General features: G+C 46.2%; 1 protein-coding gene across 3 annotated transcripts; it reads left to right on the forward strand.

Annotated features, from left to right (window-relative positions):
• Positions 1-10,748: 10,748 nt before the first annotated feature.
• RPS6KA1 (ribosomal protein S6 kinase A1) lies at positions 10,749-49,055 on the forward strand. 3 transcript variants are annotated; one of them, XM_045858984.1, is made up of 22 exons: positions 10,749-11,013; positions 17,452-17,496; positions 25,642-25,758; positions 26,026-26,107; positions 28,113-28,193; positions 28,360-28,439; positions 29,757-29,863; positions 30,602-30,639; positions 30,988-31,130; positions 31,540-31,610; positions 31,905-31,993; positions 32,963-33,027; positions 33,270-33,372; positions 34,854-34,984; positions 36,343-36,468; positions 36,680-36,769; positions 37,124-37,282; positions 45,512-45,673; positions 45,860-45,936; positions 46,216-46,333; positions 47,224-47,361; positions 47,735-49,055. In XM_045858984.1, the coding sequence occupies exons 1-22, from the start codon at positions 10,750-10,752 to the stop codon at positions 47,855-47,857; spliced, it is 2,409 nt and encodes an 802-aa protein (XP_045714940.1). In that variant the 5' UTR covers position 10,749; the 3' UTR covers positions 47,858-49,055. The 3 variants fall into 3 exon arrangements, with proteins under 3 accessions (XP_045714940.1, XP_045714942.1, XP_045714941.1); XM_045858986.1 differs by lacking the exons at positions 10,749-11,013; positions 17,452-17,496 and adding an exon at positions 22,817-22,942; XM_045858985.1 differs by lacking the exons at positions 10,749-11,013; positions 17,452-17,496 and adding an exon at positions 24,599-24,809.
• The last annotated feature ends 22,151 nt before the right edge of the window (positions 49,056-71,206 follow it).

The raw sequence follows: 71,206 nt of genomic DNA on the forward strand, positions 1-71,206 counted from the left end.
TAAAAGATATCAAAGCATTTGTCCTATAAAGGTTCCCACATACCAGAAGATTTGGCTGATTGCTTCCTGATGGTGTTTAACTTGTTTTTCTGTTTCTTGTATTTCCAATAAACTGAAAGTTGGATCTGAGGCTTGATTAGACTCAGGTTTAATGTTTTTGGCAAGAATACCTTATGGGAGGTCGTGCTGTATGCTTATTATTGTGCTATATTTGGAGGCACATAATATTTAATTCAAACGTTTTTACTGGTTGGCCCATGAATTCAGAACTCTCGGCCACTCTCTTCATTGTAAGACTTGCCATCAGCTTTTTATGTATTGGTCTTTGGCATCCACTAATGATCCATTATTTCATTAGGTGTTACAAAATGGTAATTTTCTAATTCCAGCACATTCTTTTTGCATTCATTAGTTGGAATTCTATAAAAAATTTTACTTCATTAATTATTTGATTTTTCTGAAATACAGGAAAGACAGAATAAATACTTGATTCCTTTTGCTTTTGTTTTAATTAAAAAATAATGTTTATTGATTTTAGAGAGAACGGAAGGGGTAGAGAGAGAGAGAAACATCAATGTGAAAGAGAAACATCGATTGGTTGCATCCCATATGTGCCTGGACTGGGGAATTAAACCTGTAACCTAAGCATGTGCCCTGGCTGGGAATTAAAACCCCAATCTTGTGTACAGAATGTACAGAATGGTATACATTCTTGGTGTACAGAATGATGCTCCAACCAACAGAGCCACACAAGCCAGCGCTCTTTCATGGTTTTTTTTTTAATAATTTGTCTGAATTCCTTTCTGAAACAAGGTGGGGGTGGGGGAAAGGCAGGCAGAGGAGTAGGGTGGAAAGACCACAGGCCTTGGACTCAGACAGAATCCTGACCATCACTTGTTACCTGTGTGACCCCAGGCAATCGTTCTGAGTTTCAGTTTCCTTAACTGCAAATTGGGGATTTGCAAACTTTCCCAAATGTTGAGTAGAATCATTTCCAGGCCTAGATCAAGCAATTGATTTTATAGGAAGTATGTTCATTGTGGGAAATTTAGAGGATGCAAATAAAAACAAAAAATGGACTATAAGCCTTGTGAAAAGCATCTAGCACATGCCTGGCATATAGTAGGTGTTTTTGATAACTCCAGTTTGGCTCTCAGGCTGCCCTATGTCAGCATCCTCTTGGAAGAGTGCAAATGTAGCCAGGGATGACTCCAGCCTCAGTCCAAGACAGTTCTAGGAAGAATGAGAGAGGGAGTTGGAGGGAGGATGTAGATTCCTCTGATCTTATGTCAGGAGCTTGTGAACTGAAGTTAGACTGATCTGCCACAAACTTGCAGTGAGATCCTTAGAAAGTCACTTAACATCCCGAGCCACAGTTTCTTACCTGTAAGACAGAGGTTGTCAAGATTAACCTGCCAGAGTTGCCTCAAGGATCACATGAGATGTGGCCATAGAAATGCCCACCTTGGTGGCAGTCAGTGGAAGGTGCTTGGGAAATGGGAGTTAGCTTGATCTGAAGGAACTTAGTTACTGATAGCCCCCATCACATGTAAAGTCACTCACAGTTGTCTCCTGTCACTGAGGGGCTGTGTGAGGCCTGGCTTGAAGTCCAGCTTTGTCATAAAAATGCTACTTGAGCTGGGTAAACGTTTTCATCTCAGGCTTGAATTCCTCCATTTGTGAAATGGTCAGATTAGGGGTCCAAATCCAAATGCCCCCAGGAGCAGGCAGGTAACAAGTGAGTGAAATGGGTGAGGAGTTGAGACAATGGTGGATGGTGGTGGGGAGGGCAGTGATCTGATAATCTTGTGTGTCCAGGAATTGAACCAGCAAACTTTTGGTCCACAGGCCAGAGTGCAATCCACTGAGCCACACCAGCCAGGACACCTCACTGCTTTTCTTATCTGTAAAATGGGGATAGTTATTGTACCTACTTCACAGGATTGTTATGAGGATTAAATGAGCAAGGATGAACCTAGAGTGAGGTTTATGAAGGCATATCTTGGGTGCAAAATTTAAGAGGGCACCAAAAAAATCACAATGATCAAGATAACTAACACTTTAATGTAATATACTTTTTAAAAAGTCAAAAGTGCCCTGGCTGATGTGGCTTAGCGAGTTGAGCACTGGCCTGCAAACCTGAAGGTCCCCTGTTTCATTCCCAGTCAGGGCACATGCCTGGGGTGCAAGCCAGGTCCTGAGTTGGGGGTGTGCAAGAGGCAACCTATTGATGTTTCTCCTGCACATCATTGTTTCTCTCCCTCTCTCCCTCCCTTCCCCTCTCTCTACAAAATAAAAATAAATCTTTGTTTTTTTCCTAAAGAATTTATTTACTTACTTTTAGAGAAAGGGAAAGAGAAAGAGGAGACAATCAGCAATGTGCAAGAAATACATCAGGTCGGTTGCCTCCCTCACATGCCCCAACTGGGGACCTAGCCTGCAACCCAGGCATGTCCCCTGACCAGGAATTGAACCAGTGTCCTTTTGATTCATAGGCCAGCACTCAATCCACACTGGGCCACACCAGCCAGGGCTAAAAATAAAATCTTCTTTTAAAAAAGTCAAAAGTAGTGCAGAAAAAAATCCATGAGGAACAAAATATCAATGTTTTAAATAAAAACAGGATCTGACCTTGCACTGACATGGCCTCACAACCTCACCCTAATCCTGGCCCTGTGGATTCTGTCTAAATTTTAAAATGAAATAATACATAAGGAGAACCCCATCCTACCTGCAGGCCCTGTGGTTAAAGGGTGAGAGAGAAAGCATTTGACTTTGTTCACTGCCATATCTCCAGCACCTACAATGGTGCCTGACACATGGTGGGATCTTTTTTTAAAAGATTTTATTTATTTATTTTTAGAGAGAAGGGAAGAGAAGGAGAGAAGCATCGATGTGTGAGAGAAACATGCATGGGTTTCCTCCCACATGCCCCGTACTGGGGACCTGGCCCAGAACTCAGGCACATGCTCTGACTGGGAATTGAACCTGCAACCTTTACAGTTCTCAGGCCAGCACTCAGTCCACTGAGCCACAATAGTCAGGGCGGTGGGATCTTAATAAGTATTTATTGAATGAAAAAAAGAAAGAGATGATACATGTCAAACCTTAGAACAGTGCCTGACACCAAGTAGGCGCTCAATAAAATAACAATGATTATGATTGAGAAGATGATGTCATTGTCTGTGGGTCCTTTTCTGACACACAACATTTTTTTTAACCCTGACATAACAGAGTTATCTTCAATAATAATCATAAAATGAAACAAAATAAAATAATGTCAGAATAAACACATTAAAATTTTCTTTTATTGAATGTCATATATATACTTCATATATACACTTCTTTTTAAAAAATATTTTATTGTTGTTCAATTACAGTTGTCTGCATTTCCCCCCAACCACTCCCCCATCACCCCATATATACACTTCTTATATACATCTAGACCAATACAGTTTTTAAAAAGATTTTATTTATTTACTTTTAGAGAGAGGAAGGGAGGGAGAAAGATAGGGACAGGAACATCAATGTGTGAGAGATACATGGAATGGTCACCTCCCACAGACCACCAACTGGGGACATGACCCACAACCCAGGCATGCGTCCTGACCTGGAATTGAACTGGTGACCCTTTGGTTTGCAGGCTGGTGCTCAATCCACTGAGCCACACCAGCCAGGGCTCAATACAATTTTTTAAAGTACAGTAAAAATTACAGTACAAAGAGGGAAAATAATGGACTAATAGTTTTTATTACATATTTTATTTCTTTTACAAAAAGGAACACACACACACTGAGAAACATCTCCAAAAGAAACAACTTGACAGGGTCTAAAGAATGATTCACACAGAGATCAACAGAATTGCAGTAACTCAAATTTTGTTCCCCTTCGCTTTCATAGTTACTGTGCTATCATTGTTAATTTCAAGTCTACTGTGTAAATGCACGGATATGAGGACAAGGACACTCCTGAAGTGAACTCCAATGATTCTGACCTGCTGTGAACTCACCAACTGAAGGTATATATTGGGGGCCAGTTGTGTAATGGGAAGTTTTCCAAATTAGCTTCCATTTAGATATATTGTTTATTAAAAGTTAGGTGATAAAATGTCCTCATTTGAAGCTTACATATACATTATATTCTTAAAACTCACAATAATCCCAGCAATTATTTAGAACTCAGACCAACAGAAAGATCTCTTTAGGAGGATTTTATCACCCACATTGTTTAGAATTGTCAGGGCATGGTGATAATAAAAAGTAGACCTGCCCAGTTTCACTAATGTTTTTAAATTCTCTACAGACAATGGAAGCCTTATTTCTTGCACATGGAGGATACGCCATGCCACCACCCTTACCTGATTCACCTCTGCCTCAGGCCACCAGTTTTCTTCCATCTCTGGCTAAGAGTCCCAAAGGCCTCTTTCCAAAGCTGACATGCCATTACTTTCTAATTCTGGCTCTGCAAGTTCTTTCTTTCTTTCATTTTTTTTCTTTTTTTAAAATTATTTATTTATTTATTTTTAGAGAGGGAAAGGAGGGAGAAACAGAGAGAAACATCAATGTGTGGTTGCTGGGGGCTGTGGCCTGCAACCCAGCCATGTGCCCTGACTGGGAATCGAACTGCAATGCTTTGGTTTGCAGCCCGTGCTCAATCCACTGAGCTATGCCAGCCAGAGCCAATTTTTTAAAATTGATTTTTAGAGAGAGGAAAGGAGAGAGGGACAAAAACATCAATTTATTGTTCCACTTATTTATGCATTCATCGATGGATTCTTGTGTGTGCCCTGACCAGGGACCAAAACCTCAACCTTGGTATTATCAGGATGATGCTCTAACCAACTGAGCTACCCAGCCAGTGTTCTGCAAGCTATTTCAAGCTATGTGATTCTGGGTAAGTCAGGTCATTTCTCTAAGTCTGTTTCCTCATCTGCTAAATGGGAACAATAAACCCAACCCATCCATTCCCTAAGAGCTCCAAGAGGTAGCATGGAAGAAGACTTTTTGTAAAGAGTGAGATACACAGGTGGCAGGTAAACAGGCCTTGATGACAAAGGTGATAATGTTCCTCTGAAATCAAATAGAAGTCATTCCTGGATTAAGGATCTGGGAGAGGGGAAGGGGAATCCAGTGGGTGCTGGACTTTTCAAATCACTATGTGTGACTTTTCCCTTCTGGAAAAAGGCTAGATCTGTCCTCTTGGTTTGGGAGGCAGAGGCTGATCACAAGGACCCCAGCTCCTCTGCTGCTGTATTGTAGCCCACTTGGATGGAGGGCTTCCTTTCTGGGGAGAGGTGGTTCAGGCAGAAGCAGGATGTGAGAAAATGCTAATGCCACCTGGCTCTTGTCCTCCGAAGCACCCTAAAATTCACTTACCCATTTGTTTAACTGTCTCCCCCAAAAGATTCTAAGTTCCTAGAGTAGGGGTTGATAATTTTTTTCTAAAGAGCCAGCTAGTAAACATTTTAGGCTTTCCAAGCCATATGGTCTCTGTTGCAACTATTCAACTCTGCTGCTGTAGTGTGAAAGCAGCCCTAGACCATACGTAAACGGATCATGGCAGTGTTCCAATAAAACTTTATTTATGGATACTGAAATTTGAATTTCATATAATTTTCACATCATGAAATAGTCTTGATTTTTCTCAATCATTTAAAGATGTAAAAACCATTCTTAGCTCATAGGCGTACAAAATGAGTAGGTCAGATTTGGTCCACGGACTATAGTTCACCCACCTCTATCCTAAAGGACAGGAACTCTCTCTGTCTACTCCTCTGCTGTATCCCCACTACCCAGAACAGTGCCTGGCACACAGCCAGTGTCCAGTAAGTGTCTGTTGATGACCAACTGCTTCCTCTTCTGTCTCTCTACCTGCAACTCCATTCTGTTTTCTTGCTGTTACTGTGTCCACCTCTAGGGCCACCTCCCATCCTCTTTAACCAGTAGCAACAAGGTTCTGCCTCACCGCCAGGCTCCAGGTCAGTAGAAGAGGCCACTGGTCAGTTCCCTGGCAGCCCTGGGACTGTCACACCTGTGTGCTTCTGTTCCTCCTCGTTGCTCCATCTTTGGTCTCATTCTTACCAGCTTCGTGACCACAATCATGGGAGTTCCTTCAAACTGAAGCCTCTTCTCATATTGTCATCGCCTACCAATGAAGACCCCACCCAGTGAACTCTGCAAGCCCCAATTCCTAAACAATACAATATAACATGTACAGTGTATTAGGTATTATAAGTAATCTAGAGTTCTAAGCATGCAGGAGGATGCCAGTTACATGCAAATATTACCCTATTTTATATAAATGACTTGAGAAGCTATAGATTTTGGTTTCAGCGGGGGTCCTGGAACCAACCCTCTGCAGACACCAAGAAATGACTATACTCATATAACCATTCCTAGTTTACATATTCTCGGAAAGACTAACTAAAATGTTCAGAGTCACACAGCTAGGAATTGGCAGAGCTAGGATTAAAGCCCAGGTTGGTGTGGCTCCATTCACAGTTGTATACTGTGGGCTCGCAATATGTCAGATGTATCCAGGAATATAGCAGTAAACAAAATATATAAGTCCTGCTTCATGGAGCTTTGTTCTAGTAGGAGAAGCAAACAATAAATAGGTAGATATACAATATGATTGCTGGCAGAGAGGCATGCCATGAAAAGAAAATAAGTAATACCATTGATTGGGAGTTATTTTAGATAACATGCATCTTCTCTCAAGAGGTGACATTTGAGCAGAAGTGAGAGAGTGAGCTATCAGGAGAGTTGAAGAAAAGAATGTTCCAGGTGGAGGACACAGCAGGAGTAAAAGCCGGAGGTGAGAGTGGAGCTGACATGTCAGTGAGCAACCAGGGGCAGTGAGTGAGTGGTAGGAGAGGAGGTACAAGATGGGGCAGGGGACCAGGTCCTGTGGCTTTGCAGGCTGGCAGTCTTTGGGTTTTGTCTGACGTGTGATGGGGGAGCTATAGGAGGGTTTCAAGCAGAGGATAGCTGTCACCCCTCTCCCTCAGACCTGGATGAAGCAAACAAGAGACTCCATCCCCTCCCCTGTTCACCACTACCCACTGTCTGCACACTGGATGGCTCTGCACCCCCTTCTGGGCTTACAGTGTGGTGAAGTAATTGAGTCTGAGAGAACTGGGTTCCCAGTCCAGCTGCGATACTTTATAGCTGTCTGATCATAGGCAATCCTACCCATCTTGGAGCCTCAATTTTCTCATCCAGAAAATAGGGACAATAATTTCTGTCTCATCGTATTATTGGGATGATTTCATGAGTTCTTGCCTGTAAAACACTCAGCTCTAGGCAGGCCATATATTTCTCTTTCGATAAGCCCTCATAGTTGGTGATTATTTATTATTTAAATACTTAGCTAAGTTCTGGCACTTTGTGAAAGGTAGCTACTATTATGATTATTCCCCTCATCCTGTTCCATTTACTGCCAAGGAGACACATGTGCTAAGACCCTCCTCTACATGAAAGGTCAAGAAAGAATGATGGTAGACCCTCCCCTCTCTCCCTGGGGCAGGGCTCATCTAGAACCTGTGTTATTGAATATTATAGCAAGCGTATGCCCTGGCTCTTAGCCCCTGTCAGTACAGCACCCTGTTCCATGCCAGAATGATCTCTTCAACTGGGTACAGAATAATAAATAATCTCAGTTGGGTCCAGCAAAGCCCTTTCACATTCATGAGTCACACTTATTTAACACCTCAAGCGACCGCCCAGAACAGCCCGTTTTACTAACCCCATTATTATTAATAATAATAATAGCTAGCATTTATCCACTACTCAGAGTGTAGCATTTCAGAGCATGAGGTTAAAATGCCTGGGTCTAAGTCCTGAATGCACCATTTTGTAGTTAGGTGATGTTGGACATATGACTTAGCTTATTTAAGTACCTACTATGTGCCAGGCAGTGTGTCAGATGCCAGAAAGACAATGAAGAGTCAAGAAAACAAATGTGACTGCTGCCCTCTCGGAATTTACTATGTAATCGAAGAGGCAGATGTTAATCAAATCATGTAAACACTCATAAAGTTTTGAGGAGTGATGGGGGAACCATAGGAGGGTTTCAGATAGAGGAGTGCTGAAGTGCTAAGAAGTATCCATTGCTATGAGTGTGTACAACAGGGAGGTAAGGGAATGTGTCCTGGAGGAAGTGATTGTGAAGACAGGTTGGCCTGTGGAAGAGGGAAGATGGTTTTAAGTATAGGGAACAGCATGTGCAAAGGCCCTGTGGTTGAAGCATAGAGAAAAATAGAGGAAAAACTATGAGCTCAGGATGCAGGATCAGCACATTACAGACTGTGGTTTGGTCTCTATAGCTCTCTACTGAGTGACTGCTGTCCCTACAACACAGATGGGCAAGCTGACCTGCACAAGCTCCCCAGGCAGGGCTTGGGTGTGCTCTGGATCCCCTTTTTTCATCATGACCCACTGTCTTTCCAATACTCTTGGGTGAGGGGCCACAGGAAGTAAAAGTAATTCATAGGAAAACACAATCACTACTCAGTCCTTAAATTGAGATGAGATACTTGATAGAAAATCCTTTTCTGTAAGATGGAAAAGAGAGGACTAGAGGCCTCAGGATAGGGGTGGATGGAAGGTAAAAATCATTCTTGCTTTCCCCTCACTTTCTCCACTCTCATTCATCTCCCTAGCCAAGTCATTTGCCCTTATTCTCTGGGTTTCAGTGTCTCTTCCTAAATCTAATTTCAATCTGGCTTGCAGCCAGATACTTGGTACCTGTCTGCAATCTGTTCTGAGCCCTGATTAGGATTACTAGATTCAGTAAATCAAAATACAGAGTACACAGGTAATTTTGAATTTTAGATAAACAACAATTATGTCCAAATATTACAATGTTAGCCCTGAGCAGTGGCAGTTGGGGCATCACAAGGTGGTTTGGGGCAACTGAACTGGGTGATACCAACACTGATGTTAATAGCGGCTGCCAACTCTAGTCTAGGCCACCTTGGGTTTAGTCCTCACTTTTTCATCAGGAAGGTGGAGAGTGAGTGAACAAGAGAACAAAATCTGGGCCCACACTGCAGGGTTGTCTCTCAGCTCTGCCATTTTCCAGGTGTGTAACCTTGGAGGGCCCCAGAGAAAGAGACGATAGATTTCTCTACCTCAGTTTTTGTTGGCACATCAGCAATAATCACAGCGCCAACCTCATAGTGTTAGGAGGGTTAAATGAAGTTATACAGGTAAAATGCTTAGAACAGTGCCTAGTCCATAGTAAGTGCTATATTAGTGTTAGCTGTAATTATTTAATCACACCAGACTGAATGTGAACTCCATGAGAGCAGGGACCTTGTTTTGTTTATTCCTCAGCATCTACAAGTAGGCCTGGCTTATGATATACGCTCAGGAAGAGGGCCTGGCATGTAATATGTAGCCATTAATATTTATTGAATTAAAATGAATTTAGTCCTCAGCATATACCTGAAAGTTTGGGATTATAATTCCCCTTTTACAGATAAGGAACTGAGGTTTAGAGACATAAAATGAGTTTTCCAATGTGAAGGAGGTGACAGACCTGGGATTCAAGTCCAGATTTACTGGGTTCCAAAGGCTTTTCTGCTGAAAACTCAATTCACTTCAACAGCTGAGGTACTGCCCTGGGAACAAGGAATGAGGGGAACTCTGGATTTAGGAGAAATCCTCATCCACTTTAATTTTTTAAAGTCCTAATCTGTTCTTGACCTGCTCTGTGTGTGACCTTGGGTAGGTCATCTCATCTTTCTGAGGCCGTTTTATGATTTGTCAACTAAATGGTGGTGAGGATTCAAGGAAATTACACGTTGGTGGAGGCTGGTTCACAGAAGGCTTTTGATAAACAACCCTCTCCATCCCCCTGAACAGCTTTGTAAACATCCAGTCTTCCCCACCATGAACCTGCAAGCTCATCCCTCCATTCATCCATGTGTGAATAAATCTTATCACACCTGGACCCCTAACACCTCTTTAGGTGGAGGCTGAATCTATGCAGGGAGAATGGCTCTTTTACTCCAAGTGCAGCCCAAGTGTTGTCTATCCTGGGAGCCTAGTCCCTGCCCTGCTCAGAGGAGCTGTGAGTCCAAATCAGCCCAGATCTGTGCCTGCAGCTGAAAGATTCTGGAGAGACTTGGCTTGAAATGAGCTCCCCTCAAGCACAGGTTGCAAAAAAAATGCATATTAAGAAGTCACTTTGGGGAAACTGTGGGTTCTGATGGTGGTAACTGTGTTAGAACTTACCTGGGGATGGATCTATGAGATCCCCACGGGATCCCAGTGTTGACTTTCGTAGGGTGGATCCCTAAAGGCTCCTGAGGAAAGGCCTCAGGGGAGTAGGGCCCAGGCTCCTTTCAAGCCAGAATCAGGCCTGGGACTTTCGATGTGTCGGGGCGGGGGGGGCGCGGAGGGGGGGGGAAGCTGGGGGATTCCCTCCCCCTTTGGGGACAAGGCACACCTAGAAAGCGATTCCAAATGAGCTGAGTGGGGGAGAGAGCGGTGGACCTGGCGCGGCCGGGCCGGGGGTGGTGGTGAAGTGGGGTTGGGGGGGAACGAGGTTTGGGAGGGAGGAGTCAGGAGGACTTGCAGGCGGAGCAGAACGCAGGGCTAGGGGTTTGAGGTGAAGTAGCCGTCAGCGATCCCCTGCTACCCAGGCGGGGGTCCCACCGCGAATGTCCTGCCGCGAGGACTGGGGCGGGGTTTCTGCGGCCCCGCCCCTCACGCAGGTAGCCAATGGGCGCGGCGGCGCCGGATGACGGAGCCGAAGTGCGAGTGCCGCGGCGGCTGCGGCGGTGGCGGCTGTGTCGGTGCGGACGGCCCAGCCGGAGCGAGGGGGTCTCAGGGAGGGAAAGGCAGGGGCGCGGGGGCGCAGAACCGGGGACCCGGGATCCCCGGAGGCGGCGCGTCCCGGCCCCGCCCGCCGGAGGAGCGCGAGCGGCCCGGGGGCGGCGCGATGCCGCTCGCTCAGCTCAAGGAGCCCTGGCCGCTCATGGAGCTGGTGCCGCTGGACCCGGAGGTGAGCTAGCGGGGTGGGGGACCGGCGCCGGCTGCCGGCGATCCTGGATCCCCACTGGGGCGGGGCGGCTTGCGGCGCCACTCCTGTCTGCGAGGGCCCTCCGATCTCTTGCCCCTTCTTCAGCTCCACCCCCTTCTGCCCCGGGTTTGTCTGTGCGAGGGACAGTTCCGCCAAGCGCCGAGAACCCGCTTAGTCCGGAGAAGGGATCCGGTGGGGCGCTGAGCGCTGGCCTCCCTCATCCCGCACACCTAGACCCATGCCGGGAGCTGTCGGGGCTTCCTCTATTAGCTCAGACGGGCAGGGCTGGGGTGTCCGATGTCTGGAATTCTACGAGACAAGGGTCATGGACACCCACTTCTTGACGTCTCCTAGCGTACTGCTCCAAAAGCTCCCTGCTTCTCCGCCGCTGACCCTAGAAAGATTGTCCCCTTTTACCCTTGGCAGTTGTGGAATGTGGGGTGCTACTGCTGGTCTGGGACTGAAACTCTTGGTTTTCTTTACCCCGAGGCTAGGGCCAGAGGGCACCTGTGTTCTCTGTCCCAGACTATGGAGAAGAGAGTGGGAACAAGCCCTTCGACCTTGTGAAGATTATTCCTGGAGAGGTGCTGGACTTTGGTGCCTGCTACCTTCTGGTGCCCCCTCCCATAGAAGGGCTGGGACCCTGGGTAGTTTGGTTTCTGTCAGCCTAGCCTCTCCCAGAAGCCGCTCCTGCCTTCCTCAGAGAATTTTATGGTGCCAGGCCCTAAGCATGCAGAAGGCCAGTTCTTCCTGTACCCTTTGACCCCCAGGGTCAAGGTCAAGCCCCTGGAGCAGGTCAAAAAAATTTCCTCTCAGCCTCTTGCTGGGAAGAAGGCAGGTGATACTCCCTTTCCAAAGGGGATGTGGGGTTTATGCAGGGAGTGTGTGGAAACCTCAGTGAGCCTGGGAGCCAAGGTGATTTTCTCCTGGTTAGGGCCCTTAGCCTCTGCCTAGGTCTCCTCTTCTCAGGTCCCCTTTTCTGCCTTCTCTTACCTGGGGCAACCACCAAGGGCCCTGTCTCTTAGGGTCTCGGGTTGAGATCAGAGTGAGGACCCTTGGTCCCTAGCATCCAAGGTGTGCTGCCTCTTTAAAGGGATGGTCATGGCTGACACTGGCTATTGGAGGGTGGGCGAGGCAGGATTAGGTAACCAACCTGAAGGCGCAATTTGGAGTAAATTGCTCTGGGACTCCTGCCATGGGGTTTTTACAGGCCCTGCATGCTCTTAGAGGTTCTCTCTCGCTGACTCACCCTCTTCTGAGGTGAGAAACACTGCCCTCTGCAGCCCCTATCCCCACTTACCCTCTGCCCCCAGGACTAGGTTACTAGGGCCTGAAGGTGGGGGGAGCTCTGAGGTGGATTACTCTGCCCTGGCATGTCCCTGCAACATAGGCCTCTCTAGAGGTAGGTAGATTGGGAGAGGCCAGGGAGGAACTTCACCCAAGGACTTACCTTGGAGGTAGGGAGGGCAGACACCCCGGAGTTTGATTCCCAGTCCAAGGAACTACTTCCTGCTTCCCTTTAAGGAATCCTGGGGCAGGGCCCTGCTAGCTTAATCTGGAGGCCAGGTATAAATAGGAAACTCAACTCAGTCTTGAGTAGAACTGCACTTAAACTCTGTGAGAGGAAAAGACTTGCTTAATTCCTAGGATTGGGGAGGAGGCATGATTTCTTCAGAACTTCACCTTGGAACTGCTGTGTGACCCTTAGTCAGTCCTTAACCTCTCTGGGCCTCTGTTTCTTCAGTGGCCAGGGTTGACTTCTGGCCTCTGCTTCATGGATATGAGAGGGTACAGAGCCCTGGGTACTGCTGCCCATTCTCCCCTGCCCCCACTCCATGGAGGCGCCAGGCAACTGGGTGTTATTGTTTGGGTAACAGGAGCCATGGGGCAGCCAGGGCACAGGTTGGGCTGTTCTCACTGGAGAACAGGGCCTCGCTGTTCTTAGCCCAGGTGACATGTAAGTGATACAGCAGCCTGACCTGCAGGTATAGGCACTGCTGCTGGCTCCTGGCCGGGAAGGAGGCAGACAAGGGACTGGCGGGGGCATTTGGCAGAGGCCTGGGATCTGGACTCCCAATGACGCTGCTGAAAACTGGCTGCTGGGAGGCAGGGCCTGGCTCAGGGTGTGGTCCAGGTGGAGCAAACTCATTGGAAGTGTGGGTGAGGATTCTGCTTGGGCCTTCCCTGGCCTTGCTGAAATCTGTAACCTTGTCCCCAGGCGTGGCCCTACTTTGTACAGAGCTTTACTATGTGCTACCCACCCTGCTTCACCTGTGTCACCTTATTTAAATAAAATAATTCTCATAACTTCTCAAGGTAGGGATTGTTACCCCAATTTTATTACCCCCATTTTCATATGAGACAACTGAACTTGGAGAATAGGCCTGTGAGAAGTAATATCAGAGTCAGTATTGGAACCCAGGTCTCTCATGTTGGCGAAGGCTTAAGGATGGGGAAGGGTTGGGATCAAACTGACCTAGGTGGAAGGTACTCCAAGAGAGGCTCCGGATGTTGGCAGACTCCTCGTCCCAAAGGGCCCTTGTCCAGCCTTTGCTGAGGATGAGTGGTGCCAGCCAGCCGTGGCACCTGGCCCCCAGCCTTCAGCAGTGTGCAGGGCTGCCAATGCTGGGCTCTGAACCCAGCTCCTGGGGCCACTTCCTGCCTGCGGGGCATGTGCTGTCCTTGTCCATCTGCTGCCTGGCTTCTCTAGACAATGCCCTGGGCCTGCCTCTCTTCCCAAAACAGAGCTGCTTGGGTAGAAGGGAAGGATGCCTGTTGGAACTTACCTCTGACTTCTAGGGAAGGGGCACAGTGGTGTGGGGGCCCTGGGCTGCTGTCCCCATGAACAGGGCTCTTTGAAAAAGAATGAGGAGAGTGGGTCTCCACCTTCTAAGAAGCTGAAGGGCCCTTCCTGTACTAGACTCCAGATGAGGTCCATCATTCAGTATCCTGCAATGTCAGCATCATTGTCCCCTTCCATTCATTCATTCATTCATTCATCAAAAATTTATTGAGTACTTATCATGTGACAAGTGCTATTCCAAGTAGCAGGATGCAGCTGTGTACAAGACAGATGAAGAAACTGAGACTCAGAGACATGATGTGATAAACTCAAGGTCAAAGTGAGTGGTTGGCACAGCTAGTATTAGTGGCTGTGTCTTCATGGCTGCAGAGCCGTGTTCTTTCCTCCATCCAAGTAGCAGTCAGGTTAGAAGGACAAATGAACCCTATCTTCCCAGGACCCTGGCTCTGAGGAGCAAGCTCACCTGTGATCCTTTTTTGTACTCACGGTCTTTTTTCCAGGGTTGTCATTCGCTCCCACCTCCCACCCCCTGCTAGAGACTTTACGCATCAGCTCTTAACAGGTGTAGGGTTACATAAGGATGGCACCCAAGGCAGAGACCCTGGGATTGGAGGCAGCCACACAGGGCCTGTGGGGTCCCCTGAATTATCCAGGACACTTTTCAGTAAGCCCACACCTCTTGGTACACCCACTGCCTCCCCTCCCCCATCAGGGATTTAGGCTTACAACCGCAAGACTTTGTGTTATGGCCCTATGACTCTTCCCTGCTAGCTGAGGGACTTCAGGTAAATCCCTTTGCTCTCTGAGCCTTGTCTGAAAAATGGGAGTCATAGACCCTGCTCTGGCCTCCCTGCTCTCTTTGCTGGGTTGAGCTTGAGCTGGGTGCCAAGGACATGATGACAGACAAGCCCGGGCTCCTTCCTGAGTTAACCTGAGGGTTCCTCAGTGCTGTGGGGCCCAGAGGAAGGAGGGAGGGACTTGAGGCTGTGTGGACAGAAGAGATTATATTTGAAGAAGACCAGGAGTTTGCCAAGGTGACAAGGCAGGAAGGGTTTTCTTGGTAGAAGGAATGAGCCATCATGCAAATGTTTAAGGATATGAAATAAAGTGGTTGTTCAGGGTTTCAGGTTGTCCAGTTTAGCTTAAGAACAGGGCCCAATAATAATAATGTCTGTTGTATGTGGGCCTAGTACTTGCTAGGTGTGTATATTTATAGACTACTTTTTTGCTTATAGCCACCTGAAGAGGTACATTACTTTTATCCCCATTTCACAGATGAGGACTGAAGCCCTGTGAAATGAAGTAACCTCAGGATCATACAGGTGATAGAAGCTAGAATTTGAATCCACAAGGTTAGGTTCCATGACTCACATTCTTTTTTTTTAATCCTCACCTGAGGACATGCTTATTGATTTTAGAGAGAGGGGAAGGGAGGGAAGGAGAGAAATATCGATGTGAGAGAAAAACGTCGATTGGGTGCATCTTGTATATACCCAGACCAGAGACCAAACTCATGACCTTTCAGTACCTAGGATGACACTCCAACTAATCGAGCCACACTGACCAGGGCCAGAACCCACATTCTTCTTAATCACTTCTGTTGGGCAGTCAGAGACGATGGCTTTGAATGCCATGCCAAGGAGCTGGGACTGTATTCTGCAGGCAGTGGGAAGTCACGGAAGGTTTTAGGGCCTGATGCATACCAGGTTCTCAGTAAGTAGTGAGGGAGTGACTCAAGTGCAATGATCACAGTTGAGTTTTAGGAAGGATGAGAGTTTGGGATAGGGGAAGGCTGGAGTGTGGGGCTGGTGTGTAGGCTCTTGAGAGCATCTGTGGGAATTTTGTCAAGAGTTTAGAAAGTTGCCCTGGCTGGTGTGACTCAGTAGGTTGAGTACTGGCCTGTGAACAAAAGGGTCACCAGTTTGATTCCCAGTCAGGGAGCTTGCCTGGGTTGCCGGCCAGGTCACCATTAGGGGGCGCATGAGAGACAGCCACACATTGATGTTTCTCTCTCCCATCTCCTTTCTAAAAAACAAAAAAGAGTTTAGAATGTTGGGTGAAGTGAAGCTCAGACTACAAATGCACCCTTTCTTCCCCCAGGCTCTGATCAACCTGGCCTTTCTCCTTAGGCTGCTGAGAAGTGACAACATATATGTGTATGTGTGTATGGGGCGGGGGGCCTGCAGAACACTGACCCTGGGGAGGATTAGGGGCATTAAAGGGGCTCAGAGGGCAGGATGTCCTGGGAGCAGCAGGGGGGAGCTGTTCCAGGGGCAGAGAGATTACGTAATGGGCAGAACACAGCTGTGCCTGCTGCCGCCAAGCAAAGCCACAGCTGCCCTCTGGACCCAGCCTCTGGCTCCAAAGTCCTGACCTGCCCTAGGCTGTATCTTCCCAGCCTAGCTGTTAGGAGTCTCTGTTTGCCTTACCACACTCTTGTTGTGCCAGGACGGGTAGGGACACCTCCTTTCAGCTCCCCAAGGTCCAGATAAATTAAGTTAGTCACCTTGTATCACATGGGAAAGGGATGGACTGGGTTTGGGCTACCCCAGGATGAATAATGTCCACCTGAGTGTGAAGTCTGGGGACTGGAAAAAGCAGGACTTCCCAGAGATAGGGCCTAGTGCCCACTCCTCTGCAAGTTGTTCCCCTGACTGGGGTGTGGGTTGCTGTTTAGCAGAACTTTTTTGAGCACCTCCTGGGTGTTTTGAGCACCTCAGGAGCACCTCCTGAGACCAGAATTTGAATCCCCACTTATCAGTTGTGTGACCTTAGGTGTCATTACTAGGCCCCTCAGCCTCAGTTTCTCTCTCTGTCGTAAGGCTAGGTCCTTCCTCCCAGGTCATGAGGATTTAGTGATGCCACAGGTGTGAGGCACTGAGCCCAGTGCCTGGCGTATGACAGGGGCTCGGAAGAGAGCAGCTGTTAGCACGGAGCTGTAATCTCTACCCTTCCAGGGCTCCCTTTATTCGGAAGGGCAAGTGTGTGTGTAAATAGTTCCTGCAATGTGACTAGTGGTACAGTGCATAGTGGCCTGCAGGGCATAGTGGGCCAACAGCAATTCTGTCTGGCTGGGCAAGGGTCCCAGAGGAGGCAAGGCCAGGGTAGCCACCGTCTCTGGGCTGGACACTTACCCAGACTGTTTTTCCACACTTGCAGCATCTCTGGGAAGTGGCTGTAATTATCCCCATGTCACAGGTCATGAAACTGAGGCTACTTACAGTCTATTAGTTATCACAAAGTCACACAGTTTGTCTCTGGCAGAGCTGGGAGCCACACATATTCTTTCTTTATTGGGAGGAGGTGACATTTGAGCTCAGTCTTCAAAGATAGGTAGTCTTCAAAGATAGTCTTCTTTGCCCAGCAGAGAGCTGAGTGAGGGAGTATCGGGAAATGCACTGCCTGGGTGGTGAGAGGCTGTTGCAGGAGGGCTTGATACCTGCTCCCGCACTGTACAAGTGGAGGTGGCAGACCCACCTCAAACTCCTGTCCCACCTCCATGGCCTCCCTGGTTACTGGGAACAGCGGAAGATAGGGTGCCTCACAGGGTCTGTCTTTGCTCTGTCCCACGCTGGTAAACTCTGACAATGTTCCCTAATCTCTCTTCTCTTTTCTAGAATGGACAGGCCTCAGGGGAAGAAGCTGGACTTCAGCCATCCAAGGTGAGGACTAGGGCTAGAACCCTGGCCTAGGGATTGTGGGGGAGGGGGCACTGTTTACATGGCCATGGAGGCCTGCCCTCGACTCACCTGGGTGTGAGGGCCCTGGCCTCTTGCCCCTTTCCCAGCTCAGCCTTCCTTTTCTGGTTCTAGCTAACCCTCAAGGCAACCCTGTGCATGGAGATCACTTGCTCAACCCTTCCTGTTCTTAGGTGAGAGGACTGCAGTCCAGACTGCAGGGTCAGAAGCAGAATTCATGTTAGAAGTACAGTTACCTATCACCCAGGCTAAGACACTTCCTTAGTTTATTTACTGTTGGTGGCTTGGCTAGCTATAAGGAGAGGGCTGAAGGAGTGATGGGAGAGGCTCAGGTCATCTGGGCCTGACAAGGGCCTGAAATCATCCGGGCATGTGATGCTGGAGGGGACCTGATGGGCACACAGGCTATTTCCCAGGGCTCCCAGCTCCCAACATGAGGCTGGTCCCTCACCCCTGCTGTCTCTGCTTCCCCTGGGTTCCTCCCACACTCAATTGTGTGAGGTCACGGAGTTGCTGGCTGTGAAGAGGCTTTGGAAGCCACCTAGGCAGGCAGAGTGTGAATAAAGCAGACCTGGGTTCAAGTCCTGGCTCTACCCTCACCATTTTACCAGAAGCTCTTCTGCTTTCTGAGTCTCAGTTTCCTCATCTGTAAATTGGGGATAACAGTGCCTACTTCATAGAAGTGATGGGAAGGACATATGAAATAGTAACTGCCTGGCAAACAGTGACTTCAGCATCAGCAGCATGAATATCCCAGTGTCTGGTTCAACTCCACTTCCTACCAGTAGTCACACCTTCCAAGCATGGGCCTGCCTGGGCACTAGACCAGCCATAAGCTCAACCTTTGAGATAGACCCAGGGTTGGTCCCCATGTTTGTCTTGACTCAGCCTCCTAAGATAAGGTTGCTGAGCTGCCTGGGGTAGGGCTGGGTAAGAGAAGTAGGCTCCTACCTGCGCTTCTGTTGGTTACTATGGCAACCTTGGGCCACCAGAAGCCAGGCAAGTGGTGGGGATTGGGCCCCTTGGTTTGCTTGGCCCCATGTCTACAGAATCTCCTCCCACACAGTAGATGCCCCTAGTTGCCTGGTAACAAAAATGAAGGCGCTATAGGTCCCCAGTGAAGAACTAGTATGTACATATCTTCAGCTAAGGTTCTGGGGGTGGCAGCTTTGGGGGAAGCTGGTGGTAAGTACAGCTTCTTATCTAAAGCTAGAGGGGCTGGTTGAGAGAAGACAGGAGCTTACCCGGTCAGGTAACCTACATTTGATCCCCCAAGCCTGTGACTCCTGTTCTAAAGAAGAAAATTTTGGGGTAGGGGAGATGAGGCCAGGAATGAGTGGGATGGTGAGAGCCTCAACTGCCACATTAAAGAAGAAAAAGAGCTTAACACACACCTGGCACCACACCAGGAGCTTTCCCTTTAGTTCTCACAATACCCCTAGAGGTAGAAATTGTTATTATTCCCATTTTATAAGATGAGAAAATTGAGGTCCACAGTCACATAGCTGGTGGGCAGAGGAGTCAGGGCTTGTTTGACCACAGAGCCCATTCCTCCCAGCCCAGGGAACACTCAGTGCTGAAGAGGAGGAATATTGGGTTCCTGTGACCCCCAAGTTCCACCATTCCTAGGAATTTATTCATCTACCTTCTCCGTTTTCCCAGAACTGCACAGTATCCCCAATGCTCACTTCTGGGCCCAACACACTAGGGGGCGCTCAGCCTGTGGTCAGGACCTCATCACTTTGTATACTGGAATGAGCTGGCAAAGGGCTGGTTTATCTTTTGCTTCCTCAGACCTTCAGTGCACCCTGCTGTGGCACTAGGAACCACAAAATGAAAGCAATATCCCCACCCTCAGGGGGCTCCCAGGGGTGCAGGTGGAGACAGGAAAGCTATGTGGGGGGCACTGTGATGGGGGAGAAGATGACTATGGGCACATAGAACTTCCATTCTGTGCCAGGCCCCATATTGGTCACAGAAATACACCACCTTCCATGGCTACATTTCTCTCCGTGGCGTGATGATGTGAGCATGTCCTGGGGAACCCTGCTAGTGGCATCTGAGCGTGGACCAGATGGATGGTTACTGGCAGAGGAAGAAACACTGGGAAAGGCTGCAGGGCACCAGGCCATCTTCCCTATAGAGCTGGTATTTGGCAGGGCCTTGAAAGGCAGGATTTGGGCAGCTCGAGAGAAAAGTGCATATTCCACCTGGAGAAGAGGTGGGAGGGGGACTTGGGAGGCAGGTGTTCTGAGTTCAGAATCCTTCCCCTCTTTCCTGTTTGCCTCATAACCTTGGGTGAGTGGTTTGCTCCTCTGAAGCTCAGATGCTTTTTCTGTAGAACTGAGTCCATCCTTCAGGGCTACCCGGAGGGAAGCATGGAGGTGGGCATGGGATGCGTATAAATTAAAGAATCTGACCTGGCTGGCGTAGCTCAGTGGATTGAGCGCGGGCTGTGAACCAAAGCATCGCAGGTTCGATTCCCAGTCAGGGCACATGCCTGGGTTGCAGGCCACGGCCCCCAGCAACTGCACATTGAAGTTTCTCTCCCTCTCTCTCTTTCTCCCTCCCTTCCCTCTCTAAAAATAAATAAATAAAATCTTAAAAAAATATATAACAAGGTGTGAGGTACAGCGTTGGTGTTCAAAACTTGTTTATTTGTTTCAAGCAGAAAGGGGGATTTGGGGTTAGCAGCCGTAGTGCAGATAGCAGTCTAGGGTGAGAGCTCCCTGGATCTTTTCAGTACCTAGGGTGCACCTGGTATCCTCAGGCACAGTGGGGTTCCATTTACCCTCCCTTCCTTCCTGGGGGTAGACTGGGCACCCCAGGCCCCCTCCCCTGGCTATCTCCGGAGCTGGACCCTTTGAAGTGCCTGTAGGTCTATTTTGAGAGCTGAGCTTCTCCCCCCTCCCCTCCTCTCTTCCTGTTTATGAAACCCTGATCCCTCCCGGATCCCTCTTGCTCCCCTGGCTGGAGCTCAGGCAGGATGTGACTGTGGACTTCGGGTAGCCTCAGGTGTTGTAGGGAACTTCCCCTGGACTGGCTAGGGCAGGCTAGCCCACCCTCCCAGCACCTGGGACGCTGTGGCTGGGTTGTGTCCTTTCCATCTGCCCAGAGGAGACACTGCAGCAGTAAGACTGCCCACTAATCCAGATAGAAATTCTGTTTACTATGCCCCTTTGCCCCTGTAGCCCATTTTGCTTCTAGAAACAAGATCTCATTTTAACCTCTGTTTTACAGAGGAGGAAACTGAGGCTTAGGCAGGGAGAGAGTTTGCCTGGGAGCGCTCAGCTAGTGAATGGACAGTTCTTAACTTCCCAGCCTGGACTTGTAGCCTTAAACCTCTTGTTCACCCTGGTCTCTCTACATGAAGTGTCTTTTTTCTGCTTTCTGTTTGGCCAACACCTGTTCTTCCTCAGGGTCTAGCTAGACTGCCCCCTCTCTGGAAGGTACTTGGACCTCACCCTATGCAGATAGTTACAGCCTCTGGGTACCCACAGCCCCTGACTGTAGCTCTGTCTCTGCTCAATTGTGTTTTGTTATGTATTGATTTTTTGGAGCTACCTGAGGTCAAGGCTGGCATCTGCCTTAACGTGTGTGCTTCCTAGTGTCTGCTTCCTGGCCTGGAGGACAAAGCAGAGGGCCAGTAGCTGTGAGTGATGTCCAGCTGGGACACTGTCTGGCTGGCCTTGCAAGGAGGGCAATAATAAAATGCTTAGGAGTATCTGTAGGCTTTGGAAGCAAACAGACTTTGATTTTGCTCTTAGCCCTCCCACTTTCTAGCCATGCAGCCTTGGACAAGTCATTTTATCTCTGAGTCTAGTTTCCTTATCTCTGAAATGGGGCCAAGACATAGGGCCTGGCAGAATCCATACCATCAACAGTTGAAGGAAAGAATGGCCTCATGCAATGAATGGCTCAATAATAGGAGACGTTTCTCATTGTCACTCCATGCCAGTCCTGACCTAGTGCTTGAGGCCAGCTCCCCCATCAAGGATGCTTGGGAACTGTGGACCCCTCCTCACCTGCCCAGAGGCGTGCTGGGAGACATGTCTGTAGATATCTGTCCTATTAGAGGGACAGCACCTGGGAGAGCCCACAGGTGCTGCCAGCTGGGGAAGGGGCTATTGCTATTTGTTAGGGCCAGAGATTGGCAGTTGGACTTGGACCGTGGCTGGTGGAGGAAGGCCCAGGTTAAGAACCCTAGGGACAAGGGATCAGGCAGGGGGCTCTGGTCTTCTCTCCCAGCTGCCTTGTGGGAGGAAGTAAATAAGAGGAAGTATCTAAAGGGGGGAATGGGGCAGGGACCAGGGGATGTGGTCTGGTGCCTGTCCTCACCCTTCTGCCACCCAGAGGCCTCATGGGCCCTGCACATACCCTTCAGTGAAGGCAGCTTTGAGACTTTTTCCTTCTTATTGCCCCTTCCTGTGCCCTGTTAGCCACAGAGAATCTTCCTCTGCTTCTCAGGGGTTCAAGGGTTAGGGGGTCCCAGGCTGTCCCAGCCTCCAAACTCCTGCCTGAAGAAGCTGGGGTGCAATGAGAAACCCCAGTCTAAGGAGGCATCTTTTATAACCCTGGCAGGCCATCATCAGCCTGCTATTGGAGGCCCTCTGAGGACTAGAAGGGGAAGTCCGTGTGTATGCGGGGGCGTGTGTTTCCACATAGGGGATGTGTGTGGAAATGATTTCCGATCATCGGCCTGGTGTATTTGTGTGTGTGTCAGTTCCTGTGGGTATACTGGTGTGAGTGATGCAGCGAGGTCACATGGAAGGGGGCTGGGCCTGGTCAACCCCTGCCCAAGGCTACCTGCTCCTCATCTCAGAGCTCTGTGGTTCCTGGCCAGGGCCTTCAGCCCCCTTGCCCATCCCAGGGCCCTGGACTGTCAGGCTCTTCAGGACAGGTCTGGGTGTGGTGGTGCCTGCTCTATGGGCTGTCACTTTGGGTGGGCCATAGGACAGTCACTATGGGGTAAGGAGTGTCTACTCTTTGGGTCCAGGGTAGTCAGAGCTCATGGCTGGCTGACTTCTGCTTCTCATTTTCTTAAGGCATGTTCGCAGATGCCGCATGCCCGCTGTCAGCACTTCATCGCTGTGACTCTGTGTTCTAGTCTTCCCTCCTTAGGATCAGAGGAGACAGGAGGAGTGTATCCCTCCCCTACCCCACAATCATGGGCTTGGGGTCTATAGTCCCCTCCTCAGCAAGGGAGCCTGACCCATCTTGTGTCCCTCCTCCCTGCAGAAGGGGAAGTGAGAAGGAGGGTGTCAGGGACCCTGCCTTTTGGTTGGGAAGGCTGAAAAAGCAGAAGTAAAAGGAGCAATGGGGCACTGTGGCCACCGACTTGAGCCCCACCATGCAGACCCCGGCAGATTTCCTTAAGTGTGAAAAAGACTCACTCTCCTGTCCCAGAAAGGTGAGCAGAGGGTTGGCCTGCCTCCAGCAGTGTCTGTCACCATGACTCTGGGCAAGGAATGGCTATGGGGGTAGCTCTGTCCCCTGGGGTTTCCGGGTGACTGCCTCTGTCGCTAGGAGTGTTCTCAGTCACAGACAGATAAGCAAATGGAAGCTCAGACCTCAGGGTGGGGTGGAGAGGGGTTGCCGTGTAGCTTTCTGCCTGTCCCACCATTGCATCGGTACCTTATCACCTGTGACCCTGTGCTACACACAGGCCTGATTAGCTTGTAGCTTTTTGTGGCTGTTCAGGGTGCCCTGAAGATTTGGCTGTGTCTCTGAGGGTCAAGACCTGGAATGGGAAGTCCCTGGACTGACCCTAGTACAGAGGGAGGGGGCAGGCTTGGATGGGTGACTTACCTACCCACCCTTTCCTAGCACTTGAGGCCTGCCAGCTGCAGGCCCGGCAATAACCAGGGGAAGGACTTGGGTTCTGCCACCACTTTACTTTGAGCCTGGGTGAGTCACTGTCCCTTGAGTCTCAGTTTTCTCTTCCTGAAGTGGGCGTAAGTCTTTAGGATATTTAGATTAGAGTCAAAGTCATCAGTTTGCACTTAGATGTCCCTCTTGCCCACTCTTTTATTTCTGGGCCCCCCTCAGAAGTGGAGGACCTTAGAGATGGGTTTGCCACAAATGGTGGACTATTCTCCCAAGTGCTAGGGGTTTTCAGGCCTCATCCTCTCACCTCTTTTCCCACCCCTAGGCAGACCAGCAAGAACCAGAACTCTGCCTTCGAGTTCAGGGTCTGACTTCCTAGGTATCTATGTCTTTCCTGCCTGTGTGTCTGCCCTGGGTACCTGTCTATCTACTTGGGTCTCACTGACCGGCTATCTCTGCCTGCTGCCCATCTGCCTCTGTTATTGGGCTCCTGTCTGTTACTCCTTGATGAGGGCCTGTCTTCACCTGTTGAGTACATGTCATGTGTTAGGCGTCTGTTGGTTCATGTCCCCTTCTGTTTCTACCTGTTGAGTACATGTCCCCATCTGTCTCCACCTGTTAGATATACGTCCCCATCTGCTTCTGCCTGTTGGGTTCATGTCCCCTTCTGTGTTTGTCAGTTGGACACATGTCCCCATCTATCTTTGCCTGTTGAATGTGTCCCCATCTGCCTCTGCCTGTTAGACGTGAGTCCTCTCCTGCTTCTGCTTATTGGATATGTATTCTTCTTCTGCCTATCCGGTTGGGTTGGTGTCTCTATCCATCCCTACCCTTTGGGCATATTTGCCTTCTGGCCTCTACATCTGCCCACATTCATCAGTTTTCACCTGTTGGGTGCCTGCCTCTACATACTGGATGTCCCTCTTTATCTGCCTTCACATGTTGGGTGCCTGCCTCTGCCTGTTGGGTGTCCCTCTTTATCTCTTTCTACATGTTGGGTGCCTGTCTCTGCCTATTGGGTACCTATCTGCTCCTCAGCAGCTGAGTTGCCATGGGGCTTTCCCTTTGCAGGCCCACAGGGACGATGGGGGTGGAGGGCCAGAGGGCAGCCCTCAGGCGATGGGGAGGGGGAAGAGAGAGGAAGGGAACGTGGTAAGGGTGTAGGCCTGGAGCGAGGAAACCACAGGCCCTGAGTGATTGGCGGCCTGGGCCCAGCCCCCGCCCTCAACCTGCACATCCGCCTTGGGCCTGGCCACCTCTGAGGCAGCCCCGGAGGCTGCCTGCTCCTGCCATGGTGCCTTGGCCCTGCTGGGCGGATGGAGCAGGATCCCAAGCCGCCCCGTCTGCGGCTCTGGGCCCTGCTCCCCTGGCTGCCCAGGAAGCAGCGGCCCAGGATCAGCCAGATCTCTCTGCCTGCCCCTGGCCCTGGCTCTGGCCCCAGGCGGGACTCGGTGAGTGTGCCCAGATGAGTTGGCCTGGCTGTGGCCCTTGGAGCAGGTGCCTGGGCAGCCAATTTGGCCTCAGCTGGCTTTGGGCTCTCCTAGCCCAGACCTGGCCCTGCTGGGTGGTTGGACTCTGCCCAGACTTGCTTCCTGGGGAAGTGAGGAGGCAATTTAGGGCTCCAGGATAACATGGACAGATTGGAGGGAGGGTAGAAGGGTTCTAGAACAACTATGACCTGGTGAGGGGTTTCTAGTAGATTTGTATGAAAGAACTTTTGAAGGGTGAGGCCTTGAGCCTTTGGCCTTAGCTCCTGCCCATCCCAGACTGGCACTTACTCGGTTGGTTGGGGAGTCTCAGGTGACTTGTGGGTCTCTATGCATCTCAGCCCTGTCCTTTTGGCTGGAGGGATCCTGTCACCCATCCTGTTCAGGGACAAAAACCCAGCTCTGCCTCCCCAATATGAGAACAAGCCCTACTTCCTATTGTGGCAAAACCAAAACCTTTACAGCAGGGGGAGGGGAGGACCTGAGGCAGGTTTCTGGGGCTTAGCCAGAGACTGCGGTTGGCTCAGCCTGGCCAGCCTGGCTGTGCCTGCACATCCCCTTGGGCCCAAACAGGCTGAAGCAATAGGAGCAGTGCCTTACCTCACCTGGCACCTTGATAGTTTGACCCTCCCTGGCCTTTGAAGCCCTTTGGTATTGATGAACTTGGAGGCTGTCCCTGTCAGGGCCTGCAGGGCCCTGTCTGCTGATGTCTGGTGGGAGTGGACTTGGAAGGGGGATATGCCCCATCTGACCCAGATGGGGCTCACCATACTCACCAGCTCTATCTGTCCATCAGGATGAGGGTGTCCTCAAGGAGATCTCCATCACGCATCATGTCAAGGCTGGCTCTGAGAAGGCCGATCCATCCCATTTTGAGCTGCTCAAGGTTCTGGGCCAGGGATCCTTTGGCAAAGTGAGTCTTGAGCCCACAGCTGGGAGGGCAGCACTGGTTATGTCAGAGGTGGGAGTGAGGGGACACCTTAGGGTTCAAAGGATCAGAGGGCGAGGGTTGATGGGTCTGAGGGTAGGACAAGAGGTCACCTTAGTACCCAGGGAAGACAAAAAGTCAACGTGGGGTGCAGGGAAGTTAGAGTTCATTCTGGGATTTGGAGGATGGGAGCTGATGGGCTCAGCCCCGACCCCAGCTTCTTCTCTGCTTTTCCCCCAACTGCCTTCTTAGGTCTTCCTGGTACGGAAGGTGACACGGCCTGACAGTGGGCACCTGTATGCCATGAAGGTACTGAAAAAGGCAACACTGAAAGGTAAGTGGAGAGCACTTCCACATGCAGAGCCCAGGCTGGGCACAGGATCAAGGGAGACAGCCCAGTTCTCCAGGGCCTTGTGTCTGATAGAAGACATAGCTCTGTCTCCAGGAGCTCCTGGTCTGAAGGTGGATAAACAGGCCTTTTCTCAGCCACCCCTTACCCTGCATCCCACCGTATGGCAAAGACAGGGTCCATTCAGAGGAAAAGACTTCTGGGGTTAATTGCATCCCCACCCCCACCCCCCACACCAAGTGCCAATGACTGTAGCTGAAGGTGAATATCTAGAAGGAGGGTGTGTGTTTGTGGTGGGGCCCATCAGGTGTCAGGTTGCCTGGGCAGAGGCCTGCAGTCAGCATAGTGCTTCATGATGTTAGGAGAGTCAGAGGGAGACCTCTCAGAGTAGAGAAGGATGTGAGGCAGCTGGGCAGGTAGGAGAGGGTGAGTCAAAGCAGGGCCACGGAGGAGGATGGCAAAGTTCAGAAGGGAGCCCAAGCCCAGGTCTATAATTCCAGGACTTAGGAAGGGCATGGGGGTAGCTGGTAGTAGGCTTTGGGCTGGGCAGTGACTCTAATTAGCCTGGGAGCCAGTATAGCCACTGACCAGGTAGAGTGGGCCTGGGCTAGGGTGAGGTGGGGAAAATTGGAAATGTTGGCCTTGGGGATGTTACAGGTCCATTCTTGTGAACGGACCCTGTCTTCGTGGTAAGGTGGGGTGCAGGGTAAGGGATGGCTGAGAACAGGCCCACAAAGGGCTGTCCATGGGGTAAGGTAGCTTTGATTTCCCAAGGCCAGCCTGCTAGGGGTGAGAGTCATTCCCCAGGAGTAATGATGGGAGCCACAGGGGAAGAGAAGGATGAAGAGACTTGGTCCCTGCTTTGAAGGGCTCCCAGGCTGGGACTGGAAAGGCTGAGCAGACCCTGTAGTGCAGTGCAGTCAGTGCTGTGACTGGGGAGCTCTGGGGAAGAGAGGGTGCAGACTCCCAGGGAATAGGCTCATATAAGGAGTAACCAGTCAAACAATGCCTTGCAGGATGAATTGGGAGTTCTCCAGACTGAAAATAGGAAAGGAAGGGTACCCCAGGAAGGAGCAACTGTTTGCCTTGACAAAATCATAGGAGTGGTTTGAAAATATAAGGCATGCAGTATTTGGGAAACAGTGACTGGAATAGTTAACTCCAGCACGGTCCCTGACATGTTTGGTGAGGGAAACAAAACTATTAAAATAGAGGGAGAAGCAGAGCACTGTAGGGGAGAGGGCCCTAACTTAGCTAGGCAGGGTTAAGGAAGACTTCCTGGAGGAGGTGAGGCCTAAACTAAGTTAAGGAAGGAATTGCTGATGATCAGACTTTCTTAGGGACTTATTCTTTTTTTAAAAAAAATATTTTTATTCATTTTTAGGGACGGGGAAGGAAGGGCAAAACAGAGGGAGAGAAACATCAATGTGAGAGAGAAACGTCGTTCATTGGCCTCTTGTACACATCTTGACCAGGGACCAAACCTGCAATCCAGGCACATGCCCTGACTGGGAATCAAACCCATGACCCCTTGGTTTGCAGGACAACGCTCCAACCAACTGAGCCATACCAGTCAGGACAGGACTTTTATTCTTTAAAAAAAAAGAAAAAAAAGTATGTCTGCTCAGACCTATGAGTTTGAATTTGATGCCCCAGGAATCTGCCTTTATAAGTAGCTCCCTAAGTGACTGTTCTCACCAGCCTCCAGACTGGAATTGGGGATTTTTATCTTGCCAGATTGAGAGAGGGCTTGTGAAGGCATCCTGAGGGAGCCCTGGGGCAAAGGAGGCTGCGGGCACACAGAAGAACAGGTTGCTCAGACTGACTGGGCTAAATGGCCCGAGATGGGGCCAGAGGGATGGGCAGGGCACCAAGGGCCCAGCCCTGGGCATTGCCATGAAGTGTGAGTAGCAGGCAGACAAGAGAACTCTTCTCAGCCAGGGTTTGGGAGTGACCAGACTCTTGACTACCTCCTTTCTCCTCTGGCCAGTGCGTGACCGTGTTCGCACCAAGATGGAGAGAGACATCCTGGCTGATGTGAACCACCCATTTGTGGTGAAGCTGCACTATGGTGAGACTGCACACCCTCCCTGAGTTACCACCCTACCTGCCAGCCTTTGCCCTTGCCTATGGGCTGCTGTCTTCCCTGTACATTGCCCACCTGGCAAGCCAAAGGAGCTGGAGACAGAGGGTCAGGGGTCAGCTGGCCCTACCATTGCCTTTTCCCCTCTTCTCAGCCTTCCAGACTGAGGGCAAGCTCTACCTTATTCTGGACTTCCTACGTGGCGGAGACCTCTTCACACGGCTCTCCAAAGAGGTGAGGTGGCAACCTACTACCAGAGGGTCCCAGGATGAAGTTGAAAGGACAATTCCTCCCATTCCAGGGCCCTGTGAATGCTATGTCCACTGTGGCCTGGACCTGGAACCACCCAGGCCTGTGCAGCAGTCCCTGACCTAGGAACCTACCCTGGGACAGAGTTCACACTCTCAAAGACTTTGAGAGTTTCCCCTAAGATGGGTCAAGGAGGATCAGGCCTTGGATCTGATGCCACTGTGATGCTGGAGCTAAGGGTGGCTATCACCTCTCCACCTCCATTCTTCCAGGGCTTCCTTGGGCAGGGCCATGAGGATGGGGAGAAGCCCAAATCCACCCCAAAAGCTAGATACTTTAATGTTATATCCCATGTGCTAATCAAAAGGATTTTTAACTGACCTAAAAGAATTTGAGCTAGATATAAAAGTGGGACCATTAATACAATTCAAACTTTAGAAGAGAACTAAACTTAAAAAAATTTTTTAAATGCTATTTTAATGTTTGAATAGGTAATATATTTATATAATTAAAAAAGATCATTGAGATGTCTTCAGCCCACCCCAATCCCCTCTACCCCCACATAGGTAAACATTTTTATTTGTTTTTTGTTTAAGCTTCCCATGTCTCTGGAAATATACACCATTCTTATATATGTTCTGAATCTCAACCCCTACATTTTTAAAAAAGATTTTATTTATTTTAGAGAGAAGGGAATGGATGGAGAACAAGAGGGAGAGCAACAGTGATGTGCGAGAGATATGTCGATTGGTTGCCTCTCGCACATCACTAACTGGGGACCTGACCCACAACCCAGGCATGTGCCCTGACTGAGAATTGAACTGGCAACCTTTTGATTCACAGGCTGGCACTCAACCCACTGAGCCACACCAGCCAGGGCCCAACCCCCACATTTTTGCAAAGAAAGTACTATTCTGTGATACTGTTCTGTACCATGCTCTTTTTCAAGGCAGTATATCTGAGAGATCAATCCATATCAGAACATGGGGAAACTCCTTTCTGTAGTTTATGGCTGCCTAGCACTCCGTCATGCAGGGAGAGGCAATTATTCCATCTTCTACTCCTCAGTCCTTGGGCTGTTTCCAATCTTACGCTATTTCTAAGCAATGCCACAATGGGTGACAAGTATATTAGTCATTTCACATCTCAAACCCTTTTATAAAGAGTAGGGTGGATGACACTGGAGTATCTAAGGGTCCTCCTCAAGTTGGACCCTCAGGACTAGGAAGCTGCTGACTGCCCAGTGCCCCAGCTCCTGAAGGAGAGGCAATCCCAGCTGAAGCCTCCTCCTGCCTATTGCAGGTTATGTTCACAGAGGAGGACGTGAAGTTTTACTTGGCTGAACTGGCTTTGGGCCTAGACCACCTGCATAGCCTGGGCATCATTTACAGAGACCTCAAGCCTGAGAAGTGAGTGAAGCTCCAGCCTCCCCCTGGCCTCCCTGGGGAGTACAGAGGCAGGCCTTGGGGCCTTTTTCTAGGACAGGGGTGCACCAGTGAGGGTGATTGTGACTCTCCCCAAGAAAATCTTTCTCTCTTGGGCTGCCCCATGAATGGGTGGGTACAGTGGAGTGGTGGTGGCAGGCTTACCTTGGGGGGCTACCTAATCACTAGTGTTACCATTACCAAGGGCCAGGTACCTCCATGAAAGTGTGTTGCTTACCTTTTTGCTAATCCAGTATGATACCTGAGATGCTACCATTTTAAAGGTCATTCCTTGATATGGCCTCTCTAGAATTTTCCTTAACATGTAAATATCCTTAAATGGTAACTTGGGAGCCAGGGGCAGGTGCTAAGTTGGAAGGAGATCTGGCTTTAGAGTTAGACTTGAATTCAAACCTTGTCTCTATCACCTACTAGCTCTGTTACCATGGGAGTTCCTTAACCTCCTTGAGCCTTAGTTTCCCCATTGTTAAAATACAACTATAATAGTACCTACCTCACACAGTATTTCAAAGATTAGCAAAGAAGATAGTAAATACACCTGCATGACACTGCCACCACCCTGCTTCACCCACCCATTCATTAGATGCATCTGGGTAGATCATCTTCCCTGGGCTGGGCCAACCCCCACAGCCCCCATGGTGTCACGAAAACCCATCAAGGAGCCACAGCTGAGGGGCCCTGACTCCCCTCTCTCCATTACAGCATCCTTCTGGATGAGGAGGGCCACATCAAACTCACCGGTGAGTGAAGGGCACCCGCTCCCTCCAGTCCCAGGAAAGGGCAGGATGGGCTCTTGATGGGCCTTGGCTGAGTGCTGAGGGATCCGTTCTTCCTGAGGGTCTGTGCCAGGCACTCAGAAGTGGTCAAAAGCTGAGGTCCCAGACTTGGAATAGTCTGGGTTTGAACCCCAGCTTCCCATTGTGTAACCTTGTGCAAGTTACCGAGCCTCTCTGGGCCTAAGTTTACTCCTGAATGTCCTGAGGGTAATGCCCTCAGGCCTCTGGGCAGGGAGGCTGGCTGTGCAGGGTATGGTGGCAAAGAAGGTTGGCGGGTCCTGAAGATGTACCCTCTTCCCCTCTTTGCTGCAGACTTTGGCCTGAGCAAGGAGGCCATTGACCACGAGAAGAAGGCCTATTCCTTTTGTGGGACGGTGGAGTACATGGCCCCTGAGGTCGTCAACCGCCAGGGCCACACCCACAGTGCAGATTGGTGGTCCTATGGGGTGTTGATGGTGAGTGCCCAGGAAGGGGTAACGTGTCTAACCCAGGCCTCAGGCCTCAGTTTCCTCATACATACAATCAGGGGACTAATGGTTTCTAAGGCTCTCTTTTCCTCTCATAGCCAAGCTGGTCTCATCTTCTACCCAGCTGCAGTTTCCTTCCTTGGAAGAATTTTAGGCTTGTACCCACCTGGGGTGCCCCCAGCCTGGGACTGGGCCCAGGCCCCTCCCCAGCTTTGGGCCCTTACTACTTCTTACTCCTGGTGTTCTAACAGAGGGGAGGGGGAATCAATTTTTGATTCGGGTGAACCTCCAGCAGGCCAGCAAGAATCCTGGGAATGGAGCTAAGTGGCCTGGTGGGAGGAGGTGGGGGTCATAGAAGATGGGGACCAAAGCCTGAATAGACTCTTGTCTTCTGCAGTTTGAGATGCTGACAGGCTCCCTGCCCTTCCAGGGGAAGGACCGAAAGGAGACCATGACACTGATTCTGAAGTAAGCATCAGCCCTTCCCTGACACCTTAGAGTCCCCTCAGGGCCTAGTTTGAGTGTCCAGAATATTACCCTATACCTGCCTCAGATTCTTCCATTAATGGAACACTCCTCTGGGTAAAGCATTCTAAGACCCCTTGTTCATCCATCAGGGCCTGTAGGAGGGGAATCCCAGAAGGTGAGTTAGTGGATGGCTTGTCAGGACTGAGCTGGAAACTAGACCTGGACAGAAGTGGGAGGGGAAATGGGGTCTCAGGGGCAGAGCTTGGCCCTGATGAGACCCGGGGGCTGTTTCAGGGCAAAGCTAGGCATGCCCCAGTTTCTGAGCACGGAAGCCCAGAGCCTCCTGCGGGCCCTGTTCAAGCGGAATCCTGCAAATCGGCTCGGTAAGCAACCCCAGCTTGGGAGGGGAGCGGGATACAGCTGCAGCCCAGGCCACGGGGCCACATCTGGGGCTGAAAGGGACCGTTGTCCTTTGTGTGGGCAGACAATGCCGCTGGCCATCCTGCTTTCTGGCTCCATGTGTGGTGTTTGGGGCAGTGGGGTGACCTGTGTATAGGGGGGAGGGCAGGAACTGAGTCATCTCCACTTCCCCTGGGGACAAGGACAGAGGCCCCACATAGCTCCTCTGCCAAGGCTGTTGGCACAAGAGGAAGAGCATGAGCTCAGGAGTCAGAAGGCTCAGGTCCTAATCCCAGACCCATGTCAGGTCCCCCCACTGCTTGACATGCAGTAGTCCCTCCATAAATATTTGTTGAATGAATGAGTGCCTTTTATGAACTAAGTGACCCAAGGCAGTTGACTTCACCTCCTGGTGCACCAGGTCCTCATCTTTGTGGGATAGGATGACCTCAAGCTTTGCTGAGTAAATGAAATCACATGAATGTGTCTGGTGTGTACTAGTTGCTCAATATGTCTTGGCTCCTGTGTTCAAATGAGCCATGAACCAGGTCCTTGGGGTTGAATGGAAAAAGAGCCTGTCTGGTGACTGACATGGCCAGTGGGATAAGAATAACAGAGATGAGGCCTGGCATGGGAGGGAGGTAGAGGCCCTCAGCATATCTTGGAACAAGTTCAGGCTCTATCCTGTGTGGCCTTGGACATGTTGCTTAACCTCTCTGAGCCTTCCTTCTTTTATCAGTATGTTGGAGCTTGATGATAAGAGGCCCCAGAGAGTGGAAAATGCTGAGTGGGCAAAAGGCCTTAGAGTGATGGCTGGGTGGATTTGGGGCAGGATAAGCTTACCCCCCTTGCTCCCAATGGACTGCTCCAGCTGCTGGTCTCAGACCAGTGAGGCTGCTCGGTGGTGTCTGGAGTTCGAACTATCTGCAGACCCCTCATCTGGGCTCTTTCAGGGTCCGGCCCTGATGGGGCAGAGGAAATCAAGCGGCATATCTTCTACTCCACCATTGACTGGAATGTGAGTATGTCTGCCACCCCATCAGGGTTTCAGTTGTGGTGGGAGGGGCTTTTACTGATGAAGGCCTTAGGTGTGAAACAGAGTGACAGCATGGCCTATAAGGCAAGGGCTGGCCTTGGGAGGGTGAGCAATTGTGCCCCTGTCTGTGTAGACTGCTCCAAGCCTATCACCTCCTCCTTCATGGGGCTTCTGGCAGGCTGTGGGGGTGCCGTAGTGAACTGAATGCCCACTCCATTTTGCAGAAGCTGTACCGTCGAGAGATCAAGCCACCCTTCAAGCCAGCTGTGGCACAACCTGATGACACCTTCTACTTTGACACTGAGTTCACATCCCGTACACCCAAGGGTGTGTCCCTTGTCTGATTTGTCTTGAGCTGGTATAGGGGGGATGCAGGGAGTTGGGGGCACCTTGAGATGCAGGGGTGGCCAGGTCTCTGGCAGGCCCAGGTGTGTGGGCAGGCGTATGGGTGGATCTCTGACTCTTTGTCCCCATCTTGTTCTGCCTGACTCTCCCACTTTGGGGCTCTATGGGCTCTTTGTGTCTGGGTGAGGGGGTGGGGCTGAGTGGGTGGTTAAGGCCACAATAGAAAAGTCAGGACCCCTGCCCCAGGCATCTTCCAGCCCACTGGAAAGACCAAAAACATCAGGCTCATTCACGTCATGGGTAAAGAATCTGACCCAGCAAAAATGAGGTGGAGATGATCTGGCAGAGCAGAGGTGACAGCGCCCACAGGTCAGGGGCAAGTGTGGGAAACTGCTCTAGTTACTCTACTGCCAGGCCTCAGTGTACTCACCTGGCATATGGGCTGAGCCGTATACCTACTCAGTCCCTTTTTTCCTTGTAAGAAGCCAAGGAAGGGGCTTCTGGGAGGAAGCTTGGTAAATCTTGATATTTTGGCCAGTTTTTGTGGGGGGGTGGGTGGGTGGAGAGTTAGTTCTGGAGGGCCTCCTGGAGAGGAAGGTTTTAGCAGAATGGGTGCTTTTCTCACTGTGGCTTCCACATGTCTGATGACAAGGAACTTAGCACTTCTCCAAGCATTTTGTCCCATCTTTCTTCATTTATCCAACAGATATGTATCTGGTCCCTACTGTATGCCAGCCATGATGGGGTTGATGGTGAACAAGACAGACTCAGGCCCTGACTTCACATGGCTCAGGCTACAGTGGGGGAAGAGATGTGAGAATAGCTACTGGGCAGTGTGACAAGTACAGCTTAATAGGGGCAAGGGACTGGCGAAGCAACCTCAGGAAAGGCCTGTCAGAGGAGAGAGTGGGTGAGCTGAGCCTCGAAGGATAGACAAGCAGTGAATTATCTAGTGAGAGGGAACAGCATGTGCAGTGGCTCAGGGTCTCCTTTAAGGATCTGAGAAGTCCAAAGGAGAGGAGGCTAAGATCACAAGGACCTCAATTGTCAGGCCGAGGAGCTGGACTTTTTCCCGTGGGCAGAGGGAAGCGTTTGAAGGGTAGAAGGGTATGGGGGTAGATTTGTGGTTGGAACCATCCCTCTGGCTGATGCACAGAAGATGGATCTAAAGGAGGAAACCTGAGGCAGGGAGGCCAGAAGGAAGCATCCAGGAAGGGATGAAGTGTCTTGGCTTGGGCTGGATACCGGATGTGGGGTCTTTTATTCTTCAATATCATGGCTGGGCTGGTCTAAGCACACATGAACAGATGGGCTAGTTAAGGGCTGAGATGAGGGGTCCTGCCCAAATTCCCACTATGGCCAGCTGCTGAGGCAAGCCTAGAAGCCCTGTAGTCACCCTTTGCTGGGCTACCTCGGGATTATGGGCGCCTCCTCAGGCTTACATCCCTTTCCTATCCCCGTAGATTCCCCAGGCATCCCCCCCAGCGCTGGTGCCCATCAGCTGTTCCGTGGCTTCAGCTTCGTGGCCACCGGTCTGATGGAGGATGACAGCAAGCCTCGGACCATGCAGGCACCATTGCACTCAGTGGTACAGGTGAGGGGTCCAGGAAATTGCCGCCTAGTTGTCCTTTCCCACCTAGAAGCTTTGGGCAGAATGACTGAGAACACAGGCTCTGGAGTTGGACAGGCCTGAGTTCAAACCCTGGTTGCCAACCATGTAGCCCATTGGGCTTCCAAACCTCCTTGGACCTCAGTTTCCCCATTTGTAAAACAGGAATGACAGTGTGGATGTAAATTTTCTGGCACATCCAGGAACATTGTAGAACCTGGTTAAGTGCAAGAGGGTGCCGGGGTTGGTGGTGCTGGGGATTGGCTGTCAAGTTCCCAACAGGGGTGGGAAGCAGGGCTCATGTCTGCTCACACTTCCCCCCATTTCCAACTTCTCTGCCTCTGTGGAAAATTTAGAACTGAGCGGCAAGAATATAGACTCTGGAGCTCATTGCCTGTATTCAGAGCTTCTAAGACGAGGGACTTTGATTGAGACACTTACCCTCCTGGTGCCTCAGTTTCCGCATCTATAAATGAGGATGATGATAAAAATTTTCCATAGGTTGTGAGGATTATATAAGTTAATATGTGTAAAGTTAATGTAACTGTAAATAAGGGAAATTTTATTATCCAGTTGGGAATTTTTTTTTAATCCTTACCTGAGGATATTTCCATTGATTTTAGAGGGGCGGGGGGAGAGAGAGGGAGAGATAGATAACAATGTGAAAGGGAAACATTGATCTCTTGCCTCCTGTACACGCCCTAACCGGGGATCAAATCTACAACCTAGGTACGTGCCCTGACCCAGGATTGACCCTGCAACCTTTTGGTGTATGGGACGATGCTCCAACCAACTGAGCCACCCGGCCAGGGCTCAACTTGGACATCTTTGTCCAGGACAAATGTTAAACCAAACTGGATGTGAGAGCAACAGGCATAAATTAGGGCTGTCTATGGGACGTGTGGTTACCTGATAGAAAGTGCTTACAATGGTGCCTGCCACACACTAAGCATGATAGAAGAATTTGCTATTGTTAATGTCTCAGGACCTTGAGACACCTTATGAGGTAGGTTGTGACACCCAAGAAAGGGAAGGCAACTTGCCCAAGGCCACCGTTGCCTTCCCTAGCCCAGGGACAGCTGGGACCTAGCTCAGGTTCCTGCATCCCTCTCAAGCCTGCCCACTTCACTGCCCTCTGACTGCAGGGTGGGGGCCAGCAAGTGTGCCCATCATACAGGTCCAGAGAAGGGCAGATCCTTACCCAAGGTCACACAGCCAACATTCTACCCCAGGCCACCTGGTTCCTGCTTGGTGCCATCTCCATTGAGCCAAGGCCTTGGGTGCTGGGGAACTTTCCCTGTAGTCTAAAGCAGAAGGTCAGCCTCACCTCTTGGTCTCTGCAGCAACTACATGGGAAGAACCTGGTTTTTAGTGATGGCTACGTGGTAAAGGAGACGATTGGTGTGGGCTCCTATTCCGTGTGCAAGCGCTGTGTCCACAAGGCCACCAACATGGAGTATGCCGTCAAGGTGAGCCTCCAAACATGCATCTGCTGTGGCTGCTGGGCTGGGGGGAAGCCAATGTAGCTTTTGCTCTTTGGCAAGGAGGGTTGATGCCTAAGGCTCTGTGGATACATGAAGGTGTGTGGCTGGACCCTAGGCCCTGCAGTGTGGGCTCCATGTCAGGGAGGGGCTCTGGAGACTGTTTCCCTGACCCTGTCACATGCACCCTTTTCCTCAGGTCATTGACAAGAGCAAGCGGGATCCCTCAGAAGAGATTGAGATTCTTCTGCGGTATGGGCAGCACCCCAATATCATCACTCTAAAGGATGTGAGTGATAGTGGGGGGAAATGGGGTGGAGACTAAGGCACTTGACTCTAGGATTTGTCTCAAGGCTGCCATTCCTTTGACTGTTGATCTTCCTCTGCTCGTGGGAGGGGGAGGACCCTGGTGCCTCTGGTCAGGCTGTACCCCAGGAGGCCCCCATCAGGGGACAAGTACCAGTATCCTCCTGTCAAGGGAGGACAAGGGCCCAAACATTCGAAGGCCCCACCAGAGCCACTGAAGCACAGAGCAGAACACATGCCTGAGCTTGTATCATTCTTTCCTGGCCTGGTGAACTGGTGACCAGGGGGCCCAGGCCTGACATCGAGGGGGCGGAACTGATGGTAATGTCTTTGGCAGGTATATGATGATGGCAAACACGTGTACTTGGTGACAGAGCTGATGCGGGGTGGGGAGCTTCTGGACAAGATCCTACGGCAGAAATTCTTCTCAGAGAGGGAGGCCAGTTTTGTCCTGCACACCATCAGCAAGACTGTAGAGTATCTGCACTCCCAGGGGGTAAGTCTGGTGTAGGAGCCACTGAATGAGAGGGTCATACCATCAGCAGAACTCATGAGCTGTGGACTGGCCCAGGCAGTGGCAATCTTCAACGACCAGATAGAGAGGAGGCTAAGGGTGGATGGTGGGTGAGTGGATGAATGGAAGGGAGAGAAGAAGGAAGGAAAAGACAAGGCCAAATTGTGAAAAGCAACATTTGCTCGGTACCTACTATGTACTAGGCACCTGCTACATTCTTTCCTTACATTATCTCAATTGATTTTCACAAAACTCTGTGGTGCTGTTACTAGCCCACTTTACAGATAAGAAGACTGAAGCTCAGAGATGTGAGCTTACTTGCCCAAGATAACACAGCCAGGGAAGAATTGAGCCAGTATGTGTGACTGAGGAATTTGGATGCACAGCTGCAGGCAGAAAGTGGGTTTTTGAGTTAGGAAGCAGCAGGGTCACTGTGAAGCACTCAGTGCTTCAGGGAGGTGAATTTGGCTGTGAATTCAGCCATTAGGACAGAGGAAGTAGATGTAGGAGGAAATGCTGGAAACATAACAGGTGCTACAGAAGAAGAGCATGTCCAAACAGTAGAACTTGGCCTTTATTATTGCACAAGGCAGAGGTGGAAAATTTCCTTATAGTGTATTGAAGCCAAAACAGAGTTAGCATGAGTTTCTGGAGGAGATGATGTTTTAAGGGCTACCAGTCAGACACTATGGGGGTTAAGAATGTAGGCTCTGGAATCTGACTGGCTGTGTTCCAGTCCTGTATGAGAGGTTGGGAAAGTCTTACCTCTCTGATACTCTCTCACCTGTCATCTACAAACTTCCAGTAACAAGACCTCCATCCACGGAGGAGGGATACAGTGAGGTGCTGCACTGAGAAGGCGCCATGGTCCAGTGCAGGCCAGTGGAAGATGCCACGGAAACATTAGGGGGAAATAGGACCAGATCGTTGCTATGCCTTTTTAATAGATTAACTTTTTTTTTTTTTAATTATTTATTTATTTAGAGAGAGGAGAAGGAAGGGAGAAAGAGAGGGAAATACAAGTGTGTGGTTTCCTCTTTCATGCCTCCTACTGGGCACCTGGCCTGCAACCCAGGTATGTGCCCTGACTGGGAATTGAACTAATGACCCTTTAGTAGTTCACAGGCCAGCACTAAATCTACTGAGCCACATCAGCCAGGGCTAAAATTAACTTTTTATTATGAAAATTTTCAAGGTTATATAAAACTAGAAGAATAGATAATGAACCCCCAGATCCCCATCACTTGGATTCAAGAATTATCAAGATTTTTCTGACCCTTCCTTCCCTCTACCTTTCTTCCCTCCTTCCCTTTTTTCTCTTTCTCTTTCTTTCTTGTTGCTGATGTATTTTTCATGTAACTTTTTTGACGTAACTTTTTATTGACAAAAGAGCTCAAACCTATAAAAAAATTAAAAGAATGATACAATAAAATCATTTCCCTCCTATATTCACCAAATCTTCACAGCCTGCCACATTTGCTTTGTTTCTGTCTCTCTGTCTCTCTGTCTCTCTCTGTCTCTCTCTCTGTCTCTCTCTCTCTCTGTCTCTCTCTCTGTCTCTCTCTCTCTCTCTCTCTCTCTATATATATATATATATATATATATATAATTTTTTATGGGTACATTTGAAAGGAATTTGAAAACATGACATTTGACTTACAACTACGTATAATTAAAATATTTTAAAGCATATCTCAGACCTCATAGCATCTTTGTTATATATCTGTAACTCTAAAGAAAGCAAACATTTTCTTTCATAACACCTAACAAATTTAATGGTTACTTGTTTTCATATAGTATCCCGTCAATAGACACATTCCCCTATTGATTGTCCTCTCAAAAATATCTTTTTGTGATTGGTTTATTGAAATCAGTCTCTGCAAGGTTCACACCCTTTATTCACTCACTATGTTCCTTAAGTTGCTTTTCTAAAATTGCAGTAAAATTTGCACGCAGTATATCTTAGCTATACAATTTGATGAGTTTTGTTAAATGTGGGCATCCATGTAACCTCCAGAGTAAAACCTCACCTTCTTTTTATTTATTTATTTATATTTATTTATTTTCTATTTTATCCTCACCCAAGGATATGCTTATTGACTTTAGAGAGAGAGGAAGGGAGGGAGAGAGGGAGGGAGAGAGAGAGGGAGAGAAACATTGATCAGTTGTCTCTGGCACATGCCTCAACTGGGGACTGAACCCGAAACCAATGCGTGTGCCCCCGACAAGGAACTCCAGGAACTCAACCCGTAAGCTTTTGGTTTATGGGACAATGCTCCAGCCAGCTGAGTCACACCGGCTAGGGCCTTATGCCACTGTTTTATCAAAGAGATCAGTTCTTATGCAGTGTGTCTGCTTCCTTATGGCATCATTTTAATTGTTTCTCTATTATCTGTATAAACTTTAAGTGCTCTAACATCTCACTTAGATTCAGTTTTAGTTTCTTTTTGAGAGCGAGGAGCTAAAGACTACTTCGTGGGACGTACTTCATACGACCAAAGTGCCATGTCACATTGCCGCCATTAGTCATTGATCATGTCAGGTGGTAACAGTCCAGGGATAAGTGAACAGGTGGCTGGCAGTGGGTGGGACGGATGGTAAAGATCCTCAACGGCATCTTACAGAATGATTCCATCCCCTTAGGATCTTTGCCTGAATCAATTATTATGGTTTGCAAAAGATGGCAATGTCTGATTCTGTTTAACTTATTAGGGGGGATGCTTCTGTAAAAAAGAATTTCACCTCATAACCAGAACTTCAGTTTGGTTACCACATGTACTGTTATGGTCATATTTGAAGTGGTTTTGGTTTTTTCAAATGGCCAGGTTCAGCAAACTAATATTTAAATATGTCAGGTCAGATGGTAAATTTGTTTCCTTTTCCTGTTTTGTTCTTAGGTAGGTACTAAAGTTACCCCCAAGAAGATTTAGAAGACAGGGCTGAAGCAGTGAGTTTCAGTGGGTCAGAACAAGGAAGGACTTTTCTAGAGTGGAAACTGCTTCCAAAGTAGTGGACTCCTCCGCTAGATCCAAGCACAGATTACCACTTGGTGGGGGTGTTAGGGGAGAAAATTGTCTCTTTCTCAAAGCCAGAAGTCTGTGGGTCTCCAAAGCTTCTGGCCCTTTCTAAAAATCAGGGGCAGATGATAAGGAAATGGGAAGCTTTTGTTGAGTCCAAATATGGAGGGAGATTCTCTGGGCTGATTACACACTGGCAGTATCTGTGGTCTAGAAGTTGGTACTCCCATAAGACCAAGGGATGGGAAGCGGGTAACTGGGAGCAAGGTTCACTGAGATCTCCTATATCTTTTCATTGAAGTATTATTTAAACATAATCATTATGTACAAGTCAATAAATTTCAAAAAGTGAATGCACCAATATAACCAGTACACATATCAAGGCATGAAATATTTCTGGTTTTCCCAAATCCCCTTGTGCCCCTTCCTGTCCCAGCTCCCTCCCAGATAATCATTCTAAGCTAACTTCTTTTTCTTTTTAAAAAAATTTTATTTATTTATTTGTAGAGAGGGGAAGGGAGGGAGAAAGAAAGGGAAACATCAATGTGTGGTTGCCTCTCACACGCCCCCTACTGGGGCCCTGGCCTGCAACTGAGGCATGTGCCCTAGACTGGGACTCAAACCAGTGATCCTTTGGTTCGCAGGCCTGCATTGAATCCACTGAGCCACACCAGCCAGGGCTCTAAGCTAACTTCTAATAGCTTAGATTGGTTTTGCATATCTTTAAATTTTATACAAACATGCTCTTTTATATCTGTCTGGTTCTTGACACTCAACATTCTCTGAAATCCACATTGTAGTGTAGCTGCAGTTTTTTCATTCTTGATGTATAGTTTCTACTGTATGAACAGACTACAGTTGTTGTTTTGTTTTGTTGTTTTTTTAAGATTTTTAGAGAGAGGGAGAGAAACATTGATGTGTGGTTGCCTCTTGCACACCCCCAACTGGGGACCCGGTCTGCAGCCCAGGCATGTTCCCTGACTGGGGATTGAACCAGTGATCCTTTGATTTCCAGGCCGGGACTCAATCCACTGAGCCATACCAGCCAGGGTGAATAGGCCATAATTTAATTGTCCATTCTACTATTAGACATTGGGTTGTTATGTACCAGTTTTTGACTATGATAAATAATGCTGTTGTGACATTGTAGTACTTGTTTTTTGGTGAACATATGTACGTTTTAGTATACCTAGCACTGGAATTGCTGTGTCACAGTGTATATGTATGTTCATCTCCGGTAGAGGTTGCCAAACAGTTTTCCAAAGTTTTACCAATTTACACTTTGATCAGAAGCATGTGAGAGTTCTGATACTCACCAAAACTTGTTATTTTCCATCTTTTTAATCATAGCCATTCTGGTAGATGTGGGGTGGTATTGCATAGTGGTTTTAATTTGCATTTCCCTGATGGTTTAGTGAAGTTGAGCACCTCTTCGTGTTTATTGCCTTTTGGACAGCCTCTTTTATGAAATGTCTGTTCAAGTCCTTTGTTCATCTTTGAAAATTGGGTTGTCTACCTTTTTCATCCTCTTTTGCAAGAGTTCTTTGTTTAACATGTGGAACCCTTTTAAGTCTCTAGCTTCCCTCATATTTTTTCTGTAAGGGCCCCAGCATGCCAGGGACAGCTTGTTTGAGAACTCGGTAGAAAGTCACACCTTGCCTTCTCTGTTTAACAGATGATTTACATAAAAGAAGGTCATCTTTTTATTCTCTGGCTGGTCATGGGCACCTCATTGCACATCCTCCAATGATGCTGGTGATGACAGAGATGCTATTGCTACTAGTGACAGCTGGCACTATATAGCACTTTCTACAGGCCAGACAGAGTTGTAAGCACTTATATTCAAACCCATTTAATTGTTCCAGCGAACCTATGAAGCAAGTATTGTCATTATGTTCATTTTATAAGTGAGGGTACTGAGGCTCTGGGAGCTTAAGTAAAAGTCTTACAGCTAATATGGCTCTAGAGTCTATGCTCCTAACTGTGTGTGATCAGATACTGCTGTGGATAGCACCTGTACTTCTTGCCCTCTAATTTTTAAGTGCACTTGGCAAGCAATCACCATATCTTAACATTCATCATGATGGGGTTCAGCCCCAGGGAGTGTTGGGGTTACTATGACAGCAGCTGCCATTTCCCAAGCCTTCTGCTAAGTATTCCTGATAAACAACTCATGTTCCTGCAGCCCCACTTTACAAGTGAGAAAACCAAGGGCAAGGGAGGTTAATGACATACCCAAGGTCACACAGCTACATCTGGTAAAGCCAGGATTCACACCCTGGCCTACCTGACTCTTGACTGAAATCACAACTCGGCCTAATGACTCAGTGTCTGCATTTGGCCTACAAGATGTGGGGTGTTTTTCTTTTTGGAGTTTGCTTTGGTTTGGTAATGTGTCTGCTTTTAGAACCTAGGCCTGAGTTGCTACGTGGTGACTATAGGCTAGAGTAAGTAACAGATACCTCTTTAGACTTCTTGGTATGGCTCCCACTCAGCCTGGCTTCACTCATTGTTTGCCCAGCCTGTTGCACTTTTCAGTGTAGTGAGATGTCAGAATATACTCCCCTCTTTCCCCACATATAACCTAGGGGACAGGTATCAGTCACTTATGGGACTACCTGCCATGGTGAGCCATAGTTCCCTGCAGGAGTTTGTTGTTTCTCTGTATTGTGTGAAAACTTTCATATCCCTGTTTCCCAAAAGTGTCATCTATGCTACACTAAACTAGAAAGACTGGAATTAAGGTCAGAGCTGGGATCAAGTCTTACCTCTGCTTCTTACTTACACAATACATCAATTCTCCTCTCATTGCCTTGGTTTCCTTCTCTGTAAAATAGAGCCTGTAGTCCCTGCGCTGACACCTACCAAGGTAAAATGGGTCCCAAAGAGAGTGTGGTTGGGAAAGTACTTTGTAAACCAGAAAGATCATTTGTCCAGCATGGTTGATGTCCTCAGCCAAGCTGAGCATCTCTGACATCTGGTAATCTTGGCTGCGCCCTCTGCAGGGAAAAGAGAAGAGTCTACATTCTCAGGGGCCTGGGCTTGTCCTTTGGACCAGAAGGATAGAGCCCTAGAGGCTGGTCAGGCATTGCCCAGGAAGGTGCTTCCCTGTGGCGTGGATGCAATTCACAGCATCGCCAGGACAGCCCTGCCAGTGTAGCCTTTCCTCCTCATCTAACTGACACTTTTCTCTCTATGTAGAGGTGGACTATCCTGGGTCATATTTACCTTCCAACCTGTCCACCCCATGACATCTGCTAGACCAGTGGTCCCCAAACTTTTTGATACCAGGGATCATTTGCATGGAAGACAATTTTTCCATTCCTAACAGACTCGCCAGCCACTCATCTCCTGCTGTACGGCCAGTTCCTAACAGGCCATGGACTGGGGCTTAGGGACCCCTGTGCTAGAGGGTTCAGGACTCAATTGAGACTATGAAAGGACCATCTTATAAAGCCAGCTAATCTACAAGACTCAGTGCATCTAACTTCCAAGGGCTTACATGTTTTGGAGGTGTAATTCATTCATTCACTGAGCAGAATTCACTTAGCACTTGCTCTGTGCTAGGTCCTGTGCTAAGTGCTGGAAGTGAGCAGGCATTTCACAGACAGATAGGGCTGTTTATGGCCAAAGGAGCCCCCACTGGCCTGAGCTCAGGACATTTGAGGGATACAGTGGACAATGAGCTTAGAACGGATAGCCGAGCCTCCCACACCAGGATGGAGACTGTGGGCTTTATCTTGTAGGTAAAGAGAGCCATTGAAGACTTTTGACAATGCCAAGGGAGGTACCATTAGCTCTCAGGAGCTGGAGCAGGAGTGAGAGTATGAGTTTAGTCTGGGTTGTGTTAGGTGTGAGGAGAGTCTGTGGAATATCCAGTGGTTGCCATCTGGTAAGCAGCTGTAGAAGCCTACACTCAGGAAAGGTCCAGGCTAGGGCCAGAGACCTGAGCTGTCAATAATTAGGTGATAGTTAGAGGAATGGCTGAATAGAACTGTACAGAGGGAGGGGAGAGGATGAAAAGTGAAGTGATCCAGCCCCCTTAGTTTACAGATAAGCAAATGGGGGGTAGAGAAAAGTCATTTGCTTAAGGCCTCAATAGTAAGTATTATTCATCCATTCATTCAAAAGATATTTCTTGAATATCTACTATGTGGTAGGAAGTTTTTAAAGGCCGGGATATAGCAATGACCAAAACTGTCATGGAGCTTACATTCTAGTAGGCAGATTCAGAAAACAGTTAGGTAAATATTATGTCAAATGATGGTGAATGCTATGGATTAAAGTAAAACAGGGAAAGGAAACCAAGGAGCACTGGTTGGTGATTGCTATTTTATATGGCCCAGATCTCACTGATAAGGTGACATGCAAGCTGGGACCTAAAAGAAACAGAGAATGAGCCAGGTAAATGCCTGAGGGAAGAGTCTTCGAGAAGGAGGCCTGGAAGCAGAAGTGTGCTTGGCATGTGGGAGGAAAAGCTAAGAAGCTGGTGTGGCTAGACCAGAGAGTGCAAGAGATACTGGTGAGGAGCAGGGGAGAGATCACATGGTGCTCCTTAGGCCATTGTAAGGACTTTTCCTCTTAAGAGGGGAAGCCTTAGAGGTTTTCTAGCTGGGATGACGTGATCTGACTTACGTTTAACAGAATTGCTCTAGCTGCTATATTTAGAAAAGACTGTAGGGGACGAGAGTGAAGCAGGAAGACCAATTATGAGCTGTTTGCTGAAATACAGGGGTGGGATGGTAGGGGCTGAGATCAGAGTGCTGCCAGTAGAGGGGCTGAGAAGTGGATGGGTTCTGGATCTATTTGAATGGTAGAGCCAACGGAGCTTGCTGATTGATTTGTTGAGGAATATGAGAAAACAAGAATTCCTCTCAAGATTTTGACCCAAGCATTTGGAAGGATGGAGGTGCCATTAGGTAAGATTGTGTAACGAACAGATTTGAGGGGAGAAATAAGGACTTGAGTGTGAATAGGTGAAATTAGAGCTGGCCCATAGACAATGACATGGAGATTTCAAGTAGGCAGTACCAGCAGCATTAAAGGCTCCATTTCAGCCCCTTCCCCTCCTTTCAGATTCTGCTTCCTTTTCTCCCTCCCTCTGGGCCCATCTTCCTAACTCTCCCATCCTGGGCATTGATCTGAGCTACAGCAGTCTGCCCACGTTGAGAACTGACCAGCTTTCTGTCCCCAGGTTGTGCACAGAGACCTCAAGCCCAGCAACATCCTGTATGTGGATGAGTCTGGGAACCCTGAGTGCCTGCGCATTTGTGACTTCGGCTTCGCCAAGCAGCTGCGGGCTGAGAATGGGCTCCTCATGACACCTTGCTACACTGCCAACTTTGTGGCACCTGAGGTGAGTGGCCTGGCTTCAGTTGCAAGTGAAGATGCGCAGTCTGTGTGGCCTTGGCCCTGGTACCAAGGAGGATCCAGCTTATAACTGGGACCCATGTCCTAGCCTTCTGGGAATAGCAGGTAAGCATATGGGGCCGCTTGCCACTGTCCTTCAGACTGACTACTCTCCTGTCTTTCTTCCTGCCAGGTGCTGAAGCGGCAGGGTTACGATGAGGGCTGTGACATCTGGAGCCTTGGCATTCTGCTGTATACCATGCTGGCAGGGTAAGTGTCCCATTGGTCTGGGCCCCCTCCCAATACACTTGCCCCTCCCTCCAGCCCTAATGTACAGGCTGGGGTGGTGCTTGTATGATGGGAGAGAATTAGCCTTGCCTCAGGGAAGTCTGAAGATAGGGACATGGCCCTATCTTTGTATGCTTCACTTTGAGGAAATAGATGCCGCCCTTGGGAGCTCCCCCTCTGAAAGGGGAGACATGACCCCCTACCTCTAGCCCCAGGATGGAGGCTAGAAGCTATACTCCAACTAAGTGGACTTTTTCCCAGGTATACTCCATTTGCCAATGGACCCAATGACACACCAGAGGAAATCCTGACCCGGATCGGCAGTGGGAAGTTTACCCTCAGTGGGGGAAATTGGAACACAGTTTCAGAGACAGCCAAGGTTAGTCTGTGAGGCCTGGACCCAGATCATTTGGGGTGCGGAGGCAGGGTACCATCACTGGGTTTTTCAGCAAATTATGAACAGATGACCTGAAATCTCACTTCTCCAAGTGGAAGATTCCCAGGCAGGCTGCCCCCTCACCTTGTTGGGACAATTGGGTAATCATTCACTGACCCTTCCCATGTTCTGGGCCTGCAGGGCACAGAGGGATGTGATTATGCCTTGTGGGAACTTAGTGTAGGGGGAGGTACAGGCTTGCATACAGGGAACAGAGATGCCAGGCAACAGAGAGAGATGGGTCTTCCTGGCCAGGGGTATGGGCCGTGGAGGCACAGAGCAGGGCTATTGACCATGCCAAGCAGAGAGGCCTTTTCTGAGGAGTGTACATTTGCTCTTTCAATGTTAGCAAATTTCCAGTTGTGGGAACCTCTGTGCTGGACACTAAGTTGAGCCTTTAATGAATAGTACCACCTTATATCAGCCTTATGAGACAGGTATTACTGTTATTTCTATTTCTTAGAGGGGAAACTGAGGCTCAAAGAGTTGAAGTTAATGGCCCAGGATACTCAATTGATGAGCAGGAGAGTCAGGTTTTGAACCTGAGTCTGCCTAACCCCCTACCTTATGTTCTTCTCACCTTTCTGCATGACTTCTAGAAGGTGAAAGAGAAAGGAAATGGTATTCTAGGAAGAACTCCCAAAGAACGTCCTGTGCCCAGGGAGGCCCTGGAGCAGTGTGGGGAATGGATCACAGGGAGAGACTACTGCCAGGGTTTAGGCAGTAGGAGATGGTAGGAGATGGTTGCCTTGCCCATTTCCCATCAGTGAGACACAACTGTCTGCTCCCCTGCTGGCCCTTCTTACCAACCCACTTGCTGGCTGTGTCCCCAGGACCTGGTGTCCAAGATGCTGCATGTGGATCCCCATCAGCGCCTCACAGCTAAGCAGGTCCTGCAGCATCCATGGATCACCCAGAAAGACAAGCTTCCCCAGAGCCAGCTGTCCCACCAGGACCTACAACTTGTGAAGGTATGGCCACCCCAGGCTCTTGGGCATGTGGGGGCCCAGGCCAGGGTTCCATGTCGAGGACTTGGGGTGGTAGAGCCAGGAGATGCCATGTCTGTCCTGGAGCCCCCGTCTAACATGCAGAATTGAGTGTGGTATCAACAGTATACTCAAAGGTCTCCAGTCCTCTGGGGACACAGCCCCTTACCTCTGAAGCTTTCATTCTGATATAGGAGACGGGATTAACAACCATGAAGGACCACCAAGGCTGCATTAACAGGGGGCTGGGTGGGCTTGTAGAATGCTGGGAGGAGCTGGTTTGGCCCTAGAATACAATATCCCCACTCCTGCCTATACTTCCCATCGTCATGAACTGACCTCTTACCTTCTCTCCCAGGGAGCCATGGCAGCTACATACTCTGCACTCAACAGCTCCAAGCCCACCCCTCAGCTGAAGCCCATTGAGTCATCTATCCTGGCCCAGCGGCGGGTGAGGAAGCTGCCATCCACCACCCTGTGAGAGGCCAGGGCATCCAGGCTGCAGGGCAGTGCTAGCTCAGTGGAGGTGGCACACTTCCCGGAGAGAGCAGGCCTGAGTCACAGGGCCAGAGGGAGCAGAGCCCCAAGGGGCCCAGGAAGCAGCCAGCCCAGATCACCCCGGTGAGGGTGTGAGAAGTGCCTTCTTCCCAAGAACAGACTCTTCTCAGCTCAGGCTCTGCTGGTTGAAATCAATTCACTATACAAACTCTTACCTTTTTTAAGGAAAAATGACATCAACCACCATGGATTTCTACAAGATCCATTTGCCTTTCTGGGAGCAGAAGTAGCCAGTGCAGCCCCAGGAGGGACACTGAGTCACACTAGGGCTCTCTGTGACTGAGACTCCTTAGAGCAGCTTTGGGGTCCTATCCTGGGAACCCCATGATTGGCCTTCTGTAGCCATCTGCACCCACCTCTGAGACAGTCCAGCATCAGCTTCCAGAGCCCTTGGTTGTTTAGCGGAACTTGCTGTATCCCCGGTCAGCGCCTTTTCTGTACTGTTCTTCTGGGGGGTCTGGAACCACTTCCTGGTAGAGAAGAGGACCAAGGCCCCATGGCTCCCAGCTCCAGGCACCAGCATCCACATCAGCCCCTCCACTGGGTCCCCTGCAGTTAAGTTGGGCTGCTCCCAGAGGAGGATCTGGAATGCACTTTTTAGCTGACTTCTGTTGGAGTCTGCCACAGGACAGAATTCATAGGCCTCTGAGGTGGGTCAGGAGGGACAGGGGCTTTTTTTTTTTTTTTTTTTAATTTTTTCCTCAGCTGGTAACTCAGGGTTCATCTATTCATGGCCTTTCTAATAAACTTACAGTTGAGTTGAAGCACGCTTGCCTCCTTTTCATCCCTGAATTTTCCCTCTCTGCTCTCAGGTGGTAAGGACTTTGGCAGTGACAGACAAGGAATGGACAAGGGCCAATTAGCCCAGGTGCTTACAGCTCAAGTCATTTGGGGAGCATGTAGGAGTCCCACCACCTCTGCCCTAACATTCCTGCCAGGGGATTCACTATGCTATTGATATTGGTAATGGAATTATAGTCACCAGTGACCAAGTGCCAGGTACTGTCCCTGGGCTTTATGTGTGTATCTCATTTAATCTTAACCCTGTGAGGTAGATACTATTATTATCCCTGTTTTATAAATGGAAAAACTGAGTCTCAGAGAAGAAATGACATTGCCTTACACAATAAAATTTTTCTTGAGTACTTATTCTGGCCCTGCTTCAGACACTGGTGAACCAAGTAGAAAACACAGTTATTGTTTTCATGGGTCTTACCTCTTAGTGGGAAAACAGACAGTTACTAAATCAAGTTCCACTACTGATAGGACTTGCACAGTTAAATTGGGGTGAGAGATAGGGTGATCAGGAAAGAACTCCCTGGGGACATGATCCAGAAGCTAAGATATGAATGATGAAAAGAGGCCAGTGAGGACCAGGAAGCAGAGGGCAGTGTTGGGATAAAGGCCTCAGGGAGGAAACAATCTGGGTATGCTCAGTTCCAAAAGAGAAGCCTGTGTAGCTGTGATGTCGGGATCAGGGGTCAGCACAAGATGAAGTTGGAAAGGCGGACAGGGGCCAGTCATGCTGGGCTTTGTAGGCCAGGGTGAAGAGTTCAAGTTTAATTCTAAATGATAGGCGAGTACCAAAAGAACTGAAGAAGGAAAGTGACATGATTTGATTTACGTTGCTAAAAGATCACTCTAATAGGTGGAGAATTGATGGGAAGGAAAGGGTGGGCAGGGAGACCAGGTCAGTGGCTACTGCAGGAGCTCAGATGAGATGAGGTGGCCTGGACTAGGGTGGTGGGAATGGAGATGGGAGTGAACAAAGTCAAGATAAGCTTAGGAAGTCAAGCAGATAGTAATTGCCGGTAGTTTGGGTGTAGAGACTAAGAGAAAAAAGAGATTCATGGATATCTTGTAGATTTTTTACTTAAACAAGGCAAGCACTGAGGGAGAAATTGGGGAGGAGCAGGTTTGAGAACTCTGGGAGATGCCTTTAAATATCCAAAGAAAACTGTTGACTAAGAGTTGCAACTAGAAGTTGGAGTTTTGGAGAGGGGTCTGGATTATAAGGATAAATTTGGGAACATTACTTTGGAGAAAGTTTGGAGAACCAAGAGGCTGGGCTTTTCAAAGTGTGGTCAGTAGGCTAGCAGTATTGCTGTCATCTGGGAGCTTATTAGAAATGCAGAATCTCAGGCCCATCCCTAGACCTGCTTGGTCAGAATCTACATTTTAACAATCTGCATATGATTTGTGTGTACATTAAAGTTTGAGAAGTGCTATTGCAGGGACTGTGATTAAGTCCTAGTACATACAAGTGTTTAAAGATGGCACCTCTGAAGGGAGAGCCAGGAGAAGACTGCGATGTGATAGCAGGGACCTGACAGTCTTGGAAGATTCAAAGCCTTATGAGCCAGGTCCTTCTGCTCATGTTATTTCTCAACCTCCCCACTTTACAGATGAGAAAGCCAGGGCCTGAGAGGTGAATAAATTCTGTTATAAGGGAAAGAGATTCTGACACTAGCCACTTGGCTTCAGAGCTGGCCTAGGCATGAAGCTTCTGAGCTAGCAGCCTCCCCACAGAAGCAGGGAAGGCTATATTATATCCCCAAGGGCTGAACACACACTGACACACAGCCTGATTTGGGTGTGCTCTAATTCTCTGAGGCTTAGTTCTCCACCTATACAGTGAAACCAACATTTCCTGTCCCACCCACCACCCCAGGTTGTCCACTCTGGACCCCACAGCTGGAATCCTGAGCATCATCTCTGACTCCTTCCCACACTTACCACATTCGATCTTCGTCCTGGCCCCATCAATTCTATCTCCTAAATAGTTTTGGCTTCCATGCTCTCATCTTCTTCCTCCCTGTCCTTGTATTTGTGTTTTTTTGCCACAGACTACTGATTCTCTCCAGTCTTGTGTCCCCAGCATCCTCCATTTAGAATCACATGTCTGACCCAACATCTGCCTGCAGTGGCTCCTCATTGTTCACAAGCTAGAGCCCAGGTATCCTAGCCTGACAGTCAGTGTCCTGGTGAATTGGTCTCCCACCCTGAGCCCCAGTGTCAGCTCTCAGACTTGAATTTGCCATGCTCCTCCCTCCACTGGTTCTGCTGTTGCATGTTCTGCTTAACGTCTAATGATCCTTTAGAAAAGCCCAAGTGACCCTTTCAGGAAGCCAACTGGGACACCCCAGACAGGGTTTGTTAGCCCTCGTTTGAAATTCCCAGACACTCATCTTCCATGTCCCACCAGCCTGTGAACTCAAGGGCATGGGCTGTGTTTTGTTCACTTCAGGACTCCCCAGCACATAGCACCAGGCCTGGCACAATATTTTGGTCCTCAGCTAGTGTTTGTTGAATGGGTGAGTAGAAGAGAATGCAGGACCCATGGACTTGATGATGCTGGGAGAAGCAATAGAAACTACATTTCAGACTTTCCAGAGCCTGGAAAGGTATCTGGGGGTCAGAAAGGGAAGCTGGTGCACTGAGTCACAGAGCAGATAGCGTCTTCCCCAGGCACGAAAATCCAGGAAATGGTGATGGGGGGAGTGAGAGTCCACAGGTGCTTTGTTGGCAACTAAACTTCAAAATCCAAATACTTTACCTCTCTGAGCTTGTTTCCTATTTGCTAAATAGGGTCATAATTCACACTCCTCTCACAGCATTACCTGAAGATCAAATGAACAAGTAAATATGAACAAGTTTAGGAAGGTAAATGCTGCCTGTATAGTTAAGTTTGCTCTATTTTTTTTAAAAAGATTTTATTTATTTTTAGAGGGGAGGAAGGGAGAGAAACATCAATGTGTTAGAAAAACACTTATCAGTTGCCTCTTGCATGCCCCCAACTGGGGACCTGGCCCGCAACCCAGGCATGTACCCTGACTGGGAATTGAATTGGCGATCTTTTGGTTCGCAGGCCAGCACTCAATCCATTGAGCCACACCAACCAAGAACTATATTTTTTAAATTTAAAAAAATTTATTGATTTTAGAGAGAGAGGGGAACATTGATTTGTTGTTCCATTTATTTATGCATTCAATAGTTGATTCTTATATATACCCTGGCCAGGGATTGAACCTGCAACCTTGGCATATCAGGAAAATGCTCTTGAGCTATCTGGCTAAGGCCTGAGCTTGTTCTAAGTTTTACAAAGGTTATGACAGTCCCCCAGGAACTCAGTAGACTCCAGAAACACAGTTCCCAGCCACTAGCATCTCAGACAGGAACTTCCCTTTCTGCGGGCTGACTCCCTGGGCAAAACCCACTAATAAAAGTAACTGGCTTGAGGGAAAAAATTGCCAATCCAGAGGTCCCTAAATTCCAGAATCACTGTTGCCTGTAATGCTCAAACAGTAATCCCTGAGCTCCCATCTTGTAGAGGTCTCCTTCCCAAGTGGCTCCAATCTATTAAACCAATACTATGTGGAGGTGCTGAATACCAAGTGTTTTCCATGCTGTACTTCATTTGATCCTTATGTGAAGGAGATATGATTAATTCCATCCCATACGTGAGAAAATTGAGGCTTGGAAGTTAAGTGATTTGTCCAAGGACACAGCTAAATGGTAAGAGCGGAACTCAGAAGGACATCTGCGTGATTCTGAAACTCACTCTTAACCAGTGTGCTGCCTCACCTCTCTGCTTCTGAGACTACTTCAATGTTCCAGAGACCTGTCGGGTTATCGCTCTTTTCCTCAGCCAACCTTGTGGTCATAAAGTTTCCTACAATACTGGGGGGGGTCTGGTCTCATTTAGGGGTTGAAGTTAGAAAGTTATATTTCCCAGCTGGCAAGCAATAGGAAACAAGCTGGGGAGTTTGGGGAGTTTCCCATGGACAGTCTCATAAGGTAGTGAGTTCCCCATTGCCTGGGCTGCACACACAGAAAACTAATGACACTTGCCACAATCTTGGAGGAGATTCCTATTCCCAGTCTTGGACTGTTTAGATGAACTTACATGACTCCTCTGAGTCAAAGTATCAGATTCTCAGCATTTCTTTCATTTTACCTACTTACGTATCATGTTTTCCATGACTGTGAGACAGGCACTTTCAGAGAAAAAGCTGTTTTTCTACATATGTTAAGTATCCAAACATTTGGTACTTTAGTTAACACATGGATTCAAGTCTCTCACCCAAACTTGTAATAAAAGGCCATCATTCATTTATAATGGCTATAATAGTAGGCATGATTTATTGAGTTCTGCTTTATACAAGGCACAATATATACATCACCCCCCAATACTCAAAGCAATCTCATGAGGGTGGTATTATAATTTCTATCTTATCACAAGAAACTGAGGCTAAGACAGGAAACTTGCCCACAGTCTCTCAGCAAGGAGGTGGCTGAGCTAAGTTTTGAACCCAAGTCTCTCTGGCCCCAAAGTTCATGCTGTACCACCCTGATGCATGGGCTACATTTTATTCTACAGTGACTCATAAAAATCTCACAGTTGGAAGGGCCCTAAAGGCTGATCTCCACCCAGTACAGGAATCTCCCATAGATGGTTATCCAGTTTCTACTCAAGTGCCCCCTGCAATGGAGACTCCACCACATCACAAAGCAGTCCCCCTCGTGGTTGGAAAGTTCTTCCACTTTGAACTGAGATCTTCTGAGTAGCTTCTATTTCTTGGGGGGTTCCCACTAACTCCAAAGAGGCCAGAGAAATGACTCAACAGTGGCAGGAGGGAAATCTAAATGAGCACCCCCACCCTCACTCCCACCCCCAGTGGAGGTAGCTGCAGTGGCAGGCAAAAAAAAGTGCTAAGGCTATACACTAACAAGAAAGACCCTTTGAGGTATGCCGGAGGGCCTCCTAGGCTATCATCCCGTTTTTCCCAGGGATTTGCAATGTGCTCCCACCTCAACTCCTGACCAACTCATCTGAAGGCAGCAGTGAGTGGGTAGTAAGAACAGCAGCACTAGACATGTAGTCAGACAGACCAGGGATCACGTCCCAACCCCAACGGTGACCTTCTGTGTGATCTTAGGCAAGTCATTTCACTGCTTTGAGGTTTTCTCAACTGTCAAACAGAGTTACTATGAACGTCAAAGAAGAAGTTGTATGGCTCTGGCCAGGTAACTAAGTTGGTTAGAGCATTATCTCAATGCTCCAAGGTTGTGGGTTCAATCCCCTATCAGGGCATATATGTGAATCAACCAATGGGTGGATCACACATAGATGGGTGGGTCCACAAGTCAATGTTTCTCTCTCTAAAATAAATAAAACATGAAAAACAAATTAAAAATAAAGGAGAGGGTGTGTGAAGCTTCTATAGAGCTGCTCAGTTACAAGCAAACAGCAACCAGGATATAAAAAGCTGTTAGAGTTGTGGTTAAGTGCAGATTCTGGGGTTAGGCTGCCCTTGTTTTAGTGTTTTAACTTTTTTCTTGAAGTATAAACAGTCCTGGGTTAGAATACAGTTTTGACAGATTGCCTATATGACCTTGGGCAAATCATTTAACCTCTCTGTCCCATCTTTAAAATGGGTCTACTCTGTGGCAAAGGTGAAGCAAGGTAATGCATCAGAAGCACATAGCACAGGGCCTCACATGGGAAGTGCTTAATACGTGTCGGCTACTATGCACTCCTCCCAGAGCATATATTCCAACCTCTCAGTTCTCTCCCTTTCTGTTTTCCCTGTTTTAGTAGAGGGAACCTCATCCAGAGCCTGGAGAGAAGTTAACTCATCTGAGTATCTTCACCCAATGGGGAGAAGAGGGAGCATTCTCATAGGATCTTCTCTATTTTTTTCCCTCCTACCCCAAAGACTTTCTTTGAGTTATAACTCATGTTTATGACTCAATCTGAAACTTCTTTTTTAAGTAATTTCCTCTGTTTCTCTTCCTTCTTCCACTCCATACCCAACCCCCAGGCTGTGGGCTGAGTTGAGAAATCAAGGGGCAGATGTTTGAGCTGGGCGTGAGGGGTGTATCTGGGATGGGCCTGGAGTCACTCACTCATTGCAGAATGTTCTTACCAGGCTGGATTTGGGCACTAAAGAGCTTTATAGTTACTAGCTCCTTTGCACAGGATTCCAAAAGGACTTGAAGAGAACTAAATTCTCACCTAGAGAATTAAGTAGAAGGTTGGAATCAGAAAGCATGAGACTGAAATCAAATCTCTATACCAGCTATAACTAGCTGTGTGATGTTGGGCCATTCTGAGCCTCATTTTCCTCATTTGTAAACCATCTTCAGAGGGTTATAAGAGCAAATGTTCTGGAAGAGATTAGGTACAAAATAAATAGTAGTTGAGTTGCAAGAAGGCTTGATAGCCCTGGCCAGGGAGCTCAGTTGGTTAGAGTGTCATCCCGATATACCAAGGTTGTGGTTCAATCCCCGGTCAGGGCACATACAAGAATCAACCAATGAATGCATAAATAAGTGAATAAAAAATTGATGTTTCTCTCTCTCTCCCCCTAAAAACATCTATTTAAAAAGTAAAAAGAATTCTTGATAGAATCTTCAGAGCAGATTGAGACCATCCAGAACCAGAGGATCTTAATGTGGGATCCATGGGCTTCCCAGGAGTGTGAAAATGATATGTAAAATGGTGTCTGTATGTGTATTTTTCTGGGAAAAGAGAATATAGGGTTTTCATCAGATTCTTTTTAAGTTTTTTAAAAAGATTTTTTAATTGATTTTTAAAAAGATTTTATTTATTGCCCTGGCTGGTGTAGCTCAGTGGATTGAGCATGGGCTTGTGAATCAAAGTGTCACTGGTTCAATTCCCAGCCAGGGCACATGCCTGGGTTGCAGGCCAGGTCCCCAATTGGGGGTGTGTGAGGGGCAACCACACAGTGATGTTTCTCTCCTTCTCTTTCTCCTTCCCTTCCCTTCTTTCTGAAAAATAAATAATTCTTTTAAAAAAAGTGAAACCTCTAAAAAAAGATTTTATTTATTTATTTTAGACAGAGAGGAAAGGAGGGAGAAGGAAAGGGAGAGAAACATCAATGTGTGGTTGCCTCTCATGCCCCCCCATCCAAGGACCTGACCTGGCCTGCAACCCAGGCATGTGCCCTGACTAGGAATTGAACCAGTGACCCTTTGGTTCACAGGCCAGCACCCAGTCCACTGAGCCACACCAGCCAGGGCTAAATTGATTTTTAAAGAAAGGAGAAAGGAAGGAGAAACAGAAACATTGATCAGTTGCCTCTGATACACACCCTGTCCAGGGGCCAAACCCGCAACCCAGGCATGTGCCCTGACCCCACAATTTTTTGCTTTGCAGGACAACACCCAACCAACTGAGACACACCAGTCAGGACCATCAGATTCTTAATGTGGTTTGTGATCTCCCACAATATCAACCATTGTCTCCAGGGGACCAGATAACTAAAACTTTTGCTTTATAAGTATGTAGAACAGCCTTCCTGCCCCAGCACTGTGCTGTTCATTTAGTAGTCATGTGTGTTCCAGGCATTGGAGATACAATGACAAATACTCCTTGCCCTTCTGGAGCACTGAGCTTCAGAGAGGTTAAGTGATTTATACAGCCAAGGTCACACACTTCTGAAGAAAGCAGAATGCTAGGATTGGAACCCCAGATCTCTGACTGCAAAGCTGTCCACTTTGTATCTCATTAGAGGTGCTCTCAAAGGTCTATGGCTTGCCTGAGTTCCCTCTGGTTGGCCAAGACCAACAGGATGAGCATTCCATAAGAAAGGCCCTGAGGTCACACTGAGAGAGCCAGATTGGACCTGTCAGCACACCACCTGGGTGTGCTGATGAATTGCCTGCAGGTGGCAGGTCATTTTCTATGACTAGTCCTATTCTGAGCCAATTTAGGGAGGGGTTTCCCCTTCCTAAACTCTAACATAAGCCACAGACCATGAGGGAATTCTACATATATATTTATACCAACTATATTGAGGTTTACTTTACATACAATAAAATGCATAGGTTTTTAAGTATGATTGGATGAGTTTTGACAAACACCTGTGAAACCCATACTACTCTCAAGATGTAGAACATTTTCATTACTCAGAATTCCCTTGTGTCCCTTTCTCTATCTCCCCCAATGTCAGAGGAAGCCACTATTCTGATTTTTATCACCATGAATTAGTGTTTCCTATTTTAGAACTTGTATAAATGAAATCATACAATATGCTCTCTTCTTTGACTTTTGTTCAGCATAATGTCTGTGAAGCTTCATCCATGCCGTTGTATATTCACCCATTTTTGTTGCTGAGTAGTATCTACTGGATGAGTATGCCACAATTGCTTAATCTATTTATCTGTTAATGGACATTTTTTTCCAGTTTTTGGCTAATATGAATATTCATGTAGCGTATTTATATGAAATGTTTTTATTTTCATAGGTAAATACATGGAAGGGGCATAGCTGCATCACAGGATAGGTATATGTTTACCTATGTAAAAAATTACTAAATAGCCCTGACAGGTGTGGCTGAATGGATTGAGTGCTGGCCTGTGAACCCAAAGGTTGCCAGTTCAATTCTAGTCAGGGCACATGCCTGGGTTGCAGACTGGGTCCCCATCCGGGAATGTGCTAGGGGCAACCAATCATTGTATCTCTCACACATTGATGTTTCTCTCCTTCTCCTTCTCCCTTTCTTCACTTCTTTCTAAAATTAAAAAAATAAAATCTTTAAAAAAATTACTAAATAGTCCTGGCCTGCTAGCACAGTTGATTAGAGTGTCATCCTGATACCTAATACACCCAGATTGTATATACAAGAATCTCTGGTCAGGGCACATACAAGAATCAACCAATAAATGCATAAATAAATGGAACAACAAAAATTGATGTTTTTCTCTTTTTCTCTCTCCCTTCCCCCCATCAAAAAAATCAATAAATTTAGGCCCTAACCTATGTGGCTCAGTTGGTTGGACATTGTCCTGCAAAGCAAAAGGTCACTGGTTAGATTCCCAGTCAGGGCACTTGCCTGGGTTGTGGGTTCCATCCCAGTCAGAGAGCCTACCAGAGGCAACCCTCTCACCTTGATGTTTCTCTCTCTCTCTCCTCTCTCTCTAAAAATAAATAAAATCTTTAAAAATTAAAAAAGTCAATAAATTTTAAACAATACTAAACTATTTTCCAAAGTACATTTTACACTCTGACTCACAATAGAGGAGAGTTCCAGTTGCTTTGTACCCTTGCCAATCTTTGATATTGGTCTTTCTAACTAGACCTTCTAGTGGGTGTGAAGTGGTTTCCTTTTGTGGTTTTAATTTGCATTTCTTTAATGACTAATGACGCTGAACATCTTTTCATATACTTATTGGCTATTTCTATATATTCTTTTGTCTGTTCCAATCTTTAGCCCCACTTAAAAACTGAGTTATTCATTTTACAGATTGTAAAAAATTCTTTGTATATTCTTCTTACAAGATCTTTGTCAGATATATGTATAGTGAATTTTCTTCCAATATGTAACTTGTCATTTTATTTGAAGAGCCGAAGTTTTATTTTTTCTAAAATACAAATTATTTCTCAAATTTCAATTTTGTTTCATGTTTTTCCTATCCAAAAATTTTTTTTTTAACCCAATGGTTACAGGATTTTCATTCAAGGGAAATCCATAATTTTAATGAAAAGTATACTGCCAACTACTGAGCCCTTGGCACCATGCACCTCCACGAGGTAATTTGTCATCTCCACTTGAAAGATGAGAAAACCTAAACAGAAAAGTTGAATAAACTTAAGGGCACACAGCTAGTAAAGGACAGAATTTGGGATTAAATTCACATCTGTCTGTCTAACCTGGAACTCCCTGCTCCACCTTTACGACTTTACACCCTCCATAATTTTAAGCCAAGGTGATGCTTACTCTGGGAACTTTGAATATCTGGAAAGTTTTATTGAATTGCATTAGATCTATAGGTTAATTTGAAGAATTAACATTTTAACAGCATTGAGTCTTCCAATTTATGAACACCGTACATTTTTATTTAGGTTTTCTTTAATTTCTCTCCACAACATTTTGTAGACTTCAGTGTTCAGATCTTACATATCTTTTATTGACTTTATCTTTATTTATTTGATTAAAAAATTGTCAATGGCATTGTTTCTTAAATTTCAGTTTCAATTGTGTGTTGTTAGTATATAGGAATACAATTTTTTTTGTATATTGACTGTGTACTCTGATATTTTGCTTAACTTATTGGTTCTAATACCTATTTTTGTAGGTTCCTTAGAATTTTCTACATAGACAATCTTATCCTCTGCAAATAGACAGTCTTATCTTCTCCTTTCTGATCTGTATGACTTTTATTTCTTTTTCTTGCTTATTGTATTGGTTAGAATTTCTGGTACAATATTAAAATTTAAAACATCCTTGCCTTGCTCTCAGTCTTTGGGGGAAAGCACTCAGTCTTTTACTATTACATTTGATGTTACCTGTTGGGTTTTCTTGGCTGTCCTTTATCAGGCTAAATAAATTCCCTTCTCTTGCTGGTTTGCTGAGAGCTTTTATCATGAATAAATGTTAGATTTTGTCAAATGCTTTTTCTGTACCTCTTGAGGTGATCATATGTTTTTGTTGTTGTTGTTTCCATCTGTAAATGTGGTGAATTACCAAGATTGATTTCAGTTGTTCAACCAACCTTTCATTTCTGAGCTATACAGCTATTCAAGTTATCTATTTCTTCCTGAATTAACTTTGGTAGTTTGTGTTTTTCTAGGAATTTCATCTAAGTTTGTTGGCATATAATTTATTGGCATAAAGTTCTCATAGTATCTCCTAATTATTCTTTTAATGTCTGATATTTTTAGTAACATCCCCTCTCTCATTCCAAATATTAGTGATTTGTGTCTTTTCTCTCTCTCTTTTTTTCTGATTAGTCTGCCTAGAGGTTTATCAGACGATACTTTCAAAGAACTAGCTTTTGCCTTAATTTTTTGTATTATTTTTCTGTTGCCTATTTCATTGATTTCTACTTTTAAAATCTGCAAGGATTATCCTGACTTCTCCATGGGAAGCTGACAAAAATAACAATTCTGCCAGGCCTCATTGTCATAAGGTGCTAGTAGAACTGCCTAGAGGGCAATGTGGTAATAACAAAATATTTTAAATGTGCATAAAATATACATACTCTATGCTTCTGAAATACTACTTTGAGGAACTTACATAGTGGTATTCTAAGAAATGTTTAACAACTGATAGGGGCAGAGGGAAGGACCCCTGATTTGTAGCCTTTACTGATTTTGCGATGTAATTTTTTTTCACAATGGCCAATTTCAAGCTACTAACAAGAAAGTTTAGTTGGGAAGAGATGCTCACAGTTGACCCTTATGAGCCAGTATAAATAGGCTCTGGCATACCACTGAATTTATGTTAAAGAGAGAATTAGGAATGAATATAAAAAATTATGTAAAAGTATACCCCACAGTGCTTTTTTTAAAAATTTTTTTACTGTTGACACTATTACAAATGTCCCACATTTTCCCCTCTCTCTTTACCTATCTCCATCCAGCTCCTGCCTCCCCTCCCCTGGCCTTTACCACACTATTATCTGTGTCCACAGGCTTTGCCTATGTTCTTTAGCTAATCTCTTTCCACAGTGTTTTATATTGGTGGAAAATTGGTCAAACTTAAATTGTATCAATAAAGTCCCAAACGCATAGAGTACAATATATGATGGTATAATATGATACAATATTATATTATATTATATTATAATTTGTGACTATGAGAAAATTATTAAGAACATGGGGAAGTATTCTTTACATAATGTCTTTTAATGTATTGATTTTAGAGAGAGAGAATGGAAGGGAGACAGACAAAGAGAAACATTGACTTGCTGTTTCACCCATTTATGCATTCATTGGTTGATTCTTGTATGTGCCCTGAATGGGGATCAAACCCACAACCTTGGTGTGCTGGGAATGGTGCTCTAACCAACTGAGCTACCTGGCCAGGGCCAATGTCTTTTATTTTTTTTTTTAAGATTTTAATTTATTTTTTAGAGAGAGGGGATGGGAAGGAGAAAGACAGGGAGAGAAATATCGATTTGTGGTTGCCCTTCATGTGTCCCCTACTGGGGACCTGGCCTGCAACCCAGGCATGTGCCCTGACTGGGAATTGAACTGATGACCCTTTGGTTCGCAGATCTGTGCTCAATCCACTGAGCTACACCAGCCAGCGCTGATATAATGGCTTTTAAAAAGAAGGTGTTGTCCTGGCTGGATTGAGCATCAGCCTGTAAATCAAAGTCACCAGTTTGATTCCCAGTCAGGGCACATGCCTGGGTTGTGGGTCAGATCCCCAGTATCTCTAACATATCGATGTTTCTCTACCTTTCTCTCTCTCTCCTCTTCCTCCCTCCTTTCCCTTCTCTCTAAAAATAAATAAATAAATAAATAAATAAATAAATAAATAAATAAATAAATATATTTTAAAGCAAGGGTTTAAATACAGTATAAGTTCAGTTTACTATGTGTGTTTTTTGTTTTGGGGATGAGATTAACATTTAAATGTTTTATTTATTTACTTTTAGAGAGAGAGGAAGGGAGGGAGAAAGAGAGGGAAAGAAACATCTGTATGGGAGGGATATTGGTTGCCTCTCATAAAGCCCCCAACCAGAGACCTGGGCCTGCAACTCAGACATGTGCCCTGACTGGGATTCGAACCAGCAACCTTTCAGTTTGTAAGCCAGCACTAAATCCACTGAGCCACACCAGTCAGGGCAAGGATGAGATTAACACTTAAAGGTTTTATTTATTTATTTTTAGAAAGAGGGGTGGGAAGGGAGAAAGGGAGAGAAACATCGATGTGAGAGAGAAACATCAATCAGTTGCCTCTAATACACACCCTGTCTGGGGACCAAACCCACAACCCAGGCATGTGCTCTGACTGGAATTGAACCAACGACCTTTCACTTTGCCAGATGGTACCCAACCAACTGAGCCACACTAGTCAGGCAAGATCAATTTATTTTTAAAATGTTATATGTATAGGAAAAAAACCAAAATGGTAGAAACAAAATATTCACAATGATTCTTTTATTTGTGTTTTTTCAATATGTGACAAAACTTTCTAAAATGAAGATATGAATTTAGAAAAATAAATACACATTTTTTTAAAAAGTGTGTTTATGTGTGTTTCCACAACCCAGACCTGCCCCAAGCATTTATCCCAAGAATTGAAGAGGTTGGGAGATTCAGAAATAGCAGGCTGTACCCTTGACCATAGTCTTATAGAGCCATCTTCCTGCCTTTAGGATATCAAAGGAAAGCCTTAATTAATCCCCAGACACTTTATAGGGACACTGTGGCAAAAAGAAAATGACTTACTGATCCCCAACCCAAGAAGCTAGAAAGCCTACATATGGGTAGGTGAATATTTTGATTGCCTAAAAAACAACATATTTTAGAAAGATGAAATTTATTTATTACATTATACATTGCAGCGATGTTGGCATCTGCTCATTTGTCAGTCAACACATATTTTTGGGGCACCCACCCAACACTTAATTTTTTGGAAGAAAAAAGTATGACTTTGGTTTGGTGTTTGTTAAAAGGCAATCTCTGTTCCTTCCTCCCATTTTCTACACACTCAGCACTCTCCTAGGGGCCTTAACCGCTTCAGCTCATTTAATTATCAAAATCTCTAGGGAAGGAGATATTAGTATTTCCATTTACACATGAAAAAATGGAATGTCAGATAACTTAAATCAAATAGAATATCAAATAACTTAAATTCCTTAATCAATAATTCATGGGTTTTTAAAAAAAATATTTATCTACTTTTAGAGAAAGGGGAAGAGAGGGAGAAAAACATTGATGTGAGAAACATCAATCAATTGCCTCTTATATGCACCCCTACCTGGGACCAAACCCACAATCCAGGCCTATGCCCTGACTGGGAATCAAACCAGCAACCTTTTGCTTTGTGGAACAAAATTGCAACCAACTGAGCCATACTGGTCAGGGCAATAGTTCATGTTTTTTTAGTGCTTATCTGGTACCAACCACTGTCCCAAGTGCTTTAGAAGTATTTTTGCCTTTACTTACTTACCCATGGAGTAAAGCTTTGATTATATACATTTTACTTATGAGTTTGAGGTTAAATTCCTACCCAAGATCACCCTGTTAAAACATGGTAAAGCTGGTACTAGCAGTGGACTTGGATTTAGAAAACCTGTGATGAAATCTTGTTTTTACAGTGTAATTTTGTACAAACCACTGAACAACTCAGAACTTTAGTTTTAAGTTTTTAAATGAAGATTGTATACTTTTAAAGCACTTCGTGCATATATTATTATTTAATCAACAACCATTATTGAACACCAATTATGTGCACAGCATATATTAGGAGGCACTGGGAAGAAGCATAAATGAATAATTTGTTGCTCTGTAGTGATTTATAGAAAGGAGATCAGATACAGATATAAACAAGAACCCCCAGATACAAAGGAATTCTTGCAACTAGACTGGACTCTGGAATCAGACCAATCCAGATTTGAAAACTTAGCTCTACCACCCACTAGCTGTATGGCTTTGGTCAAATTATCCAACCTTTCTGAACCTCAGTTTTTCCCTCTATCATTTTTTGTGTAATGTACCTACTTTACAGAGGTGTTTCAGAGGACTGAGATAATTAAATAAATTACCCAGCACTATGTTTGACACAAAGCAAATGTTCAATCAGTGGATCATAATTTAAGTATATGTTTAATTTTATTTATTTATTTATTTTTAGAGAGGAGGAGGGAGGGAGAAAGAAAGGGAGAGAAACATCAATGTGTGGTTGCCTCTCATGTGCCCCTTACTAGGGATCTAGACCGCAACCCAAGCATGTGCCCTGATTGGGAATTGAACCTGCGACCCCTTGGTTCACAGGCCAGCACTCAATCTGCTGAGCTACACCTGGAGCTGAGCCAGGGCAGTATATGTTTAATTTTATAAGAAACTACTGAACTGCTTTCCAAAATGCTTCTGTATACCACTTCACAATCCCACCAGCAGCATATGAGGGTTCTAGTTATTCAGCATCCTCACCAACACTTGCTATTATCAGTCAGTTTAAATTATAGCTATTCAGGTGGATGTGTACAGATATCTCATTGTAGCTTAATTTGCATTTCCCTGATACCTAATGATTTTGAGCATCTCTTCATGTGCTTATTGGTTATTCACGTCTTCTTTGGAAAAGAGTCTGTACAAATCTTTTGCCTATTTCTCCTTCAGTTTTCTTTCTATTAAGTTGGTGAATTCTTTACATATTCTAGATACAGGTCTTTTACAAATATTTTCCCTAGTCTGCAACTTGCCTTTTCATTTTTTAAAAATATTTTATTTATTTAATTTTAGAGAAGGGAGAGGGAGGGAGAAAGAGAGGGAGAGAAACATCAATCGATCTGTTGTCTCTCACATGCCCCCAACCAGGGACCTAGCCTGCAACCCGGGCCTGTACCCTGACCAGGAATCAAACCAGTGACCCCTGGGTCTGCGGGATGATGCCTAAGTCACAGAGCACACCAGTCAGGGCTTGCCTTTTCATTTTTTAATGGTATCTTAGAAGGGTAGGGAATTGTAATGCCGATGAAGTCCAATTTATCAAGTTTTTATGGTTAATTTTCTTTTTGTGTTCTAAGAAAAGCTTTTTATATCCTAAAGTCTCAAATATTTTTTTCTGTTTTCTTGCAAAAGTTTTATGATTAGGTCTATGATCCATTTCAAAGTAATTTTTTTGCATGGTATGAAACAAGGGTTGATATTTGTTTTATCCTTATGGATATCCAGTTGTTTCTGTACCATTTTTCTAAAAAGAATATCCTTTTAAAATGCTTTTGCCCTTTTTTTCAATCCTCACCTGAGGACATCTTTTCATTGCTCTTTTTTTTTTTTAAGAGAGAGAGAATCATACATTGGTTGCCATTCATTGGTTGACAATTGGAGATGGAACCTGTGACCTGGGCATGAGCTCTGACTGGGAATCAAGCCCAAGACCTCTCCGTCTATGGGATGGCACTCCAGCCAACTAACCACATGGGCCAGGGCTTAAATCACTTTTGTTGAAAATCAATTGTGTGGCTCTGTTTCTGGACTCTCTATTGTATTGATTATATGTCTTTATGATACCATACTGTTTTGACTACCGTAGCTTAATAGTATTTATAGTGTATTCTTAAAAAATTTTAAACATTTTATTAATCCGCCCTGGCTGGTGTGGCCTAGTGGATTTACTGTTGGCCTGCGAACTTAAGGGTTGCTGGTTCGATTCCCAGCTAGGGGACATGTCTGGGTTGTGGGCTAGGTCCCTGGTTGGGGGCATACAAGAGACAACCAATCTGTTTTCCTCTCCCTCTCTTTCTCCCTTCCTTCTCCTCTCTCTAAAAATAAATAAATAAAATCTTGTAAAAAAATTACTGATATCTGAGACAGAGGAAGGGAGGGAAAGAGAGAGAAAAAACAAAACATTGATTTTTGTTGTTCCACTTATTTATGTATTCATTGGTTGATTCCTGCATGTGCCCCAGAGATCAAACGTGAAACCTTGGTGTATCGAGATGATGCTCTAACCAACTGAGCTACCCAGCCATGCCATTGTAGTAAGTCTTGATGTCAAAAAGTTTGTCCTCCTCTCATATATTTTTGTATTTTCTCTACCTTGACTTTGTGCAGTCTGACTATGATGGGATTCTTCTTTTTTAAATAGTGATCCAGGATCAGAATTACTGGAACATAGGATATAGCCAAAACTAATTTGATTGTATACTGGCAAATTGCTCTCCAGAAGGCTGCACTAGAGTCCCAATATCCTCCCATTTTGGGTAACACTTAACATTACACAGCTTTATAATTTTTTGCCCATCTAATGTTATACTCTGATATCTCCATGTTGTTTTTAAAAAGAGTTTTACTGAGAACTGATGGACATGGACAACAGTGTGGTGGTTGTGGGGTGGGAAGGTAGGTAGAGTTGGAAGAGGGTATAAAGGAGATAAATAGTAATGGGGAAAAGTACAATAAAAATAAACTACTAAAAATAAATAAACAAAAAGAGCTTTACTGAGATAAAACTGACATTCACTAAACTGCGCGTGCTACAATTTGATGTGTTTTGACATTTGTGTATGCCTGTGAAACCATCTTCACAAATAGATAATAAATATATCCTTCACCCGCAAAAACTTCTTGTGCCCCTTTGATTCTGAACTTTTTCATCTGCAAAATGCAGCTCAGTTGTAAGGATGTGTGATATGAGCTGAGCTTGGGGGGTCTGGCACATAGAAGATGCTGAGAAAATAGAGCTAGTATTACTGTAACTGTACAGCAGGGTAATTGAGTGTATAGGCCCTGGAGTTGACTGCCTGGGTTCCAATCCATCTCTGCTATTTGTTTCCTAGGGCAAGTTATTCAGCATCTCTATGAATCAACTTCTCCATCTGTAAAATGGGAATGATAATGTGGTTTCTTCCTCAAAGGATTGTTATGAGGATTAAAAGGGTTAATGTGCTTAAAAACATTTTTTTCTCTGTCATAGGTAATTGAACAATTGTAGCCAGACTTTTTCAAATTTTGGAATAGTCATTAACACCTTCTCTGACATATAGAGGTTTGGGGCTTCAGCTTGATAACCTTTGAACTAAATATGGCTTTTCAGCAGTCTCTAAGAACTCTTCTAAATTTGGTCCCATAAGGTCTATGATTTATTTAAGTGGTAATAGTAATTTTAGGAATTACCACAAGAAGGAATAGGAATGTACTCTTGTAGACTGTGAAAACAATTCAATACTATTTTTTATCTACTCTCTTGAAAATAACAATAATGATATCTGAGTAACCAGCTCCCTCTTAGTATGTAACACCCAGGGCTTATGTGAATAACTCATTGTTAGTGTTTTGTTCATTCTGAGTCTCTGTGGTTGAGCACTATAATGTACAATATGAACAAAAGGACTTACAAACAGCCTTTTGGAGAATAACATTAATAGTAATAATAATTGCCAACATTTATTTGGTGCACAATTTGTATCAGACACTATTCTAAGTGTTTTTTATTAACCTACCCCCCAAAGTAGGTGTTCTTTTATCTTATAAGAAAATTGAGGCCCAGAGAGGTTAGGAAACTTGCCAGCGTTCACATTATTAGAGTGATTTATGGCTAAACTAGGGAATTGTTGTAGTAGAAGAAAAAAAAAGAGAGCCTATTTTGAAGAAGATCTTGTTTCTTATCTGCTTTTGTCACTCATTCTGACATGACTAAAAGTTTACAAACTGGCAAATGAGTCAACCACATATGTAAATAAACATAAAAAATAAGAGTTCTTACCAGATGATTTTTACCTTGACCAACCTATCATATAATCTCCACAAAGAGAAAAACACTGAATTTAGAGTTAGAAGAGTGATCAAGACATAGTGGAGTATATCTTGGAGAAAAATGACCAAGATCAAACTGTTGACTCTTCAACTGTTGTGTGGCCTTACCCAGCCTCTCTGAGCCTGTTTATTCAGTAATAAAATTTGAATATATATACTTTACTTATATAAAGTTTGTAAGAAGTCAATTAAGTTAGCTTTTGCAAAAGCACCTAACAGGTTCTTTTTTTTCTTTTTCTTTCTTTTTTTTTTGTATTTTTTTTCCCTAATGGGTTCTAACATTTAGTAGGAACTAAGGACATGCTTAGTGGATGCCTAGGGAATCTCGGAAGTAGAGTCCAAAACAAGGATTCCTGGGTAAGAGATTAAGGAAGTGTTATAAGAAGTCAGTAAGGGCATAGGGGATGCAGGTCAGGGAAGGGAAAGAAGACAAGTAAAATGAGACTTTAGGCAGTCCCAGTGAGGGTACCTTAATCCCCCAGGAAACTCAGGAGTATAAATTCCATTGGAGACAAATAAAATGGGCTTTCAAACTCCCATATCCAATTAGTCATTTGCTGGAAACCAAGGAAGAGGAAAGGAAGGATCAAAGCCATTCTGGTAGCCTGAGGACCATCCTTCTCAGAAGAGCTTCAGGCAGTGGTTACTGGAAGCAAAAGTGAATAGCAGCCAAGGGAAGGGTGAGAGAAACTAGTAAGAGATCTAAAAGGGTATGGGTTGAGCAAGAATACTATCTGCTATAGGATTTGGGTTTTTTCCTTCTTTTGAAAAGTGGGGCTCAAGTCCTTGTTTTGCTAGTTACCAGGATCAAATGCAACAATATAATGAAAGCCTTCTGGAACTTAAAATGTTAGATGAATTATTATTTTTTTTTATTCAACAAGCATTTACTGAACTTCTATAAATCAGACACAGTACTAGTTGTTGGGATAGAGATTATATATATCTTAATACAGGATTTGTAAACTTTTAAGGAACTTTTAATCTAGTGAGGGAGTCATAAGGAAATAGGAAATTATCTGACAGTGTATAAGTGATGTTATTAAAGTAACAGTGGGGAAATGGAGCCAGGGCAGGGTGTCAGGGAAGGTTTCAAGTGGAGCAAGCTGATGCCTAAAAGATGGGGAGGGGTTTGTCAGGCAGACAGCCAGAAAGGGCATTTCTGGTAGAGGGAATAGCACAAACAAAATAAAAAAAGGTATGGAACTGCCTGATATATCAGGAGACTTGAAAGTTCAACACAGAGGCCTTGAATACCAGGCCTAGGGGTTTAAACTTAATCCCGGAAGGCAGTGGGAGCCATGGAAGAATTCCGAGCTGGGAAATGGCCTGACCAACTTTGCATTTTAGAGCAATCACTAGGCAGGCAGCACCGCAGTGGTGGAAGAGAGACCAGACAGAGAGATCAGAGGGGAGACGATTAGAGGGGCCAAATCTAAAGTTCAGGGGAAGCACCCACACGACTTAGATTCCCGGGTGGAGAGTGGTGCCTTTTAACCAAGAAAAGAAAGTATTATTTTGCCAATTGTGAAGGATTGATCCCAGGCAGGAAACCAGGGATTATGGATAAGACTGGGGAGAACCTGTAGCCAAAATAAATTATTAATAACAAATCATATGGAATATCAGACTCTTCAAAGTACAGTACTGTCACAGCCATTATTGGGTTGATCCTAGAACAACCCTGGGGGAGGAGGGAAGCAATTGACAGATGAAAGTCTTAAGCCACAGAGAGGCAAAGTTTGTTGCCTGTAGTCACACAGGAATTGTTCCTTTGATGTAGTTTAATAAAATATGAAATTAGAACCCAGGCATCTTTTAGGGGAAATGAGTCTTTCCTCCATTGCACAAATTAATGTGTCATTAAATTTTTGAAAACATTAAAAATTAGGAAAAAGTGTTTAGTCCTTCATGGCCTTATAAAGACCTTCCCGGTAGTATTTTGGTGTGGCATTTCCCCCCCAAAATGTTTATTTTCTATGCTTAGGTTTTAATCTGTTTTATTTTTATGTTACATTATAAAATAAACACTTCAACATGTATTCTCACACTTTTAATATTTTTACTAGGTTCAGAATATTTCACCAAGTTTTAATCATTTGCTAGTTGGTGGACATTTGGTGTGCTTCTTAAATTTTCTTGTCAATATAAAATGATCATTGCGATAAACATCTTTATACACACTGCTTTCTCTGAATTTTGTCTTCATTCATTAGAACAGGTTTCCAGGGTGGAATGACTAGGTCAAAGCAAAGAACATTCTCTATCACTCTTGATACAATATTGTCAAGTGTTTTCAAAAAGGATTGTGCCCACATTTTTTGGACCTTTTTTTTTTTTTAAGATTTTATGTATTTGCCTCTCCTAAGCCTTCTGAACAGCCACTGAACCCTGAACCCAGGTATGTGCCTTAACCGGGAATTGAACCAGTGACCTTTTGCTTTGAGTAACAACACTCAACCAACTCAGCCACACCAGTCAGGGCCATCAGCAACTCTTGCTATTAATCACATTTTCTCTACCTCACAATAATAAAAATAGAGAGCAATATTCTTAAAAGAAGGAAGATTTTAACTTCCAAAACCTTTACCTTGGTCATCCCATTTCTTGGCTGTTGTTTCTCTTCTGAACAGCAGATGGCAGGATAATCCCACAACAGGTTGTCATGACTTAATTGCAATGAGAAGAAATTGCTTCTTTTCCCACATGTATTTCTTTCCTGAGATAAATAGTATGTAGGGTATCCGTCTCTTCACTGAAAGTAAGATATATAAGAAGGTGGATTTTCAGCAAGGAATACCAAGGTAGCTAAAATAAATTCTGAGCTTTAGGTTATTATGTCTGTACAAAACAAATTTCTCAGAAAGTAGCAAATGGAAGTTGAAAGCCGATTGTTAAAATTCCACATATTCTAGATTTCCCCAGTTAATAATCATAAAAAAGTTTATAGCCAGAAAGTCACAGAGGCCCTTCTGTTGTAATTGTTAGAGTTTAGAGTCAGTGGGAACACCCTTCTCACCCAGGGGATTTTAAAAGCCAATCTCACTCCCTCCCCAAAACCCTCTCCCCTAGCACTCATTTCCCATCCCTTCACAAAATTGCCAGGGTAATTGACTCTTAGATGAGATGAGTTTGACTTTCTACCCTGATTTTGTAACAGAAGTTCTTTTGGTGAGGTCCTTTGTTTGAAAATACACAATAAAAATGGCTTTAGAATGACTTCAGAGGATTCTTTCCTTTTCTGGTGCCAACAACAGATTCCAAAGCAGCTATTATTCGAGGTGGGTGATAGGATCCCTTGAGACTGTTTAAGTATCAGTTTTCAAAGTGCTTAGGAACCTGAAATGTCCTGTATGGTATATTTGCAGGTGCATAATTGGCCAAGTGCTCCAGGGGTTATAAAGACTGCCTTCCTGTAGTTGGAATAGACAGATTTAGCCTCTTACTGAAACTGAAGGCTGCAATGTCGATAACAAATCTGATTCTAACTCTCCCGTGTCACTGCAGCCCAAAGGTGCCTTTGTCTCCCAGGAGAAAGAGTTTGGAGGTAAGTGAATGGCCGTTAACCAGACCCGTGTAGAAAACATTGCTAAGAAAAACTTTTGTCCTGACAGTGTAGGTTTAGGGCTGTTGCGTGTGAAGCAAATTTGCTTTGTTCACAGCCAACCTTTCTAAATGCAAGTATTGCAAGGTGACTGGAGCTCTGGAGCAGCAAACGGCTTTAAAAGCAGGCTTTCAGAGGCAAACTTTAAGCATACACTGGCTTTGTTTTTGTTAGACACAATTCTATAACCTGGCTTTTTAATTACACTAACCAAAATAAATCTGAATAAACTTAAAAGGCGGCCTTGATGTCAGAAGAAAATGGATATTGTCTCTCCTGAACATGTTTGAATGGTAGTACATAATCCTAGCTACATCCAGATAAGACTACACCTCCTCCCACAGAAAGCTTTCCTGGATTGTAATATCACCAAGAATATTCACTTTGGGGTTTGATGATTCCAGGCTGTCTTACTAAAAACTTCT

This window comes from Phyllostomus hastatus, unplaced genomic scaffold (genome assembly GCF_019186645.2).
Source record: "Phyllostomus hastatus isolate PE091 unplaced genomic scaffold, TTU_PhHast_1.1 phas_scaffold_182, whole genome shotgun sequence".
Lineage (NCBI taxonomy): Eukaryota > Metazoa > Chordata > Mammalia > Chiroptera > Phyllostomidae > Phyllostomus > Phyllostomus hastatus.

Coding starts and splice junctions, on each gene's coding strand:
- RPS6KA1 (XM_045858984.1), top strand. CDS start 10,750: ATGACGGAGCCGAAGTGCGAGTGCCGCGGCGGCTGCGGCGGTGGCGGC. Junction 37,283..45,511: donor AGTATCTGCACTCCCAGGGG/GTAAGTCTGGTG, acceptor TTCTGTCCCCAG/GTTGTGCACAGAGACCTCAA. Junction 45,674..45,859: donor CCAACTTTGTGGCACCTGAG/GTGAGTGGCCTG, acceptor TCTTCCTGCCAG/GTGCTGAAGCGGCAGGGTTA.